General features: G+C 39.9%; 1 non-coding gene across 1 annotated transcript; it reads right to left on the bottom strand.

Moving 5' to 3' along the window:
* Positions 1-22,433: 22,433 nt before the first annotated feature.
* Positions 22,434-22,589, bottom strand: LOC130864970 (U1 spliceosomal RNA). Its single transcript, XR_009056018.1, has one exon. It is a non-coding gene; the product is annotated as a U1 spliceosomal RNA (small nuclear RNA).
* Between the last annotated feature and the right edge of the window lie 49,500 nt (positions 22,590-72,089).

Below are 72,089 nucleotides of genomic sequence, written 5' to 3' on the forward strand. Positions count from 1 at the left end.
ACACAATGTAGCCTTAGACAGTAAATTCAGAGGTGGACTTCTCCTCCTCAGAGTCATGCCGAGGGATGAAGTAGATTTGCACATTGAAGGGGCAGAAGTCAGAGCTCAGTCACCACTCATGAAGAGGAAACTCACATGGCCAGAGAAGTTTGGGTCAGGTTCTCTTCCTGGCTCCCTGTGAAGCTAATTGGAGGGAGGAGAATAATTAAAGTTTTCTCCAAGAACTTCTAGGCATGCAGGCATGATAACTCATGCCTATAAATCCCAGCACTGACACAGGAGGATTGCCACAAATTCGGAACTATCCTGGGCCATGTAGTGAGCTCCAGGCCAACCTGGATTATAGTGAGGACTTATCTTGACTTTTTTTTAATTAATAAAAATTTAATTAATAAAAATTCTCTTACCTAAGAATCACAGTGAACAGAAGTTACCTGTCTGGGTGTACAGAAATCTAAGGGTGGGAGATTGAGAACGCTGTTGGCTTTAAGGATTTGGGGACAGGGAGGCCATCCGTGGGCAGAGACTGTTTGCAGACCGCAGTTAAAAGCTCATATTATGCTTTGACAGAAAAGGAAGGTCCTCAATCAGCTGCTCAAGTGAGCAGAGAGGAAAGGTGAGCCCAAGGGCAGAGTTCAGGAGAGTTCCTTATTTAAAAGGCCAGAGAAAAGAAAGAAAGCAGAGGAAATGTTTTAGCACAGCTAAGAATGTATTTCATGTGAAAAAAAAATAAAACATAGAAACTGTTTTCAAAGAAAAACAGCTGTCAGCAAGGCACTGATGTTCAGAAGGACTCAGGAAAGAGGTCTGCCTTTCGGCTTCCTTCAATCCTTGACAATTGCCTCCAAATGAATCTTAGAAGCTGTTCTTGAGGCAGCTGTTACCCTTGCCTTCAAATTATCCTCAACACCGTGGAAGATATCAGAGGACAAAATGTGTAGGGGAAAAGTCAGTTCTTTCTGAGATTTACTTCACTGAGAAACATTGTATCTCAAACCTAGATAGACTTTCAAGGTCCTTAGCATGACCTTCTCATTAATAGACACAAAAATGAGGCAATCACCAGCTTATCTGTCAATTAATTTTACATTTGAAGAGAATTAGTACTGAGAATTTTGAATGCTCCCTACAGAGCGAATTGGTCATGTGTAAGGTGATGGAAAAGCCAAGTACCTGATCTGCTCATTATACACTGTATACTTGCACTACTCAAAATCCTATAAATATGTACAATTACTGCCCACTGAAAAATTTTTAAATTTGGATAAATAAATTAGCCACACTGATCATTCACATGGTAATGACAAAACTTGCTTCTAGATTGCATCCCATTTAGATAAAAATGTGAAATAATATCCTTCCGTCCCTTATGTGCCATGTCTTGAGTCAGGCTTTGCAACACTGACAGGAGATCTGATCATTTTCTACTTCCCATGTAGATTAGATCCATGTATGTCTCTGTTAGTGCCATCTTTGAAGTCTAGGTTCTCTGGGATTGTAAATTGTAGGCTGGTTTTTCTTTGCTATATGTATAAAAACCACTTATGAGCCGGGCGGTGGTGGCGCACGCCTTTAATCCCAGCACTTGGGAGGCAGAGGCAGGCGGATCTCTGTAAGTTCGAGATCAGCCTGGTCTACAAGAGCTAGTTCCAGGACAGGCTCCAAAACCACAGAGAAACCCTGTCTCGAAAAAGAAAAAAAACAACAACAACAAAATAAAAACCACTTATGAGTCAGTACATGTTATATTTGTCTTTCTGGATCTGAGTTACCTCACTCAATATGATGTTTTCTAGATCCATCCATTTGCTCACAAATTTCAAGAAGTTATTGTTTTTTCCTTCTGTGTAGTATACCATTGTGTAAATGTACCACATTTTCTCTATCCATTATTCAATTGAGGAGTATCTAGGTTGTTTCCAGAATCTGGCTATGACAAACAATGATGCTATGAACATAGTTGAGCATATGTCATTATGGTATGATTGGGTATCCTTTGGATATATACCCAAAAGAAATATTGCTGGGTCTTGAGGTAGGTTGTTTCCTAATTTTCAGAGAAATTGTCATACTGGTTTCCAAAGTAGCTATACCAATTTACATTCCCACCAGCAATGGAGGAGTGCTCCCTTTACCCCACATCCTCTCAGCATAAGTTGTCATCAGTGTTTTTGATCTTGACCATTCTTACAGGTATAAGATGAAATCTCAGAGTTGTTTTGATTAACACCTCTCTGATGACTAAAGATGTTGAGCATTTCCTTAAGTGTCTTTCAGCCATTTTAAATAGTCTGTTGAGAGTTCTCTGTTTAGGTCTGTACCCCAATTTTTATTGGATTATTTGTTCTTCTGATGACAAATTTATTGAGTTCTTTGTATATTTTGGAGATCAAACCTCTCTCTGATGTGGGGTTGGTGAAGATCTTTTCCTATTCTGTAGGCTGCCATTTTATCTTGTAGACTGTGTCCTTTGCTTTACAACAGCTTTTCAGTTTTGGGAGGTCCCATTTATTAATTACTTCTCTCAGTGTCTGTGCTACTGGAATTATATTTAGGAAGTGGTCTCCTGTGTCAATGCGTTCAAGTGTATTTCCCACTTTCTCTTCTGTGAGATTCAGTGTGATTGGCTTTATGTTGAGGTCTTTGATCCATTTGGACCTAAGTTTTGTGCATGGAGATTAGATATAGGTCTATTTTCATTCTTCTACATGATGACATCCAGTTATGCCAGCATCATTTGTTAAATAAGCTTTCTTTTCAATTTTATATTTTTTGTTTCTTTGTCAAAAATCAGATGTTTGTAAGTGTGTGGATTGATAGCTATGTCTTTGATTTGACTCCATTGGTCCTCCTGTCTGTTTTTATGCTAATACCAGACTGTTTTCAGTACTGTAGCTCTGTAGTAGACTTTGAAGTCAGGGATTGTGATGCCTCCAGAAGTTCCTTTATTGTATAGGATTGTTTTGGCTATCCCAGGTTTTTTGCTTTTCCATATGAAGTTGAGTACCGTTTTTTTTGAGGTCTGTGAAGAATTTTGCTGGGATGTTGATGGGCATTGCATTGAATCTGTAGATTGCTTTTGGTAAGATTGTCATTTTTACTGTGTTAATTCTACCTACCCCAAAGCATGGGAGATCTTTCCATTTTCTGGCATCTTCTTCGATTTCTTTCTCCAAGGATTTAAAGTTCTTGTCATGCAGGTCTTCCACTTGTTTGGTTAGAGTTACTCTGAGATATTTTATGTTATTTGTGGCTATTGTCAAGAGTGATGTTTCTCTGATTTATCATCAGAGTTTATCATCTGTGTAAATGAGGGCTATTGATACTTTTTGAGTTAATCTTGTACCCTGCTTGCTACATTACTGAAAGTATTTATGAGTTAAAGAAGCTCCATGGTAGAATTTTGGGGGGTCGCTTATGTAAACTATTCTATCATCAGCAAATAGTGAGAGTTTGACTTCTTCTTTTCCAGTTTTTATTCCCTTGATTTCTTTTTGTTGTCTTATAGCTCTAGCTAGAACCTCAAGTACTGTGTTCAATAGATATGGAGAGAGGTAGATAAACTTGTCTTGTTCCTGATTTCAGTGGGATCGCTGTGATTTTCTCTTCATTCAGTTTTATGTTGGCTGTTGACTTGCTGTATACAACTTTTATTATGTTTAGGTATGTTCCTTTTCTCCCTGCTCTCTCTAAGACCTTTATCATGAAGGGATACTGTATTTTGTCGAAGGCTTTTTCAGCATCTAATGAGACGATCATGCGGAGGTCTTTTTTTCCAGTTTGTTTATATGGTGGATTACATTGACAGATTTTTGTATGTTGAACCATCCCTTCATCTCTTGGATGAGGTCTGCTTGGTCTTGGTAGATGATTTTTCTGATGTGTTCTTGAATTATCTTTGTCAGTATTTTATTGAGTATTTTTGAATCAATGTTCATGAGTGAGACTAGTCTGTAATTCTCTTTCTTGGTAATGTCTTTGCATGGCTTGGGTATCAGGGTAATTGTAGCCTAATAAAAAGAATTGGGCAATGTTGCTTCTGATTCTATTCTGTGGAACAATTTGAGGAATATTGGTATTAGTTCTTTGAAAATCTTGTAGACTTCTGAGCTGAAACCATCTGGTCCTGGGTTTTGTTGTTGTTGTCATTGTTAGGAGATTTTGATGCTATCTCTATTTCCTTAGTAGCTATAGGTTTATTTAATTTGATTATCTGATCTTGATTTAATTTTGGTAAATAATATTTATCCAGAAAATTGTCCATTTCCTTTACATTTTCCAATTTTGTGGAGTACAGGTTTTTGAAATATATTTTGATGATTCTCTGGATTTCATCCATGTCTGTTGCTATGACCCTCTTTGTGTTTCTTATTTTGTTAATTTGGATATTTTTTCTCTGCCTTTTGGCTAGTTTGGATAAAGGTTTGTCTTTTTTCTTGATCTCCTCGAAGAACCAACTCTTTGTCTCATAGATTCTTTGTATTATTCTCTTTCTTCCTATTTTGTTGATTTCAGCTCTCAATTTGATTATTTCCTGACATCTAATCCTCCTGGGTGAGTTTGCTTCTTTTTGTTCTAGAGTTTTTAGGTGTTCTCATTAGTACGGCATTTTTCCATCTCCTTTAATGTAGGCATTTAGTGATGTGAATTTTCCTCTTAACACTGCCTTCAATATGTCCCATAAATTTACATGTGTTGTGTGGTCATTTCCGTTGAATTTTAGGAAGTCTTCAGTTTCCTTCTTTATTTCTTCTTTGACCCATGGTGATTCAGGTGAACATTGTTTAATATCCATGTGTTTGTGGGCTTTCTGAAATTAGTGTTGCTGTTGAATTATAATTTTAAGCCATAGTGATCCGATATGATATATAGTGTTATTCCATCTTTTTTAATTTGTTGAGATTTGCTTTATTACTTAGTATGTGATCAATTTTTGATAAGGTTTCATGAGTGCTAAGAAGAGGGTATATTCTTTTATGTTTGGATGGAATGTTTTATAGATGTCTGTTAAGTCCATTCCCTTATTTCTCTGTTTCTGTCTGACAGACCTGTCCAGTAATGAGAGTGGGGTGTTGAAGTCTTCCACTATTAATGGGTTGGGTTAATGTGTGATTTAAGTATTGGTAGTGTTTCTTTTACATATGACAGGGCCTTTGCATTTGGGGAATAGATGTTCAGTATTGAGACTTCTCCTTCTTCTATCCCTATTATTCTTAGGTTTGATCTTCTCATGGTGTCCCATATTTCCCAGATATTTTCTGTTAAGCTTTTGTTAGATTTAGCATTTTCTTTGACTGATGAGTCTATTTCCTCTATCATATCTTCAATGTTTGAGATTCTCTCTTCCATCTCTTGTATTCTGCTGTTTCTGATTGTTTTCTCATAATCATTCCAGAATTCCCTTGGTTTGTGTTTTCTTTATTGTCTCTATTTCAGCTTCCAAGTCTTGAATTGTTTCTTTCACCTGTTTGATTACTTTTCCTTGGTTTTCTTTAAGGGATTTGTTGATTTCTTCTAATTTTTTGTTTGTCTTTTTCTTCTTTTCTTTGAGATAATTTTTCTTTAAGGACCTCAAATATTCTCCTAAAGTTATTTTTATGTCATTTTCTTCTGTTTCATCTATGTTGGGGTGTTCACGTCTTGCTGTTGTAGATTCACTAGTTTTTGTTGCTGTTGTGATGCTCTTTGTGGTGTTGAGTGTGTTCTTATCTTGTCTACCTATTTTTTCCTCTGATTAGTGTAGTTGGGGCCATGTCTCTGGTGATCATTCTTCTAGGTGCCAGTGGATCCAAGACTCAGATGTTTGATCTTCGTGGTGGAGTTGGGACCACGGTTCCAGTCACCTCGGAGGTAAAAGGCATTTCCTGAGGTCACTCAGCGCTCTCAGAGTTTTCTATGCAATCCTGAAGGTCATTTGGGCCTGCTCCCACAGAGGTTGCTTGCTTGGGCCTGCTCCTGTGCAGGCTGCTGGTTTGGGTCTGCTTTGGAGGAGATTGCCAGCTCTGACCTTCTCCAGCAGAGGTCACTAACTCAGGCCTGGTCCTGCCAAGATGGCTCATTCAAGCTTCCTCCCGCTGAGGTCATTGACTTAGGCCTGGTCCTGCAGAGGTCACTGTCCTGGGTCTCGTCCTGCAGAAGTTCCTGGCTCCAGTGGAAGTCACTGACTCAGGCCTGCTCCAGTGGTTGGCACTGGCTCTGGCTTGCTTTGGCAGAGGTTGCTGGCTCAAGCCTGCACTGGCAGAGTTCACTGGCTCCGGCCTGCTCCTCTGATGTCCCTGGCTCTGGCCTGCTCCCTTGGAGGTTGCTTGCTCAGACTTGGTCCTGCAATGGTCACTGGCTTTGGCCTGCTCCCTAGGAGGTTGCTCCCTTGTACCTGTTCCTGCAGAGGTTGCTGGCTTGGGCCTGCTCCCATGGGTATCCCCGTTTTGGTCTTGCTCCCAAAGAGAGGCTGCTGGCCTGAAGTTGGTTCACAAAGGTTGCTTTGTGAGGCCTGGTCCCGTGGAGGGGCTTGCCCTTCAAATTCTGTATGATCCCTCAAACGAAGATCAAACGTTGCTCCTACTATATCCTCAAAACTTTCAAAATTGTTCATATTAAAAGTAATGTTTTAAATTTAATAGCAACACCAGTTTAAGAGAAATCAAGCAATAGAGAATGGTTCATTGCAGGAATCCCTCCATGTTTACCTCTCAAACTCCAAAGGTAACCAAAGTGATATTTATTTATTTGCAAACAGGTTCCTACTACATGTTCATTTCAGAGAGCTTTTGTCAAATGCATTATTATAATGAATAACTTCTCTAACCAGAAAGAAATAAAAAAAAATAAAAATAGCAAGAGAGGTTATGGTCACTCACTACCCTTCCGACATAAAGGACTTCACCTCTGAGGAACAAGCTTGTCTCTGTCCTCTCAACAAACTTGAAGAACAATATAATAACAACTGCAAACAGTACCACAGTGGAAACAAAGCCTTTCATGACTTATTCTGTGCTTAAGTACTTCATCATAGATAAATCTACAAAGTAAGACAACGTGGTGATATTTTGTTTGTGCTTTAACAAATAAAGCTTACCTAAAGAGAGAGGAGCTAGCCACTTGTTAATCAAAGAGTTCTGGAGATTTGTACAAGCAGGAAGTGATATGGCTAGGCACAGAGAGGAATATAAAGCGGAAGGAGACAAGACTTCAGGCCTTTTTTTTTTTGCTGAGGAGTTAGGGAGATAAGAGTTGGTTGTGGCTTTCTCCTTTGTCTTTCTGATCTCTCAGCATTTACCCAGAGTAAGAGCACTTAGAATTCATGCTCCAAGACAACACAGTATTCATAGACATAAGATGAACTGCCACTTTGATGACAAGGTAGAGTTATTTCTGCTGAGAACCATAGAAGACCTAGGCAAGGTAAGTTGTGAGGCTTTCTCTGGCCAGCTCATCCTTCAGGTCCATTAGAAGAGACAGCAATAGCTGATTCAGAGACGCTTGCATCTAGGGCTCAGAAGTTAACTTATTGTTCTCAGGTGTTAAAATTTGTAGAAACACAGAATTTAGATGGTAAGTTCCTTTTTCTTAAAGTACAAAATCCTTGCATGTGCGCGCGCACACACACACATACACACTCTTTAAAACGGGTTAATTCTAAAGGATACAGAAAACAGAGAAAACACCCTCCATGTATCACCAAATCTTCACCTAACTAACTTTTGAATTTTGTTCCCTTGAGTTTTAAATGTTTGGAATCACTTCCTGATAGACTGAAACTTCAAAGCAACTGCTTGGTTCCATCTTTTCTATATATTGAACCAGTTAACTATCTTTTAGGAAATGCTCAGCTTTAGTCATATGACCTTCTTTTTCAACATGATTACAAAATGCAGTTTCCTGTCACGTCATTTGCTTAGTTCTTTGACTGTTCTTTGGTAATCATAAACTTCGATTGTTTCTTTACCCATTCATTGAACTTAACCTTAATGCCTTGCTTCTAGACACTGCAAAAAACTAAGATTACAGAGACAAGGAGTACCTGAATTTGCTTTCAAAAGAAATAGGTGCAAAAGCCAATGACCATGCTGACGGACTTGGAACTGGTATCCTTCAGTGTAACTAAGCATTTAGAATGCATGTTTTTTGTTGTTGTTGTTGTTGTTATTGTTGTTTTTTGTTTTTGTTTTTCCATTGTGTTACCATCCCAGCAAGGGCTTCAATGTCTGATTTTGGTGCATTGTTATGTCAAGGTAAAGCAAGAAAAAGATTCAGCTTTTACTGCTTAGTCATTTATTTTCCTTTATATGTGTGTCATTAAACTAATAGCTCAGTGATAAGTTCTCTTTCTCCTGCAGAGTCAGTTCCAGTCATTAACACACATGCTTCTTATCGAGGTTTATTTAGAAACTGCTCATCCAGGTCTGTGCACTTTAAAGCCCTAACTAGAAAATCAAATTTCTGTAGCCAAGTAAGAGAGGTTGATTTCCTTGCCAATTAGTTTTCGTCGCCAAGAAATGGTGGTTTTAGTACAATGCCTCCTAAACAAGAATTGGGACCCACTGACTTAGGAATATTTCTTATAGTGTCCTGTTGGGGCCACAGGTCTGGAGTTCCAGTTCCCATTGCTTTCCTTTCTTCCTCATCAGCCCTCTCGTCAAAAATTACACCTCGGAGCTTAGACCTGATCATCACAGCCTCTAAGTCCCTAACGCCTAATCCTTGTCTTTCCTTTATTTAAAGCATTATTGAGTTTGAATGAAATTTCTAGCACACAAAAGAATGAGTTATCTTTGCCTAGCTTCGAAGCTACCATTGAAGAGGAAAGAAACAGAACAGAAAGGCCTCATCCGTCTCTTCTGAAAATGCCTGGTCTGGAGGAACACTTGCTTCCTGTTTGTTTGACTCCATGGCCCTACTCCTGGTTTCATCAAGCTCGACTTCATAGACTTTGTGATCCACCCGAGTGCAGCCTGTCATGGTTTCCAATGACGGATATTATTAAATATACAAAATCATTTTACCAGATGATAAAAGAAGCTGCGGTGTCTAAAAATTTCATATATCCAACGTGTTGTATAAACAGCCTAAATCCCTATACATTTTATAACTTCAGCAGTCTAAAGGTTAAAGCCTGTCAGTTGAATTTCACGAATTCCGGGAAGAAATGAGGAAGTAGCCCCAACTCTTCATTGTGTACCAGTGATCAAACATCTCCTCATTACACTTCAATATTGTTGCCTGTAAAGGTCACCATTGCTGAACATAATCACACAAAATCAAAACTGCAAACTTTATATATCATGGAGGTAGTAAATAGCTTGGAGGTTTATTTCCTGGTGCCTGAACAACATTCTGAACCCATTTATAAATTTCTGGGAACCATGGCATGAACCAAATATATTTGCAGTGTGTAACAATAGCTTCAATTAAATCAATTTCTTGTAAAGCTTTTTCAGTATTTTTTTAAAAAACGATGGAAAATATAACTTCCCTATAGACAAAACAAAAATCACACTGTCTTTTTAAAAATGGATTTCCCTTCTCTTATCTTCCTCTAAAAACGAATGTGATAACTGTTTTTAAATTACCTTCAGGATAGAATATCCAAAAGCCTAACACAGGGAGTCATGAAGTCATTTAGTAAAGGCTTGGTATGCCCAATAAATCACATATGTTCCTGCCTTCTCCCTCCATTGATTTTTCCATGCAGTGTTTGGACAGCCTGCCACCTTTTAAGATCTATAGGCCCAAAGTTGAAGGCTGGCCTCGTTCACGCCAGCATCCACTGTTGCCTGCTGCAGTTCCAGCCAAGACACCTGCACTTACTTTTTTAAACCTGTACTTTTCAACCCTTTGTTCATTCTCTGCTCAAAGTCAAAAATTATCTCTTGAGCGTGTATTATGTCTCATTTCCACAGAAAGGCTTCAAATTCTCCACCACCAGCTTCTTTGGGCAAAATTCTAGCTGTTCACATGGTTGACAAAGCCCAGAAGAAAATGACCTTTTATCCTGAACTTATTTGCGTTGATCATGACAATGGCCATTGATGCCTAAAGATCTGTGCTCACATCCATTACCCAGTAAGGTGAATCCTGTTCCAGGCATAACACAGAAGTTTCTTTTACTTTCTCTTCTTTTCTTTTCTTTTCTTTTATTTTATTTTCCAGAATGTTCTTCCTTAGGAAGCATATATCCACCGAAAAAAGTTATTTCTTGTTCAGGCAGTGTCCTTCCACTCCCTTGCATTATTTGTATCATAGAACTCACGGGCTGAAAACATGCATGAATACTGAAAGTATATGCTAAGTGAGATAAGTCCATCACAGAAGAACAGATACTACTCAAATCTCCAGTAGTCAAATCAATTAAATAGAAAGTAAAAAGTTCTTTGCCAAGAACTAGGGGGAAATGTAGCAGGATCATGTTCAATGGACCTAGAGCTTCTGTTTTGCAGGATGGAAATGTCCTAGAGACCTACTATACAGCAATGTGAATTTACTTAGCATAATGAACTGTTCGACCGAAAGCATTCAATGACAAGTTTTATGTTGCACATCTTTGATCACAATAAAACAATAGCGATAAGCCAGAAGAGAGCTTTCTGGTCTTGTCCCCTGTACTTTATAGAGTAAATAAGAATACTTCATGATGTGACTGACCCCGATTATTTTTCTACACTGTTCCTGTTGACAAAACCTTAGTAACACCACAACGCCATGGTCACTCACAAATTTCTAAAGAAAAACCATAAAATAAAAATTCCAAGAAAGTGCTGCACAAACATGAGGACCTGAGCTTGGATTTTCTCGCCCTCCCATGTAAAAGGTGGTGCATAGCCTGTGGTGCTAGTCCTGGGGAGGCAGAGCCCAGAGGGTCCTTGGAGCTTGCTGACCAGCCAGTCTAGTCTGATAACAGGCTCTCTGTCAGTGACTGTCAACCTTCCTAAGGCTGTAATCCTTTAACTCAGTTCCTCATGTTGTGGTGACCCCCAACCATAAAATTATTTTCATTGCTACTTCTTAACTGTAAGTTTGCTACTGTTAATGAATTGTAATGTAAATATCCGTGCTTCCTGACAGTCTTAGGTAAGCCCTGTGAAAGGGTTGTTTGACCCACAAAGGGTTCACGACCCGGTGGTTGAGAACCTCTGCTCTAGATTCAATGAGAGGCCCTGTCTCAAACAACTTAAGTGGTGAGTGCTTGAGGCAGAGACCTGAGGCTGACCTCTGACTTCCCCATGCATTGGCACACGCACAGGAATATACCTGTTATACATATCTTAAAATGCTCCTCAACCCTGGTCATATCCCCTGGCTCTACTGTGGAATTGGTGTATGTTCTCATGTGTGCATGCTGGACTGTCAATGCAAGAAATGGGAAGTATTATCTAGGGATTTCCAACAAACACCCTGCAATCTGTCATCAGAGAATTCCACCTTATGTGTAGCACAGCATCTTCTCACTGATTTCATTTGTTCCTTAATATCGTGAAAATGGACATTAGAGAATAAAATTGTATCTATTCCTTTACTTAATAATTTCATACATGTATACAATGAAATATCTCCCTTCCCCCCCCCTCCAAGTCGCCCCAGATCTCTTCAACATACCCCCAATCCAAAGCGATGATTTTTCTACATTGTTTCCTATTGATTTTTGCTTGTTTATCTGTTTACCCACTAAGTCCCAACAGTGCTATCCATATGTATGCGGGTGTAGGGTCATGTACTGGATCATGGGCAAACATCAAGCATCATAGCCCTAAAGAAAAATGATTCTTCTTTCCCCAACAGCGGTCTGTTTCAAAAGCTTTTCAATGAGAGGTGGAATTTTGACTTGCTTGATCTCATTTGGCTCGTTGGCAAGTATCCACAGCTGTTGTCAGGGTTTCTGGCCTGCCCGGTTCCCACAGTCGTTAAGTCCCAAAGAAATCACACAGAGGTCTACATTAACTATAAACTGATTGGCCCATTAGCTCAGGCTTCTTATTACTCTTATAACTTATATTAGCCCATTATTCTTGCCTATGCTAGCCACATGGCTTGGTACCTTTTTTCAGCGAGGCAGGCACATCTTGCTTCTTCTGTGGTAGGCTCACAACTGCAGAAAGAGCTTCCTTTTTCCCAGAATACTCCTGTTCTCATTGACCCACCCCCACCATTCTCCCACACCACACAGTTGCTATGAGTTTGTGAGTATGATAGCCATATTGTGTCTAGAAGACAGCGCTTCAACACTCGCCCCGATCTCCTCTTCCACAGTGCTCCCTGAGACTTGGGAGGATGGTTACTCCTTTCGTTATCACATTAGATGATCACCTGAGAGAAATCTAATGCCCTATATACATGTAGGAAATTGCCATGCAACTAATTGATAGTCCTTTCATTATAACATTAGATGATCCCTTGAGAGAAATCGAATGCACTGTACACATGTATAATATTGCCATGGAACAAATTTCATCAATTTTTAAAAAGAAAAAAAAAGAGAATTCTAAAAATACATTTCTGAGCACAGTCTGTCTTTCATTTCCTGGTTCTTAGAGCATATGTGTGCTCACATGCAAGAACGTATCTTATTATTCTTCACGGATATAGACCTGTGCCTGTAACTACATTACTCTATTCTGAAGAACTTGGGCCCTCACCCTCTGTTGACCACACGTTATCAACAGCGAGCTAAGCTGTTGAGAGCAGAATTTCCCTGGGACTCTCAGACTGGCATACTTCTCACGTATGGCTTTTGCTGTCTGTCGTATATCCTGGACCTATGCACGTGGCGGCTACCTGATCAGGTTGGCTGTAATTGTGGGAATGAGAGACTTTCACATGAGGGCAGACGCGAGTTTCCTGTAACCTTTGACTTCTTTTCATGCACCAGATACGTTCAACATAACGACGTAAAACTGGACCGTTATGCTTCCCGCAGCTTCTGAGCAGTATTTCAAGGCATTATGTAGTTTTATGTGTCTTCTCTTATTTATGTTTGTTTGGGGAATTTGCAAAATGCTTTTTGATCTGCAATAAGATGGGTTTCTTTTATATTGCAAAATAATAAGACTACATGCTGCCTGAACTTCCTTAGCTTTGGTTCATTTTGTCCATTTTATTATCCCCAATGGTAGCCAATAAATATGCCAACATGCTCTCTTGTGAGACTTGTCGGGCTTCTGAGGCATGACTCCCCATCATTGGATAGAAATCTGAAAACAAATTTCTCCCTGAAAAGAAATGAATGATAGGTTTGAGTATTTAAACCAGAAAGAAAATGGTAGCAACAATTTTCTTAAATGGCCGTATTCAAACACAGAACACTTTTTTTCTACCTCAGAATTATTAAGAAAATGCAATCATTCTGGAAATATGAAAAGGAAGTACTGTGGGCTGAAGGAAAACATGGCTCCTGTGTAATCTCCCAGAGGTTAGAGCCCTGTACATCAGACTTCCATGGGTTTAAGTTACCAAAAGACATGGCAGCATGGCATTAGTAATCACTCTAATGTTGTACTATCCAAAATAGATCAGTTACACGCTCAGTAATCACACTGTGTATATTTCAAGCCAGTCTATGACTAGCAGATACTATATTGGGCAGCAAAAAGGAAATTTTCCTCAATGCAGAAAGCTCAGCTGGACAGCACTACTCCGAAGCATCGTGTATACACCTTCCCATCACTTTTAGCCTTGAAAATGTGCTCCAGCGACCAATTGCTAAATGCCATTTGTCTCAACCTGCACCTGTCCAGTCTTACAAAGAATTTTAAGAAATCTCTAATTTGAGATAAAGAACTCATATGAAGCTACCTTGTGAAATCCAGTTTGGAAATTCCAAAACACTTTTTTTTTTTTTTGAAAATGCCTAATAGTCCACTTTAGACAATTGTTAGCCAATCTCATCTTATTTTTTTTCTAAATTCTAATTATGCGAGGGAAGAAACAATAAATGTGTTTCCTTTTAAATATCCAGAAGTTTGAGCCCTAAAATATCTGGTACTAAGGAACTAAAATGTCTGCCATTCAATCCTTACCATATCTTAATTATCTGAGAGTTAACTCCCTTTCCTGGCCAGAAAATAATTCACCATTTTAAGACGAAGTGCAGAATGTCTTTCTTTCATAGATGAAGCAAGTGGACATTTATTAGTCCTAAATAAAAATGTGGGGTGCGGGAAATTGTAGTTAATTGTAATGCAGGGACAATATAAAAGTCAAACGAGAACTAAGATCTTCTCAAACCATTTCGGGAAAGCTGCAAAGTTGTCACCGAAAAGGACATGCTTCTTCCTGCACACCTTCACAGCCAACCGTGACTCCCAACTGACTTCTCTCCTTGCTTCCACTCTAAGACTTGCAACAACATCTGACCAATCAGCTCTCACTGCCAATTTGTCAGGGGGAATCCATGTGGACCCTGATGAGTGTCTGTTTCAAACCTGTGTCAGTACGGAGTATTTGGGGCACGTTATTGGTCCTCTTAAAGTGTTTCTTTTCTTTCTTTTATTTGCTTTTATTTTCAAATTTGCATACAAATATTTGGTTTCATCGTGGTAGATTTAAAAAAAGGGGGGGTGTGCTTTGTTTTGTTTTTCTCTTCTGGAACTGCCTCCCCAAAGAGGAACAGATTCTGGCAAAAGACTCTGGGCTTATCAGATGACTCTTGTTTTTATTATTTCTATTGAGCTATAAGTCTTTTTCCATTCCTCTTCCTTCCTCCCCTCTCCCCTTCTACCCTTTCCCGTGACCACCACACTCCCAGTTTACTCAGGAGCTCTTGTCTTTTTCTCTTTTCTATGTAGATTCATGTGTGTCTCTCTTAGGGTGCTCTTTGCTGTCTAGGTTCTTTGAGGTTGTGGACCGTAAGCTGGTTTTTCTTTGCTTTATGTCTAAAAGTCACTTATGAGTGAGTGCATATTATATTTGTCTTTCTGGGTCTGGGTTACCTCACTTAGTATGTTTTCTAGCTCCATCCATTAGTTTTGCTTCTCTTTCCCTCCCTTCTCCTGGTCTGTCTCCCTTGCACATCCCAGCTTTCACATCAGTGATGTCCCTTTGTTATACCCACCCCACCCTGCTTCCTCAATACCTTTTGCTCCTCTCCTGGCCTCCTACCTAGTCTCATAGCCTATAGCCACTTTTATACCCCTTTATCTACTTACACACAAGTGCTATGACCTAGGATTTATATAAAAACTCTTCCTCTGCTGTCTGATGGATAAATATTGAAATACACAGAGATATATAATATTCTCCCAAGCTATGAAATTGTCTTTCAGAGTTGTTTAAAAACATAAGATATTAAGCAATAAATAATATATATATACATACATACATACCCCTTACATGATTTCTATTATAATATCATGCATTTTAATTGTTTAATAACCACTCTTTAAGAAAACTCAATTTCCATTTTGGCAACTGGCACACTAATATTTTGAAATTGCTGCTTCTGGTCTGCCTCCATGTCAGCAGTTCCCCCCTTTTATTTTCTGGAAGTGAGTTGTAAATCAGTAACAAATAAAAATTTGGCCACCACCTGCCAGAATTTTCCTTGCGCAACACAAAGATTCAAAAGAGATGAGAAAAATCAAGGCTAATAAGATTATCACCATAGTTATTTATTTATTTATTTTTGTATATATGTATCTAAATCTGTGCCTTTCTTCACTGAGCAGAAGATTGTAATCATTGCCGAAGTCTCGGGTTTTTGCTTCTCTGCACAAAAGCGAAGTCAGTGGTGTGTGCAGTTGAATGCGTTCCAGGCAGCAATGGCATAGCATTACCATAACAGCGACAGCAAGGAGAAACACAGGCAAACAAAACCTCGCATACAAATGAAGGAAGAAAAGGGTTCTCCATGGAAGGGAAAACTGTTTAAAACAGGTATGTTTCCATTATCGTATGAGAACCTGAGTTTTCAAAACCTCGAAGTTTTAGGAAATTGATAACTGAGAAATATGGCTCCAGCCATCCCTAAGTCACACTGTGTAACTTCCTCGGACTCTTCAGCATTCAACTGACCAAGGCTAAAATTCCTTTTTTTTTTTTAAGCAGTAAGAAAGGAACCCAATGAAACACAGAATCAGTATTAAAAGCAAGTGTATAAAACATAAACTTGTGTGTGTGTGTGTATATGTGTGTGTGTATCTATGCCTGTCTCTATGTACTCACACACACACACACACACACACACACAAAAGCAGTTTCTCGGAGGCCAAGGCTAAGCTAGTTTTGCTAGACTTGCTTTTCCTGTGGCAGCTGACTGAGTGTCCATCATTTCAAGATGGAATAATCTTCTGTCTTGCGGCTCTCCAATGTCCAGCAGTGTACCTGTCATCTGTATCCTCTAAGCAAAGAGTTTGAAGAGCAAGGGGGAGCTTTTGTAGGGGTCTGTGGACACTGGCACTTCTAAAAAGTAGGCATCACTCATGTTCCATTGGCTAGGATGAACTCACATGTCCACACCCAGCTACAAGTCAGGCTGGAAAATGTAGACAAGCATTTGTCTCCCAGAGGAGGAGGTGACAGATTTATGGTGAACAGCTAACACTATATACTATATCTGAGCTTTCAGTACCTTATCCCTATGGCAATTTCCTTCAGCATGGGAAGCTATATTTTTCCCAATGGAAGATACACTGCTAGGAAATCAAATATGAGTCATGCTACTTACAGATGCTTTAGAGCCGTCACAAGTCTTGACAATCTTCGTGATATGAAGCTCCATGGCACTATCCTTACACTTGTAAATATTGCAAGTTTGACTGTATATATGTGACTATGATTTAACAGATTATACAGAAAAAGATCTATTGCATTCATAAACACTGGCGATTCTTAAATATCACTATACAGGATTCCTTTCTTGAATAATATTAAAGAAGGGACTGGAATTTGTTTTTGAAATTCGTCTCTGAGTTATTTGTCTGTATTTCCAACAAATAAGCAAAGACTCGGAAAATGTCCCTCATGTCACACGAAAACCATAAAAGAAAGCTTTTCTGCAAATGTCATTTCGAGTTTATGATGGAGCTTTAACCTGAAATTAGAAATTAGTAATATTTTCTCAGTGTGAGCATGACCCACTTTAATCAACCATAAAAGAAATGTTTATGAAGTCAGAATGCTTTAATTCTAGTGCATTTCCCTTCAGCTAATTAGACTTTATTTCTGAATCCATGACGTGAGCTCTGAACATTCTAAACTATTCATAAAATATCTTTAAAGAACAGATTGAGGTTTCATTATTTATAACTCCGTCAAGATACCCAACTGGCTAAATTGTAAACCTGCTGATCCAGTAGCTTTTCTTACCACTCTTCAAGTTGCTGCTACTAGTTTCTAATTTATGTACAAATTGAATTTGCCTAATGCTTATCATAAGCTTTTTTTCTCTGCCCCCTTTAGCGATTTCTATATAGTATGGCTTAAAGCACCTTTCTCCCTCATCTTACAAAGAGATGGTTCACCAAATAGATTTGTTCATTTTCTTTGTGTTTTATGTTACTCTTCGGATACCCCATCTAGAGACTGGAACCACCTCCTCTTACCATGAACTAAATAGTCATGAGGGAGGAAAGATTCCAGTGTGCTAATCAGGTTTAACTCATAGAGGACAATGCATTTGACAAATCAGGACTTGAGGGTTTCACTTGCACTATTCCGACTTTCTAGGTGTAGCAATCTGTCTCACGGCATCCACTTACATTCTCTAGCAGGAATGTAAATAATTTTCTAGGATGGAGTTGCCTGATTTCTTTGTGTCTTCATGTCTTCTCCTTTTTTTCTTGTGTGCATTTGAATGTGTGTGTGTGTGTGTATGTGTGCTCACGCGCGCACGCAGCAATACACACATGTACAGAGAGACTAGGGGTGGTTGCCTGAGTTCCTGCTTATCACTACTTCAGCCCTGTCTCCACCCTCCTATGGACTAGGCTGTTTGAAGGTACCTTTGCTTTTATATGAAGGCGGGGACTGAACAACAGAAGTTCTTACCACTGAGGAATCTCTGCAGCTAGTAGTTTGGTAATAGAGACACAGTGTCACTATGTAGCCAAGGCTGACCTCAAAGCTAACAGCACAGTTGTTCCAGCTTCCCCAGTGTGGTCATTACAGATGGCACCATTGTACCTACCTCTGTGTTTTTTATTCTTGCTAGTATTTAGTTCCTTAGGTTTTGGGAATCAAAGAAAAATAAGGCATTCTAGAAGAGTGGCCAGTTCAGCAGACAAAACAGAAGTATAAAGACTCTTCTAGCAGTCTCTCCGTGTCTTCAGAATCTTGTGAAACACTACAGTCATAGATGAGATACTTAAAATGATGGAAAGCCTCAAAACATGTCACAAATCTTTTCCAAGGTGTTACTTATACTGAATAACAATTTTGCAGGACTGTAGGCGAGTTTTTAATTGTATTTGCTTGGCAACCATTGAATTCTGTTGGTGTTTAAATAGACTACCCTGACCATATTCTCTTACATATTCACTAAGAAATTCTAACAGGAATTCCAGTAAACATAGAAGTCATTTGTGGGCCTGGGCCACCCACCTAACAGAGAAATGAACCTTAGATAGTGCTGAGCACCATGAGTGTATGTTTTTTCTAGTCCAGTCATTGTGAATTTCAGGCCTGCTTGTGATTATTGTTTAACCTGCTCTAATACAACTTCCCAACTTCTCCCCCTTACACCTTTGCTTTCATATCATCCTTGTTCAAGCCACCCCAAGAAGCTAGTGGGAAAGAGGCTGAACAGCAGGCTTAAAAGGAAAGGCCGTCCTCACCTGGTCACTGAGACCCTTCTTGAAAGAGCTGTACACACACACTTCTTTCACCGCCTCAGTTCCCAGATCCTCTAGTCGGTGGAAGGGGCACGCCTTTCTTCCATTCTCTATCTTATACCAGGATAGGAAAACGCCTAGAAGCACAGCTTCTGTCCCTGGTTGTGGTACCATTACTATCCTTCAACTCTGCTGTCCTACATCAGTCCTGTGTGGGGTTGCAAGGCTACCATGGTGAACTCCAGACAGTATCAGCTTTAAGTGAGGTTGATATTTTTGTTCTTCTTTGGTCTACTCGTGACAAGAGGTCACCTATAAGGACAAGGAGTTGTCTGAGGGACAGAAGTCAGTGCAGATTGAATAAACTCACCGAGTCAGAGCACCACGCTTTGCCTTTTCTCATTTATTCAGCCAGGTAAGGTTATTTTATCATATAAATTATGCAAATTCACTCTCAAAACTCACATCCAACTTAACTGAAAACCACATGCTTCCCTCTATGACCAAGAACAAGAGTCCCGGCCACCATTTCCATTCAACATCACATTAGATATCTTAGCTCAAGAAATAAGAAAGGGAAAAAAAACTATAAACATTGGAATGAAAAATAAAACTGTCTTTGCAAGTGATATGACAGAATAAATGACAAAGAAATAAAAACTCTTTTGGAACCAATACTCAATTGGTACAAGGTTGCAGAATACAAGGCTAATAATATGCAAAAGTCAGTTACTTCCTTATGTATCAGTGATAAACATTTGGACAAAAACTGAAAGTAAAACACCCCAACATTTACATTAATACTCTCCAAGTGAAATATGTAGTTATAAATTATAACCATAACAAAACATGGTCCACACCCTTATTAGATAAACCTCATACTCTGATGGGGAAAAATTCAAATAGCTAAATAAATAGAAGGATGTTCATAGATAAGAAGTTTCAAAGTCATTAAGGTCAAAGATTTCTAACTCAACATGTAGATTCAGTGTAATTACAAAGTTCTACGTTTTTATTAAATGAATATTGACAAACGTTTTTACATTTTATATCGAAAGGCAAAGGATACAGAATTACTGGAATAAGAAAATGCTGTCCAGGCCGGGCGGTGGTGGCGCACGCCTTTAATCCCAGCACTCGGGAGGCAGAGGCAGGCGGATCTCTGTGAGTTCGAGACCAGCCTGGTCTACAAGAGCTAGTTCCAGGACAGGCTCCAAAACCACAGAGAAACCCTGTCTCGAAAAACCAAAAAAAAAAAAAAAAAAAATGCAGTCCAAGTAGTTGACACTACCCAATTCCAAAACTTCCTAGAGAACTACTGTACCCAAGAAGATGAAAAATAGGCAAATAACAGGTTAGTGGAACAGAATGGAGAACCCAGGGGAAAAATACATCTATATGCACACAAATGTCAGTGACTCTTTGGTGAAGGAACAGTCAGTAGAAAAAGACTTGTTTCTTCAACAAGGTGTACTGGACTTCCGCATTCAAGAACCTGCATCTGAACAGGACTTTTAGTGCTCTCACAAAGCGTGACTCCACCCCAACGGCAAAACCAAAGGAAAATGAAATCCAAAGCAGGAAAACTTCTAGATGACAGAAATAGGAGGAAATCTAAGCGACCTTGAGTTTGAAAATGACATTTCAGAAATAACACCAAAAGCACAGTGCCTAGGAGAGAGAAAATTGATTAGTTGGACTTCACTAAAATTAAAAACTTCAGCTTTGCCAAAGACTTGTTTAAAGAATGAAAAGACAAGGCACAGATCGGGAGAAAATTTTTGCAAAACACATATCTGATAAAGGACTTAGAATCAAAATATCCAGAGAACGCTTAAAACTCAACAATAAGCAAACAATCCAATTAAAAAATGGGCAAAGGATCTGAACAGACACCTCATCAAAGATCTACAGATGGTAAATAAGCATATGAAAATATGTTCAACAGCACATATCAGTACAAAACTGCAAATTAAAACAACAATAAGATGCTACTACGTGTATTTTTAAATGTACAAGGACTTGTTTTAATCAGATATGTTAAGACACGCGAGCATGGAAATGACTACCACAAAAAAAAAAAAAAAAAAAGCTGTTTTTATACTCTCAGATCCTAGAAGCAGGAGGCACATGGTACATTACGCCTGACCACATGGGGGACACCAGGTCAGCAAGGAGCAGAGGGAACAAGGAATACACACGCAAAAACACTGGCTGTGACCTTAGCACAAAGAGACACTTTAAAGCAGACAGGTTTAGAATTGACATATAGATAACAACTCTAGTAGGCTCCGGGGAACAGGAGCTGGCCTGAGTTAGCTCATACCTGGCATTGGGTGGCTTGGGGCACAGGAATATTGACATTCAATGCGAGCACTCTATAAAGAAAGTGTTCAAAAGCCAGGCAGAGGTGGGTTGCTTTCTGTTGAGTTCAAGGCCAGTCTGGTGTACAGAGCAAGTTACAGGACAGACAGGGTTACACAGAGAAACCCTGTCTCAAAAGCGGGGGGCGGGGGAAGGAGGGAGGGAAGGAAGGAGGGAGGGAAGGAAGGAGGGAGGGAGGGTGGGAGGGAAGGAGGGAGGAAAGAAGGGAAGGAGAAAAGGAAAAAGGAAGTCTCATTGGGAAAGAAAGTTGCTTGTTGTCTAGGATTCAGGCAGCCTTTGAATGAGCACTCTTCCTAATCAGCAAGGGCCTGAATATAAAAACAAATGTAAATTACAGAAAAGGAAAAAGAGAATTGGTCCAAGACACATATAGAATAACCAGGGTCAATGCTGGCAAGAATGTGGTACAAAATTAGCTCATTTGTTGGAGGACCACAAAGGTTTACAGGCACTTTGGATGAGAGTGTGGCACTTTGAAAAGCCGAACATAGGTTCTTCCTATTGATGTTAATGAATTGGATTTTATGTCCATACAACGTCTTGCACATGAATATCTATAGGACAATGTTTGTCAAAAGTTTAAAACAAACAAGATGCCTTTCAAAGACTAACTTGAAAAAATAAATTGTGATGCAGCCATAAAGTGGTATATCATCATTCATTGATAAGAGACGTGCTATGGGGCCACAAAAATATAGAGAAATCTTTTAAATGTATTTTCCTCAGTGACAGAAGCTATTCTGGAAAGGCTACTTCATATATGATTGCACTCTATGACATTTGGAAAATGGCAAAACTATAGAGACAGCTAATAATCAGTGATTGCCAGAGATTTGGAGGTGGAGAGGAAAGGAATAAATAAGTAGGAATTGCAGTGTCTCTAATGCAGTGAAGTTAGTAAATTCTCAATAGTGTGATAATTATACATATTCTTTGCATTTGTCAAAATGAATGGAATTGTACAAAGTGAAGAGTAAGTCCTGATATAAATAATGGTCTTCAGTTAGCAATAGTTTATCAATGTAGATTCAATAAATATAATAAATACACCACATTAATACTAGATATCAATAATGAGGAAAATTATATAAGTCTACTATACTTTCTTTTTTCCTTCATAATTTTTATAGGGGGAGGTTCAAGACAGGGCTTCTCTCTGTATCCCTTTCTGACATGGAACTTGCTCTATAGACCATGCTGGCCTCAAACTCAGAGACCTGCCTGCCTCTGCCTCTGGAATACTAGGATTAAAAGTGTGTGCCACCGTGCCCCGCCACTTCATGTTTTTAATCAAAGGTAGCATGAGCTCAACCCCAGTCCACCATAAATTATGTAGTCAAGTTCTCCAGTTCACTGCAAGAGTCATCATATCCAAGTGCGATAGATGAGCCTAGCCCTGGGAAAACCACCTTCTTGATCATAGTATCTCTGCCACCAGGTAAGTATCCCCTTATAGTCTCTGGATGATTTTTTTTTATACTTAGCATTGCTCAGAGCGGATACCATGGCATGTACCTGTAGTTCTAGGTATTCATTCAGAAGTCATCCAGCACCGCAAGACCAGCCTGGGCAGCATGCAAAGACACCATCAAAAGAAGAGAAAAGGGGTGTTTTAACAACACCAAAAAAAGCATCACCTAGAAGACATTTATGTTTCAAAGAGCTGACAGAAAGTCAGGAAACAATATCAAATTAATAAGGATAAAAAAATTAAAGAGAAAGATAAACAAGAAACACAGAGAAAAGAATCCCAAAAGGTCATAGATTGAGTTCAACTGCAGTATTCAAAACAAAACAGACTTTGTTTTCATTGCTCAGACTGTGCAGATTAGATGATCTCAAGGGCAGGTCATTGTGGAGCATTGAGTAGTCTTTTGAATTTGAGCATTGTGAGATGTGGTTTATTGGAGCTTCTGTGCATCATTCAACACATCAACTACATCCCTTGAAAACACCCAAGAGAAATGCTTGAACAGGTCCAAAATGAAATGCACACAAAAGGTTTTGTGACAACATAGAGTTGGCGATATTGAAAATAAGGAATTAGCTAAGAATACCGAATAAAATATGGACAGTGCAATGTAACAAGGGGTTGTCACTAAGTAAAGAGCTCATTCATTCGTATTATAAATATGAAGAAACCCCAGAATAATGCTGAATGGAAAAAAAAACTATAAATGCATTTTTGAAAAGGCAAGTGTTTAAGATGCAATTACCTGGTAAAACATGGATACAAATGATAAATAACAGGTTTGGTGAAGCAGATTCCTCTAAGATGAAAAAGAAAGGGGGTTGACAGGGATTCTAAAAAGACATATTTACTTGTTAAGAGGAAACTGGAGAGCGTACTGGGAAACTCGAAGCTGACTAGAAGAGGACTGTTTTGCTCCCTTGTTGTCTGCTTTCCTGTGCATTTGATGTCCTTCACTTTAATTAGTCATCAGATAACAACTCAGTTCCTCGTTGTTTATCTTAGAGATGATGAAGAGACAGCAAGTGAAAGACGTTCGTTGGGACAGTAAGCCCATAATAATATAATGAGCCCAGTGGGCTGCGCTCAGGAGACAGTGATGAGCGCTCTGCTGTCACAAACACATGGCAGAAGCAATGTTCCCTAAAATTAGCAGCAGTGACAGGGTCAGAAACCCTTACACCCTAACTGTCCCCAGCAAGGAGAGCTGTCCCAAATCACGACTTGTGATGTTCTGATGGGAAATGGAGGCCTTCTCCCTATAAGGACTCCCCCTGTTCTCAGAAAACACTGTCAACTGAGCCTTCACTACTAACAAAGCCCAAGAGGAGCCAAAAGGCTTTGTCTTCGCCCACGCTTCCAACACGGATGAAGCTCCTCTGTTGTTAAATAGGCTCCGGGGCTGCACATTTGCACTGTGCTGGCAGGGAAGTAAGCGGAGGGTACTGTCTATAATTATGAAGGGAGTAAGGGTGTTGTGATGGGGACAGCTTGGGACAAAATAAATTGATTGAGGAAGCAAACAGATACTTGACACAGCTTACGGTAGAGAGATTAAGATTTAGAAGGTATTTGGCTTCTCTCCAAAGAAATAACCCATTTATGTCTAAAGGGGAGGGAAGGATGTCTTACTTGGAGATCAAGCTGAACTAGAAAATGGGGCAAGAGCGAGAACTTGCAGAAAGAACAGGCTTCTGAATCGGCCTACATGAGGATCACATGTGGCTAAATGTGGGGAAAGAGGAGGCTGCAAAACTGAGCCTGAAGTGAAATCCTGACTTCAGTTACTACATGTGCATAATTCAGTCATTGCATCCCTAAAGTGAGGACTGGAGCTAGATCAGTGCCTCTTGTGTGTGGTCCTTAACACTTGCACTTGAATGATGTAGGAAGAGTCAGAACACATAGCAGACTAGGGTATACAAGCCAGAGCGAAAAGATGCATTCAGCATCTTCTCTGTAAACCTGTAAACCTGAGTGTTCAGTTTAAAACCCAATACTGAGAATATCAAATCTTTTTCTGTTTTACATTATTTTAGTGTGTGTGTGTGTGTGTGTGTGTGTGTGGTATGTATGTGTGTCTGTCTGTCTGTCTGTTCCTCTGTGTGTATACCCCATGCAAAAGATGACATCAGATACCCTGAAGCTAGAGTTTCTACAGTTATGAGCTGCCATGTAGCTGCTCGTGGGTCCTGTGTGATAGCAGTAAACATTCTCTTCAGACACATATACAAAGTTTAAAATGCCTTGGCTCGGGCAGTCTTTGGTGATTGAACTTGACTCCTTCTGACAATCATTATAGACTTAATGGCATTTTGCAAAATGTGTAAGAGAATGAGAGGAATAATTTATTTCCTTTCAGATTTTGATGTAATTTTCTAAAGAATGTAATATGGTCTCTTCTTTGAATAAAAAGATGTCCATTTTTCCTGCTATAGAAATCTCTCTATATGTTGATGAAGATGGGGACAAATGAATATTTTGGAAACATGACCATTTAGTTTCCTGGAGAGGAACAAGATGGGGTCCTGATAATAGCTCTTGGAAAAGGGAAGGTAGGATTTTCGTAGAAATACCTAGCATTTACATCTTCCATGTGCTCCGTCCTTGTTCATCTGCAATATTACTGTTGATTCTGGTTCGGTTTCTATAAATTTGCTTTCTATTCCTTTTCTCTCTTCAAATATTTGCTGAATCCTCTAAATACCAGGACTTTTGCTTCTTGCATGGGATGCTAAGACTATAAAACACACCACTCCTGTCTCCAAGAACTCATGAGTTGGGGGCACATATAGTATACTCTATGGTAGCACTCTGGGGTTTGTAGACAGATATGAACAAAGTAACAATATCACAGAAAAGAAGTCACTTGCTTCATATGGAGGAGTCAAGAGTCTTTCGACCAACTAGGCTCTGCTGGACCTGAGAGAAGCTAAAGGAAAAAGATGAACAGAGAAGTCATGGCTCATGAACAACATCCAGGAAGCACAGAGGCCTAAGCAAACACAAAGATTCTTAGCGGCACTTTCTGATTGGGAACTGACGGTTTGTTCCTTGGTTTAGGGAAAAAGTGGAATGTGAGTTTAGATAGTAAGTCTATACTCAAATTAGGATAATTGTACAGGCTGGGGATGTGGCTGGGTTGTGTACACAAGGTCCCTAGGTTTAATGACCAGTGCCAGGATCTTCAAAGGGAAAAACAAACGGCTAGAAAGGCTTGAAGGTGCTGAAGGTTACCATGATTTTTAATTCAGTGCGATGGCACTGGTGTGAAGTGCTGGTAATATGTCCCTCCTTTTAAAAAAGAACACTCTCTGGAACAAATAGGAAAAGCAGAGAGAAGGATGGAAACGCCAAGTCAATGGTAAGTCAGTCATGAGGCCAGTAGAGGAATCCAGGTGTCACGAGCTTCAGGAAATGAGCGGCTGCAGTGATGGGAAGAGAGGTTAGAGGCTTTTCCAGAAGCAGAACTCAGGGGGCTTAGAATCAGTCACTGGTGAGGGAAGAAGAGGAAGAGCTAGAGATTGTTAAAGATGTATCTGCGGCTTCCAGGTTTGTTGGTAAATGGGGCGAAAACACAGATCAGGTAAGATGGGGCAGCAGCATGCGGTGGTTGAACGAGTGTGAGTGCTGGGATGACCCAGGGATCTGTAGAGCATGAAGCTGTGAACATGGCCATCGAGACTTGGAGATAGATGCATAGAATTAATACTGACATCTTCGTAATACATAGCACCACCATTGGGAAGTCAGAATGTGATGGATACTAGAGAGAAGAAGCTAGAGACTCAAGGGTATCTTATACACCCCATGTTTCCTTCTGCTAGCCATGCTGATAGACACGTTACGATGGGACAAGAGAGGAAAAAGTACATCTAGTGACCATGGATAAAAGCTCTGAAAAGACATCTACTGAATCACCAGTTCTTTCTTCCTTTTTTCTTTCTTTTTTTTTTTTCTTGGTTATTTGGGATCTCACATCATGTGCCCTGATCATGCTCACCTCCTAGTCTTCCCATGTCCACCCCATTTCTCTCGTGACTTCCCCACCCTCACCCGGAATAATTCCATTTTGTGTGGTACATATGTTCACTGGAGCATGGTCACATACCTAGTGATCAGTGCCCCCAAAGGAGAATGAGTCTTTCTCTTCCTAAAACCACTCCCAGAAGTCATCAGCTGAGGAGAGCCGGTGGCCACAGGCTAATTTTCCCTCATTCACATCACCAGTTCTTAAAGATTACAATTGATGGCAACATTTTTTTCTTCAAAATGGGCCACACCAGAAAATAATATGCTGACAAGATACATTTTATTAAAGTATGTAGTGCCCATTTAATGACAGTGTTGATCCTATCCAATTCACAGTAAAAGAACAAGAAGAAATGGGTGGCATTTGGATTAATGTAAAAATAGATACACTATAACATTTTAGGAGCACCGATTAAATCTTACATAAGTTTTCACAAGGTGAAGTTAAGAAATATTCATAAAAAATGAGAGGAAACATATAAAAAGGGAAATGCTCAGAAATAAAAGCAAGTGAACAAGTTGTATTTTACTATTCTTTCAATATCTTTCATGATTTTCCTGCTAAAATGGATAGAGTGGAGAGAAGGGTAAAATGAAAAGAGTAGGAAGCTGTAGTAGGAGGCCACTTGCTTCTTTCCTGGCTGCCCAGACTCCCAAAATAACCACACAGAAACTGTATTAATTAAATCACTGATTGGTTTATTAGCTCTAACTTCTTATTGGCTAGCTTTTACATCTTAATTTAACCCATTTCCATTATTTTATATTTTACCACAAGGTTTGTGGTCTACTGGCAATGTTTCAACATGTCTGTCTCCAGTGGCAGCTCCATGGCTTCTCCGTGACTCTGCCCCCTTTCTTCCAGCATTCAGTCTAGTTTTCCCTGCCTAGCTCTACTCTACCCTATCACAGGCCTAAGACAGTTTCTTTATTAACCAATGGTATTCACAGCATACAGAGGGCAATCCCAATCACCTCCCCTTTTCTCTTTAAATAAAAAGGAAGGTTTTAACTTTAATATAGTAAAATTACATATATAAATTACATATATAAACGGGTATCAAGCAAGAATTACAGTTAAAATTGGGTCTTGGTCAATAAAACCACATTATTCTGAAAGGATTTCACAGGTTCTCATCCTCTGTAGAAACAAAAGAAGAACCTCTTTTCCAAAGCAACAAAAAGGCTGAACTGGATCAGACTGTGTGAATCCCTGGAGACAGTGTGAGGACTCAACTTCTTCCTGCAATGAGGTACTGGTGAGGATTATAAGCAAGGCTGGAAGAATCCTGCAGTTACATGTCACAGTAGGATAAGAGGCTAACATAGCTTCTATGAAAACTTTCATATAATACAGCTTTCTTATTTTGGCGTATACATGAATGTTAGGCAAAATTCTAGGTATGTCTTCAGGACTCAAATTTTCTTATTATTAAGTAATGATCTATATTCTAGTATGCAGACAGAGCTTAGGATATCAATCAGCTGATTTTTAAGGGAGTATGTAGAATTATTGGGTATATATAGCATATCATGAGCCCTCTACAAAGAGAACAAGGTTGGTTGCAGTGGCATATGCCTGTAATCCCAGCACCAGGGATTCTAGGGCAGAAGCACAGCTGGTGTGGGAGAATTGTCTGTATTCTGTCAATCATGTTTTAAATAAATGCTGATTGGCCAGGCAGGAAGTATAGGTGGGCCAACCAGACAGGAAGTAGATGCAGGGCGATGAGAACAGGAGAATTGTAGGAAGGAGGAAGCCCATTCCTCCGAGTCCTGAGCAGATCACAGAAGAAGCAAGATATGACCTGCCCCTCTGAAAGGTACGGAACCATGTGACTAACAGATTAAAAATAATGGGTTAATATAAGTTACAGGAGTTAATAAGAAGTCTGAGCTAATGGGTCAATCATTTTATCATTAATATAGACTCTCTGTGTGATTTTCTCTAGGACTAAATGGCTGAGGGACCGGGCAGGACAGAAACCCCAACAAGCAGTCAGGCCCTCATGTTACACACAGCAAATTTGAAGCTGGCCTGGGCTACATCAACAGATACCTTGTTTAGAAAGTTTTAAACGAAAACCAGAGTGAGAACAAGTAGAAAGTAAGGAAGTCTTGGGCTGGCATTACAAGCTATGAAAATGGCAGGAGCCACACAATGAAAAGGGAAACAACCTCCAAGATGAGATCAGTCCAGTTCTTCCACAAATGAGGAAACTGGAACCTTAGGCTACCATCTCCATACCACATGCTACTGGGTTAGTCCAACCATGAAAATCAGTTGGACAACAGACTCTTCCCAGAAGACCCAGAGGCTTCTACAAAGTAATGGCCATCTCATCATCTTGATTTTGTATTGTAAATTATGGAAATGAAACCCAACTAGACAATACTTTGTATAGATTTCTGAACTATAAAACTGGAAGATAACACATACGATTTATGTTAGACGACTATCTTGTGACATTTTGCTGTGGCAGCAATAGAAAACTAAGGGAAATATGAAAGACCATTTTACTGAGAACAAAACTGGCACCTTATTCTCCTGTGAAAATGTTTCTTATTCACCCTGCCTTTGAATCACTTAGTTCAGAAAACCCAAGGAGCAACCAACAGACTGGAGAAATGGCCATGTGTTATTAAAGTAAGTGAGAAAACAATAAATGAAAAAAAAATAGCTTCCTATGGAAAAATTAAGTATGATGTCACATTCCAAATAATTTTCATTTTAATAGATTCAGAAAACCTAAAGGTCCTTAGGGAAAAGGAAAGCAATGCATTTTCTTATGAGGAGTGTATGAAATAAAATGCTACCATAAAATTCAAACTACAGTCAAGAACCCCTAAGACTACAGAGTTGTTGGAAAGAGAGGACGAGCTCTCTAGCTCTCCCAAATGTCTCCAGCTGTGGTCTCTTATATATTTGTGGTTATTATACAGCATGGAATTGAAAGTTGCCCCATGTCTTGATAAGATTTTTATGAATACTTTGTAAACATGGGTGATCACTGATGATAGCCTATTTAAAACATGAAATACTCTTATCTACCACAAGTCTTGCTTAAACCACAGTGATAGCTCCCTTCTGAACATGACGAACACAGGGTCTCTCTTGCCAGAGCCTTTCTTTCTGGTGCATTGTGTGCTCGTGTTGTAAGCCCAAGTCACTGATGACAAAACACAGACTGAATGTTTCCTGAAAGACGCCCAGGCAATTTTAATACCTATCTGGAAAGAGAGGGAGGGCTGCCTTCACAAGTTCTAGTCTTTAGTGATGATGAGGATATTCGCTCAGAAATAAATAGCTTCATTCAAAATAGACTTAAGAACAGCAGATTGATCCATGAGTTTTAAATGGGTTTTCAACAGCAGCTGACAGTGGCATCCTGTGAAGCTCAAAGGATGCTCTTGTCTTATTTGAAACCGACCTTTCAAACACAGCCATCATTTAGAGGACTCCAGAGAGCCCATCTCTTTCTCCCCACTTCTTTGATTCTATCCTTTCCTTCAAATTCCCCTATGTACTTAATCAACTCAGCAAAATGCAGTCTAATCATCCAGATAAATTTCTTATATTTAGACAACCATTTATTGTATGACTGAACACACTGCAAGCATTTACTAACTTCCAAGCTTCCTGAAAGTACCAAATATCATAATAATAAATTATAAATACATCTTTTCCTTTTGGATCATTTTAATTTAAGCTATTGCATCTTCCCACCGCAGGCAAGAAGTTCCTCAAAGAATGAATATCACACTTCACTGCAATTGCCTATTCTTTCACTTCAGTGTAAATAATTTAATAAGCTTCTATTGACTACTCACTAACATGTACCAGGTTCTGAACTTGGCACTGGGAATAAACAGATTAATAAAATGTATTCCTTGCTCAAGAAAAGTTTATAATCTACTCAATCAATAATTTAATGTACACAGTAATAAACTGATGTCTACTCAAAACTATTTCTTCAAGAAAGACTAAATTCACTGTGGTCTAAAAATAGGAAATTTCTCAATAAATTATGACCTAGCCCTTTCTCCTACTCTCAAATTGTTTTTTTAAATCATCTATTATTTATCAATGGATCTCTGAAGATGAACTAAATCAATGTATTTTGTTGCTGTCTTCTTAAAGGCAATCATATTTCTTGGAACTGAAATATACCAAGGCCCTGACCATTATAATAATTAAACATTTCTTGTAGAGCACATAAAACTTCAACACCATTTCCACAAGGCCAAAATAAGTACCAGTAGATATGACTAGGCTAAGTGGAGCTAAATTTAAAAGTAGAGTAGTGTCTACTAAACTAAATATGTTTGAAAAATATTCCTGATAACTGCCATAAGTGCATTCTCATATGAGTATTTTTAGTGTGTCGGTTATTCAAAGGGAAGAAAGTGTCTCCTCTCTCTCTCTCTCTCTCTCTCTCTCTCTCTCTCTCTCTCTTGAAATTCCTTGTTTCTGAAAAGACGCAAAGAAAATGCCCTTCATAATTATGATCATTGTTTCTCCAGAAAATACTGCAAATCATCAAAATTCCTTTCTTTTATGTTGCCAAAGTTTTATAAGACTAGAGTTATGTGATTCATGCTTTTACATAATTATTGCTGCATTTGCCATAACCTAATAAAGGACTTCATTTCAATAAAACACTAAGCAGACCATATATGATTGTTAGGTTCCATATCAATTGTCCCTCATTAATGTTGCAGAAAAGCGATTAGCATTTTGAGGCAAACAAGGTGTACTTAGTTAGTGGGACATGACCCTGCTGTCACTAAATTATATCTATGATTAATGATCTTCTCCAGTTTAAAGTTTGAATCACAATAAATAGATTACAAATGAACACGGAGGGGGAGGGAATAGAGGAATAAGGGAAAGATGCACCTTAAGACTTAAATCATACATGCTATTGTTCAATATTGAATTCAGCTCATGGTACAATTGACCTCAAGGTTGCTGCTCAAATTCCAAGACACATCAAAATAACCCAGGGAACATTTTGCAAACCCTAGTGTTTGGGTCCAGCTTAGACTAATTAAATTCTCTAAAGGTGAGACCTGGGTGCTATGAGGTTTTCAAAGAATAAATGCCATAATACCCACATTTAAGAAATGAAATTAAATTCATTAAAAAAAAATCAGAAAACCAGGAGAATAGTACACATTAAATAGAGAATGTTTGTGCATTAGGTGTTGGATATTTAGTCCATCAATGGAAATTTTGTTCTGTGTAAGACAAACTTATTTCACTTTACAATTCCATTATAATCACAGAAAAATCACAGGAAGTTGAAGCCTCCAGAGTGAGAACAATATAAGAACTGCAGAATCAGTGTGAGAATTTTACCCTGTGGGTGTGTCTCTGATACACTATGGCTTTCTTTTACTTCTGATTAGGGAGGCATGCAACCTGATAACCGGTTCATTTGAAAGAACCTTTGAAAAGAAGACAAAGAAGAGAAGACAGAACAAAGGAAAGGAGGGAAAAAAGAAGAGAGGAGGGAATAGAACAAAAGAGAGAGACTAGTAAAGTTTAGATCAGATAAGAGAGAGGGGGCAAAGAGAAGGCCAAAATGGTGCCAACTCTAATTTACTCTTCTCTTTTACCCCGTCTCTCCCAACCATGCAGGTTGAATATTTCTGTCACTTACTGTCCATCCCCCTTTTAACAAGCATCCCTAGCAAAGTCTAAAGTTGGTGGATTGCTCATGCACTCAATGAAAGTTTCACATACACATAAACACGCATACACACACATACATGCACACAGGCACATGTGCAAAATAATGACAAACTGGATTCATGAGCAACTTTTTAACATTTTATGTGTGGGGGTGTTTTGCCTGCGTGTGTCTGTGCACCATGGTGTGCAGTATCCTCGTATGCCAGGGAAAGGCAATGAATCCCCTGGAACTGGAGGTACAGTTGCAATCTACCCTGTAGATGCTGGGAACTGAACCCCTGGCTTCTGGAAAGGCAGCCAGTGCTGTTAATCACGGAACCATCTCTAGCTCCAACATATATAACCTTTAGTAAAAGATCAGAATAAGATTTTCTATCTTCCATGTTTCCTAAACCTTGTTAAAGAACTGAGAAGCTAAACTTCCAACATGTCCAAAAAGTCATTTTGGAGAGGACAGGAGAGACAGCTCACTGGCTAAAAGCATGTACAACTCTTGCAGAGGACAAGGACTCAGTTTCTAGCACCCACACTGGCATCTCACAACTGCCCATAACTCCAGCTCCAAAGGATCCGAAGCCATCTTTTGGCCTCATCAAACACCTGAGCTCACATGTACAAAGCCACACTCAAATGTACACATACACGCATCATTAAAAGTTTTTTTTTTTAATTTTTTTATATGCCTTGCCTCCCACTCCAGTTCCTGTAGCAGTGATATTCAGTACACCACACCAAGGCTTGTGGATCTAATCCTTACAATCATCTCAACTACAAACTACAGACTAGGAGGGAACCGAGACATTAACTACAAAGTCACAGAGCCTTCTAGTATGAGGATGCCAAACTCCCAAGCCAGATAGTCCACTCATGGCCTGCAGGAGATCCAGCAGAAAGGCCTGGGATCAAATCAAGCATTTTAAACTCATGGGAAAGTTGTAGAGGACTGGCAAGGTTTTCGTCAGTGGCATGTGACATGGTCTTCCTTGAAGAGAAATCAGACTATGTTGATGATGATAAAATAAGAAAGATGGAGTGGACCGGCTCTCTGAGGCCTAACATAGTCCTGCACATCTTGCTTACATCACTGGTAAGTTCTGAGGAAGCTCCATTAGAGGAAGAAAGGCCATTGAACCTGCCTGAGTCCTCACCTGAGCTGCTTTAGCCGCCACAGATTGGGACCATCCTGACCAAGGTTTTTCAGAGGAGCCTTCAATTACCAGCTGTATCCAGAGAAAGTGGAGAGAGTTTAACCCTTGGAGAGAGATTAAGGCCAAACGGAGTGTGATCAAAATAGCAAACCCAGGAGGAAGGCAGGGCAGCGTTCCCACCCAGACAGAGGATCCTCCAGGAAAGCACCAAGAAGCAGCAGAACCATGAAGATGATTGGTCCCTTCTGAGAAGGGATGCCCGATAGAGGTAGATGACCACACAGGACAGCACAGTGGTATAGGCCAGCAGAATTTATGCCAGAAGAAAAGGGATTGAGGGTGGACCTGCCTTCTTTTAATTAAAAAAGCAAGTAAATAATTTTAAAACTTTTAAATTCTGAACAATGAATGCAGATTATAAGCTAGAATTTGTATTCATGTATAAAAAGGCACAGGTTTCTTAGTATTTTGTAAAAAAAAAAAAACCTTTTAATTAAGAAAACAATTTTATTTACAAGACTAACAAAAAAATAAAGTGTTTAGGGCTGGGCAACAAGTGCCTTTACCTGCTGGCAATCTTGCCCACTCCTCACCTTACAGTTTATTCAAAACTCAAAGTAGATTGCATATCTAAATTTGAGACGTAAATGTTTAAAACTCTTAAAAGAAAATATAGTGATCCCTCTTCCGACTCCTAAACCACAGGAACCAAAGAAATAAAGAAACTGGGCTTCTTTGATATTCAGAAAGGATGTACATCAAAAACACTCCAAGAGAGTGAAAACAAACGACAGAACCAGGGGTGAGGGGCTAATAAAGGTAAAACACCATACTCCATTCCTGAACTGTGAGTCAGTGCCTTGGCGAGGGATAAAACAGTTTTGACCACAGACCCTGCAGATCACCAGCTTAAGTAGCCCTCTTTCCGCTCATGCTTCCAAAATGGACCCTGATTTGCTCTGCTCACCTTGCTAAAGCTCCCTCCTGAGTGTGCTAACCTCAATTCAACATGAGTCTGCTCTTCTAGGTGAATTCTTGTGACTCTGAAGCTATGACACCCCTTCCTGAGTCTGTGTTTGACCAGCTTATTCCATTTTTTCCTGTCTACTGTTACACAGAAAGTGTGGTTTAGAACTGCCTTGTGCATGAATTGCCAACTTGATTGCAGGTAAAGAAGTCCTGGTTCAGGGAAATCAATCTTTGTGCATATAAAACACTCAGGGCTATGGTCTAGAAATTATAAATTACTGATAATCAGATTGGTTTGATAGAAGAAAACTCTTTTGAGATTGGGTCTTGCTATGCAGACAAGACCAACCACAAACTAGCAGGAACCACCACCAAGCCTCTGCCTCCCAAATGTAGCTTGGATTGTGAAAATGTGACCCCAAGTCTGGACAATACCTTTATCTTCCAATAATGCTTTACAGTTACTACTGAGAAAAAGAGTGAGGCCATTGTTTCATTATGTTTAACAACAACAGCAACAACAAAATACTTGGGTGTGTAACCAGTTAGCGTATTACAGAGTACCTTTATAAGAGACAAGGCCATTTAATTCGGAGTCTTCTGCACCTCGGGAATATATTAACTTTGGAAATCGTGGGATGAAAGTGTGGGCATATTGGGAAGGTAACTATAATAGTGGTATGTGTTATATAAATATGGGAGTAAATATGTAGGTAGAAATCAGATTTGGAAATGGTTGCATGGGTGCATTTTCTTATCGGTTATGACTTTTTTTTTTTTAGATTCTTAACTTACTGCCAAGTTTTGTGCTTCGTTGGAGAGAGTTTCATATGATTTTTTGTATGTTTATTTATGGTATTTTTTTCACTAAAAATGCATCATTACCTTAGCAGCTGCTACACCACATGGAGCAGCATGTGTGCTTTTTAGAAGCCATCCAGTACACCTTCCCCCAGAATCCCTGAGCCAATCTGCTATGGGAAATCACATTTCACCAGCAAGAGAGCGCACGATTCAGATATTTTTGCAGGTTTTTTTTCCAATAATAATTTTCTATACCATTTCTTCTCTCCTAAATTTTCTATTTAAAAATACTCTTTCAAAAAAGGAACAATACATACAGACATATATGGCAGTTCAGAGTGAGAGAAATCTTAAAATACATTCTCTCCTGTGCTGGGAGCCATTTTGAACGAAGATTGGGACTGAATCTACTTACAACAAGATATGAGGATGAAAAAAACATAGAAATGGGTAATGGCATATTTTTCATGAATGAGCCTGCCCTTTCACATGTAGTTAAGGGATTTTTTGCCCTTTCTTTCTTTCTTTCTTTCTTTCTTTCTTTCTTTCTTTCTTTTCTTTTCTTTTCTTTTTCTCTTTCCCTCTCTCTGTCTCACTCCCCTTCCCTCCCTCCATCTCTCTCTCTCTCATTCTCTCTTTCTGCTCTTCTTTTGTATGGTATGTGTACATGAGTGTGTGTTCATGTGTTTGTATAAAAGTGTGTAGGTATGTGTACATGGGTTCGAGTGTGTGTGCATTTGTGTGTGTAGGTGTGTGCACCTGTCTGTTTTGAGTGTATGTGTGCATTTGCGTGTGGTTTGAGTATTGTGAAAGTGTGTCTGTGTGTGTGTGTGTGTCTGTCTGTCTGTCTGTCTGTGCGTGTGTGTGTTAAAAGTGACAGGGAAGCAAAAAGGAGTTATTTCAAGTATACTTAGTCTTCTTCCAAGGGACTTGTGTTTCTATCCCCTTTTGCATTAATTTCCTGACATCCTAGCTCAGCCCCCAGTCTCAAGGCCTTAATGAGTTTTAAGACTTTTTTGTTGCATTTTCTAGATTGCTTTTGGACATCTTCAAAGCTTCTGCTCAGGTCAGGAGTAGAGAACAGAAAACATCAATCTACAAAATCATCCATAAACTAATGCGTTGTGTATTTTTGAAATTTTGTTAAACTTTTATGAAATTATATGCTTTTTACATGCATTTTTGAGATAGTGTTTCTTTCATGTAGCCTTGCATTAACCTCGAACTAGCTGCACAGCTGAGGATGACTTTAAACCTCTGGTCGTCTAGGCTGTAAATCTCAAGTGCTTGGACTCACAGGTATGAGCCACCTCACCTAGTTTGCAGTACAAGGGATTGAAATTTGGGCTTTATGCATGCTAGACAAGCACTTTACTAACTGAACTGTATCTTCAGTTCTTACATAAATTTTACTGGCATATATTCATTGTGTATAATTATAACTTTCATAAAGAGATTTTCATATTTGTATATCATATATTTTGATCATATTCTCCCCAAACCCCCTTTTCTCACTCTTCTCCCACCTATTATGTCCCTTTGGTTTACCCAAACAGTCTTATGGTACTTTTATGTCACGTATATAAATGATTTGATGTATCTATATAAAATCTATGATCTACAAATGAGAAACCACATATTTGTTTTTGTTTTTTTTTTGTTTGTTTTTTTTTTTTAGTTTTTTTTTTTAGTTTTTTCGAGACAGGGTTTCTCTGTGGTTTTGGAGCCTGTCCTGGAACTAGCTCTTGTAGACCAGGCTGGTCTCGAACTCACAGAGATCCTCCTGCCTCTGCCTCTGCCTCCCGAGTGCTGGAATTAAAGGCGTGCGCCACCACCGCCCGGCCCACATATTTGTTTTTGAGTCTGACACATTTCTCTTAATTGAGTGCTCTCCAGTTACATCTATTTTTCTACAAATGACGTTGCTTCGTTCTTCTTTAGAGCTGAGTAAAGCTTCACCATATATATGGGCCATATTTTATTTTCCTATTCATCTGCTGACAAATAACTAATCCGATCCTAGTCATTGGATATTGTGAATAGTTCTGAAATAAATATAGGTGTGCAAACGCCTTTGTCGGATATTTTGAAATTTTTAGATTTATTTCTGCTTCTATCTTTGTGTATGTGTCTATGTCTGCGTGTCGCATATGTGCCAGAGGCCAGAAATGGACATCAAGTTCCTGGAAGTTATAGGCAGCTGTGAGCTACCTGCTGGGAACGAAACTCAGGTCGTCTAGAAGAGCAACAAATGTTCTTAAGCACCAAGCCATTTCCAGTCCCTCTGGTGCATTTTAAAGGAAATATTTGGTTTGTTTTCAAGTCATGTAGGCTTTAAAAATAGGTACAAATTTATTTTCTCAAAATGCATTAATTGAAAAAAGAAAAGTTTTTGCAAATTCCTCAGCCACTATAATCCCCATGGTTTATAACAGTTATATCTATAATGTTCATGGAAAGGGGGGGGGAGATACAATTTTGAAGGATTATACCATAAGTATAAAATAAACATCAAGATTTCCAAACCTGCTTATGTGTGATCAATTTTCATGAAGAAAATCAGTATATGAAAGTATTTTATTTGAGGTAACCATAAACAGTTAATGCACAGTTTTCATTACTATACTCACTATTGGGTCAGAATCTGCCCTGTAAATTTGATCCCACTGACGCCACTTGTGTGGGCTTCAGACCCCTCAGTAGTAAAATGTGCACATGGACTCTACCTCCTGATCAACAATTTCAAGGACTAAGCAAGGGACAATAAATGGATGAAGGCTGGGTTGATGGTTAGTAAGAAAAATGTCAACTCATGCTTGGTTCTTTGCAGAATTTTAGCTCTTCCAGGATTAATATCTTTATGCCCAAATCCCCAGTGTGATGGCACTAGGAATCCAAGAGTGATGGCAACGTTGGGGACGCAGTGAGTTTTAGACAAGATCATGAGTTTGGAGGCTCCAGAATAAGAGTGATGTGCCTATGAGTAGAAACTCAGAGTTAGCAACACCAGAGGAAAGGGGAGGGGAGGGGAGGGGAGAAGAGGGGAGGGGAGGGGAGGGGAAGAGGGAAAGAGAGAGGGAAGGGGAAAGGGAGAGGGGAGGAGAAAAAGAGGGGAATGGGAGAGATTAATAGAATAACACAACAAATGTGCCCTCTGTAGGATCGAATGGAATTTAGAAGCCAGCAACTCTGGCATTGACCTCAGGATTCCTACACACAGAACTTTCTAAGGTACCTGATCACCTGTTCTCTGGCATGTTACCATGGTGGTCCAAGCAAACCACGACAGATCCTCTATCAGATAGTCAGTAGGATGTTTCAGTTTGAGGAACTAGGGAGAGAATGGTTTGGCTAAATTAGACTAAATCCCCTCTGCTTCCATTACTGTGTCACAAAAGAAAATGGATTCTGATGTTGCACATCGACATTTTAAAGGAAGCATGGAAATCCAAATTAAACATGAAATCTAAACTCTGCAAAGTGATCATCAATTTAGTTCACTCTGTTTTGTGAAAAAAAAAATTATACACGTGGTACGGTAGTACAGGCCTATATTCCCGGTACTCCAGAGGCTGAGGCAGAAGGGTCGAGAGGGGCAGGCCAGCCTGAACACATAGCATGGGTCTATCTGAAAAACCAAAGACAACAGGAACAGAAAGAAAAGCATCATCTAAGTCTGTGGTGCCTACCCGACTCACAGATTGTGTGTACATACTAACTTTCACACTGGATTGTGGCAAGAATGCCGGCCAATGTGAATGTCAAAGGGCAAGAATAGAGGGACTGGTTTGGGTTTAGTGTTTTTTAAACAAACAGTATTAAAAAAAACAATAATAATAAAATAAAATAAAATAAACCACAGCCTTGAGCAGTACTGAAGTTAAGAACTTAGTGTAGATCTGGCTCAGTTAAGTGTAAACAGAGTGAGCTGACCTGGCCACCATCTGGGCCCCAACAAGGGCCAGCCTTTTTCCCCAGGGATGACCCTCTCCACCCTTCCCAAGAGCTCATCAGTGCTAAGCAGCTGGTTTTGTTGCTGGGGCTTATAACTGCAGTGTACTCTACCAGATCACCACCAGTCTGACTTTGGTCCTGCCTGGCCCTTCACAAAGCTTGCCAAGGTAGAGATGGAGTTCAAGTGAGAGCTGGTACTGAGAAATTGGACGTGGTTCCTGGCTTAGTCTGTACTCCAAGAGGTAACCAGAGCCAAAAGGCTAGTGGCTGTGGGCAGGGGTGCCAGAGACACAGCCTAGCCAAAGCCAAGACGCAGACAGCAGGAGTAACCCCAGCTATGGCTGTGTGCCACAGGGCAAGCTGTTTGATTCAGATGGATCAACTCTGTGCCCGCGGCTGCTGTGACCAGGTCTTGTGTTTATCTTCACGTTCTTTGTTCAAGTGTTCCAGTGTGGCCTTTCCCTTGTTAGTAGAAAGTGTCACCTGCTTTTTTAAAAGTTATTTTATTATTTCATGTATATGGGAGCTTTGGCTACATATATATCTGGGCACCATGTGTATGCCTCTGAGATATCAGAGGCCAGAAGAGAACACTGAACCTCCTGAAAATGGAGTTCCAGACGGTGTGAGGCTCCGTGTGGGTGCTGGGAATCAGAGCCAGGTACTACACTGTGTACCCTTAACTGCTCAGCCATCTCTCCAGCTACTCCTCTCCCTAGCCTTTTGTGGTTTTTTTTTTCCTGTTTTATTTTCTTTTTTAATCTGTACAATGAGAATAGCTTTACTCTTAAAAGATAGTTGTGAATACTAAAGGAAATACTGTATGTGATGTTAATTATAACATCATTAGGCAAGAATGAGTGTTCACTTGTGCCTTTCAGGAGGGCAAGCTGAGACCAGGAGAAACTGTTGTACTCTGGAACCTGTCTCACACTTATGCACTGTGCAATCTTGGTCATTTACCACCCCGCAGCCCTGCCCAAACCCCAGACTTCCCACTGGGAAACTGAATATCTTATAAAACTAAGGGGGTTACTAGATATTAACATGAGCTGGAAGAACTCTTCAAATAGAAATGGTTATCAAGTCTCTGGAAGATTCTTTCTCATAGATCCACTGTTCCTTTCATTCAAATGGTGTTTCTGTCCATTCTATTGTATATTGTTGAATTTCCAAGATTCTATATTTAAATTAGACATAAAAATACATTTAGTAAAGATTCCTGTTGGCAGAAGGGAGTTCCAATGAAATCCTATAAACCTATTGTATAGTTATTATATATTTTATATAGATAGATAGATAGATAGATAGATAGATAGATGATAGATAGATAGATGATAGATAGATAGATGATAGATAGATAGATAGATAGATAGATAGATAGATAGATAGATAGATAGATAGATATTATGCAAATATGCTCTTTTGGAATCATTTGGGAGCCTCAGTATTGCAATAATTGCCCACAAATACAGTCACTAAAATAATTAACACTAGCCCTATCTGCATAGTTGTCACTAAAGCAACAGTGGGCTAGATGTATGAAATCTTTGTTTTTGTCAATCATGTGACAAACATGTGGATTATGTGATAAGATGTTGTATATGAGACCATTTTTTTTGCTATACATTCAACCACCATCTCATCATTGAGCCATGAATGCACTGTTGGGATTTTGCTATGGGATAATGCTTGTATACACTCTAAAGATTTGCCACTCATGTTGGTTTTATAAAATGCTGATTGGTCAGTAGCCAGGCAGAGAGTATAGGCAGGGCAACCAGATGAGGAGAATCCTAGGAAGAAGAAAGGTAGAGATGCAGTCACCAGCCAGATGCAGAGAAAGCAAAATAAGGATGCCTTACTGAGAAAAGGTACCAAGCCATGTGACTAAACATAGACAAAAATTATGGGTTAACTTAAGTTATAAGAGCTAGCTAATAATAAGCCTGAGCTAATAGGCCAAACCATTTGTAATTAGTATAAGCCTCTGTGTGTTTATTTGGGACTGAACAGCTGTGGAACTAGGTGGGACAGAAACTTCCATCTACTGGGTTTGAATAAGAATGGTTCCCAAAGGCTCATGTGTTTGCATACTTAGTACCCAATTGGTGAACTACTTAGAAGGATTAGGAGGATATCGCCTTGTTGGAGGGGTGTGTTGCTGGAGGTGGACTTTGAAATTTTAAATGCCTTTGCCAGTTCAAATGCCTATCTCTTTCTGTGTTCGTAACTAATAATCTGGAAGTAAAGCTCTCAGCTACCATGCCTGCCTGTGTGCTTCCATGCTTCCTGCCATGGTGATAGTGGCCTTACATTTTGAAATGATAAGCAAGCCCCCAGTTAGTTTATGAGTTGCTTTGGTCATGGTATCTCTTCACAGCAATAGAACCATGACTAAGACACATCCTCAGCCTAAAGTCACCGAACACAAAAACATATCTTTCCTGGCTCTCTCTAGCCAGCATTATCAGTCATATCACTTTCTAAACAATACTGGAACACACAAATATATATTGAGAACTTCTTAGTTTTCACTGAAATTTTTTGCAGTCAATGGCTGATAAGTTGTTGTGTGTTTCACAGTTTCAAAGCCCTGAAAGTAGGTTTGCATTCAATTCCTTGGCAAATACATCAATAATTCAAGTTTGAACATATACATGTGTATGAACATGATTACATATGAACATATGTGTATGTACAACACGTATGCATGCATATATATTACTTACAGTCTATTACAATTCAAGTTGATTTTTGTTTTCTGTGTGAAATAACTGCTAAAAAGCAAAAGAACTGGTCAAAACAGCAGGAGGGCAAGAGACAGCACACGTAGAGTAATAATTTATCAGGTTGAGCTGTGGCCAGAACGTTGGTGTCTGGTGTCTTTATCTTATTATTTGATCACACAGCATGACCAGAAAACCAAGGGGGTGCAAGATAGGGAGGGAATGAATGGCTTCCTGGGGAGACAGACAAAGCCAGTCCTTGACTGAACTGTACCTGATTGTCCAGAGTTCTGTGCACCTGTGCCCTCTCCCATCCCTTTCCAAGCCTCCTTGGTCTTGAGGGTTGAACAGTGCTCATCTTGGAAACAATATCCAAATTGAGATCAGAAGAAAGATAAGAGGTAAATTTAGCCCAACACGTTCTTCATTCCAAGCTCCTACTTTCCTATGGCGCACAAATGTCATTTTCAATAAAGGAAGAAAAGCTATTTTCAATAATGAAAACTGGATTCCCCTGCCTACTAGTATCAGGACAACAGCATCCCACAGAAGGATCGCGTATGGAGCCACAGGCAGGAAGGCAGATGTCATTGTGTCCTCTCATATGCTTATTTTTCACAGAGATTTCTCGGCAGAGGAAGAAGAAAAACAGGAGCAGGGGAAGACTGTTGCAGCCTGACTGGGAGAATTTTCCTAGTCACCCAAAAAGAATCAGCTTTTCCTTGGGAGAAAAAAAGGCAAGAGGCTGCCCGTGGAATCATTTCTATGGCTCTATATTTCAATCCAATTTCTATCAGGCAAGATTTTTTTTTTTTTTTTTTTTTTTTTTTTTTTTTTGGTTTTTCGAGACAGGGTTTCTCTGTGGCTTTGGAGCCTGTCCTGGAACTAGCTCTTGTAGACCAGGCTGGTCTCGAACTCACAGAGATCCGCCTGCCTCTGCCTCCCAAGTGCTGGGATTAAAGGCGTGCGCCACCATCGCCCGGCGTCAGGCAAGATTTTAAAAGAAGAAAAAAAAAAAACAGAATCAATTCTAGCTCAGTAAAAACAAGTCCAAATAATCACAGCAAGTTACTGCCTGCCTTTGATTTGGAGTGACTGCTGTTTGGCTCTATAGTTTGTCATCAAATCACATTCTTCTTTTATTTTTCAAATCGGGGTCTCTCTGTGTACCCAGACTGACCTTGAGCCGGATTCTCCTGGCCCAGTCTTCCAAGCAGTACCACACCCCATCAAATGCTGGTAAGTGCACATGCACTGTACGCCCACATCTAGCCCAAACAAGCTAACACAGTCATCAGTCAGCTCTAAGTGAAAGCATTGTATTCAGACCTGAACCCTCTTAAGTCCAAATCTGGAAGTCCTAAAGCCAGGGAAACAAGGAACAATATGTTTCTGAAGATATTTACTACGAGCGTTAACATTGGCCTTGTGGGAAGAAGAAAGAAAGTTAACATTTACGTCCCAGCTGGCTTTACTTGTGTGTGTCCAGGAAGAATGTGACTTTTCAAGCCAGAGGCACCCATACAAGTAGAGATATTGACACAAGGTCATCCCATTCACTTTATTCACCAAAACATAGTAATGTTGCTGAGGGTTGTTGAGACTAGCAAATGAGTTGATAAATATGATTAATTATCAGGCATTTTAAAAGCATTATGGTCTTATTATTAGTTTTATGAGGAACAATGTTAATTATATCACTAACAATATTTGAATTCCATTATTGATTCCATGTGATTAGAATTGTGACAACTATTATTATAACTAATATTTTTCTTATGTTTTAAATATTTAGTTTGACTCTGCAACATTTTTCAAACAGAATTTCTACTATAATATTCTATAATATAATAGAAATTGAAATCTGATGAATAAGAAAGAACTTTTTCCAGTGCTACATATCAAAGAAATCCAGATTAGTCTAATAGACATAATAATTATGCTCCAAAGCCTGTAGTTTTTCTCTAAGAAGGCAGAGTAGAAGGAGAAAGAAATAGTCAATGATGTATAAAAAGAAAATCTCTACTCTTGGTTACTCCTTATTCAACCCTATTTCTTACAGCCACGCCTGAGTACACACAAAGAGACCTACTGGTTGGCAGTAAAATCCCTTCCTGTTCCTCCGACAAGGAATGAATGCAGCAGACTGTGACCAGGCTCCCAAGTTCTGAGAGGGCAACGACACACTTCAGATTTTCATGAATTCTTGACCTCAGTCATTCCTCTCATTTGGGAAGAGACATTTTCAAACAGCTGCTGCTGGCTATGAGAAGCTAAGTTGGAAACAAAGCTGAGCTTACCGAAGTGCCCCTTCAACTTGCTGCCCAGGAACTGAAAGTGTACCAGGAACAGAGGAAGAGCCAGAGGGAGCAGAGGATGCATTGGAAACCCCAAAATCAGGTCAGAGCACCAGACCGGAAACTCAGAATGGAACAAATCCTACTATCAAAGGAAGAGCGTCTAACTTTCCAGACAAGGATTTGTGAAATTAAGAGCACCCGCAACCCACAAAGCTCAGATTAAACCAAAGATTACGTTAGAAGACCCTTGAGACCAAAACTCCTAGTAAAATATGCCTGATTTCCCATGAGAGAGCTTAAATCTATTTTTAAATGAATTGGAAAGCTGGAGATGTCTTCAAAGAAGAAAAAAAAGGATTAATTGACAATGATTTACATAACTTTGTGTATTTCCACAATTCTATAGAAAACTTCTCAAAATTGTCCTAGTTTTCATTGTTTTGAGTTCTCATTAAGGCAGGGGGAAAAAATGGAAGAAATCTCTGGAGTAAAGCTTCTTTGCAATTTAGATTAGACAAAACTAGAGAAGAAAGTCTGTTTTGTCATTTGTCAAGAAATACCCAATTGTAGTATTTAATCAATGATCCATTTTGTTGAACAAGCTAGAAGGTGTCAAATTGGCCACACTGACAACAGGGATAAGGGGCTTAGAAGGCGGTGCCAAATGAGTAGACCATTTCGAAGGCCTCAGTATTAAGACAATAACAGTAGTGAAGAGGAAGAGAATGCAGGTCTGGAGCTTTCAGTGCCTTGTCCCAAATACATTCTCTGACAAGAAATATGCAGGATACAGGCCCTGTAAAAGTCAAAGTCAAAACAAGCCACTGTGAACTGTTTTTCACGGGGAGGTTCCCTGGGCGCTGTGACCCTGTACAAAATCCAGTCCCAAATTGAAAAGGTTAACTCTGTTTTATATAGTCTAGTTAACAATCCACTAAGCTGATGTGGGAGGAGCCACAATAACCTCCAAAGAAACGATCTGAACTTCAGAAACAACTTAATACTGCATATTAGGAGCAAACAATTTCGTTATTTTTAAATATTTAGCCGACAGATTGTTTATCTTCAATCACAGATCTGTATCTGCTGTTTAGTTCATAGAACTAAAAATATTCACTTTTTTGGCACATTCTGGTGAAATGGTTGGCAGAAATTTCAAATCAGGTAGAAATCTTATGTTTTGAATGTAGAGGTAGGCTGGGTGTTGGGGGTTGGTTTTGTTGGGATGGAGAGGTTGTTGTTACTGTTTCTTCATTCTGAGGAGTTTCTAAAGACACTAGCAGGAAGAAACATGGAGACAGAGAGAGTGGAAGAAGTAATGATTGACAGATTACTGAAAAGCATGAACCTGAAAGTCATGCTTTTAAAGGAACAGATAAGCCAGGAGTTCTCTTAACCCCTCCTTACCCTGTGTTTTTAAGCAGCCCTTTAACTACCTGCCATTCATACGAATCCATGGAGCTTTTGAAAAAGCTTGATATTTTTCAGTGGCTTCCATATATTCATAACAAATTCATATCAAATTGAAGCCCCCAACTAAGGGATCATAAAATATGCCCCTTAAGTCTGTCTTCTTCAAGAGAAAGACAACTTCCAGCTATGTCTTAAGCAGGTAATTCACTCATAGCAACCAACAAAAAAGTATGGTGCCCTCCTGGCCAGGGGGCAGAGAGAGCCATTACCTGAAATGTTTCTTCTGTTGAATTCCAGAATACTGGGGCAATAGAGCCAGAGAGAAGGTCTAGGGCCTCAGCTGTCTGTATGTTTCTGATATATGTATGTGTGACATACATGTGTGTATGTGTGTGTATGTGCCTTCTATTTTGTGTTGTTATATTATTGAGATGCCCAGTCCTCCCTCCATATGAGTGTTGACCCTGAGTGGGCTTGTCTGATAGGATATATAATCTTAGACACATGTTGGATTTCTTATCCTCATGGCAAGCCATTTACAAAGCACTTGCCCAACCTAGTACCAGCTGTCACTCTGGATTCTTGCTGCTTTCTGAGAATCCCTATCTCTGTGATGGGAAATAGTGTGGGAAATCTTGGTATCTTTACAAAATATCTATATTTAGTATCAGAAAGATGGGAGGTATTGTGGAAAATAAAAGTGGCATTAAGTCCTTGGACTAATCATAGTTAATTTTTTTTTTTTTTTTGACTATCAAGCACCTGAGGGCCTTTAACAATTTATGTTCAAAGCTAACCACATGAGAGGACCTCGGGGGAAGGCTGTTCATGGTGAGTCGAAACAGCTACTTCAGAGCTTGCAGGCTAAGTACCTCTGCACTCATTTTCACTACTAAAGACCCTCATCCCTCTCCTCCACTGACTGGACTTTCATTTACCGTCTTGTTGACTGGAGAGAAACCATTCTCTCCCCCAAATCTAACCAACACATAGAGGCAGCAGTGAGCTCCTCTTTCATTTGCAGTAGCCAATCCCGAGCCTCCGAGCCTCCAGCACCATCTCTTCTAACAGACTCTCATACTCAGATCAAAATTTCCTGTCCCCAACACTACAGTATAACATACCAGACAACATGAGATGGGCCTATACCATAGAGCCCACTAAAATGAGTCAAACTAAATGATTCAAATGGGAATCCCATTATCTGTTTTTTCCATCTTATCCCCAGAGAAAGCACAAAGCAGGCTCATGCTGCTGCAGGTCCCCCCACTCCTAGATGACTGCCCTTAGTGCCTGCCTGATGGCCCTGATTGGTCCCTTTGTGTCTCCTTTTGAAACATAAGAATAGCAACTGTTTTCAATGGCAATTGTTTCTGTTGGCTTTATCATCATATCTGAAGATTTTTGTTTGTTTGTTTGTTTTTTGTTTTGTTTGTTTTTCAAGATAGGGTTTCTCTGCAGCTTTGTAGCCTGTCCTGGAACTAGCTCTTGTAGACCAGGCTGGCCTCGAACTCACAGAGATCCACCTGCCTCTGCCTCCCGCATGCTGGGATTAAATGTGTGCACCACCACCACCCAGCACTGAAGAACAGATTTTTAAATCATGACAAAGCCATAGTGTCTGGGGCTTTCTGCAAAGGCTTGGAAATACTAGAGACATATCTGGTTCTGCAGAGTGGTGGCAGATGCACCTCTTGCTGTCACATGTCAGGAGCTATGAAAATGTATAACCCCACCCCACCCCCGCCGCGCACATTAGCAAAAGTGTATGAGGCGGGACTCAGTGTCCTTATTTAGAAAATAAGGGCTTTGATGTTGACGCCAGGGGTCTGGGTCACCCACCTGGAGCCATGTTAGTGCCTGAGGGCCACACTGCCACCGGGTCCATGCCAATATAAGTGGCCTGTGCTGCCTCTTGGGGCCATGGTGACATCCAAGCCTGGACTGTTGCCAAGGACCACATCTGGGTCCATGGTCCTACCACAGTCAGGGGTTGTGCTGATGTCTGTGATCCAAGTTGCCACCAAAGGCCACACGGATCCCTGGGATCTATCTAGGTCGCAACCTGTGGCCATGTTGGCGTCCGGGAAACATGTTGCCACTGGGGCCATACTGGTCTGGGTGACCTGCACTGCCACTGGGGCCATGTTGACATCCGGGCCAGAACCGTTGCTGACAGCCCTGTCTGAATCCATGGTCCCACTGCAGCTGGGGTCTATACTGATGTCCATGGCCTGTGTTACCATAAGTGGTGGTAGAAACCATGTTTATTGAAATCTGAAGGCCATGCTGAGTAAGCCAGACCTTCATTGACCGTGGGAGAGCTGGATCGACTCCTCACTGGACGATGCAGCAGAAGAGCTCAATCACCAACCCCCCACTTCAACCCCAGGACTTTGGAAGAGATGGCTCCACCATCAGGATCAGCTCTCCCATGCCCTGTTGGCATGAGCCTAAAAGAGCTATTTCTGCCCCTTGCCTGACTGGGGGTAGTCCCAGTGGCCGGAATCATCTGCTCAGCTACCACCCAGACCCACATCCAGGGTCTTGGGTTAGCCCACCTTAATATCTAGCCCGTCTATGATCTGCTGGAGTGTGAAGAGACGTCCTGTGGAATGATAGTCACAGCATCACCTTGACTCAAGCAGAATATATGAGAGGAGTTTTGGTGAGGGTTCGGTGTACCGGAGACCAGAGGTCTTGAACCAGACCTATGACTCACTGCAATAAATATTTTTGTGTGGGGCTGATTGAACAAAAGGTTATACTGCATAACACACCTCAGCTCCCAGCACACTAGGGTGAATAGGTATTGGACAGATGGGAAAGACTGAGGAGCAGAGTGGATCTTTTGTTGGTTTTGTTTTGTTTTTAATTCATTTGGGAGTTTCCTTTAGGGAAAATGCTTCAGGGTGAGGGGCAGATATGGAGAGACTGGGAGGTGAATGGGATTGAGTGCATAATGTGAAATTCCCAAAGAATCAATAATGAATTTTTATGAATATATATTATATATACACATACACATGCATATGTGCATATATAGATGTAAAAAATGAGGGCTTTCAGCTAGATAATCACTTTAAATTTTTCTGAATATATAAATTTCTTATGTTTATATTTACATAATGTTAATTAAATCATTTTAGTTAATGCAACGCCACCAATCTAAAGAACAATGAAAATATTTTCTTGGTTACTTCCAATTTTGCCAATAAATTCAGTTTTCCCCATGACAAGCACTGGGTCTACTAGTTTTTCTTTTCCTGATCCCAACTGTAGCCAGTACTAGGAGTCCAACCAAACACAGTGATTGGCTGGATCAAGTTATAATGTACTCTGTACTGGAGAAGCAGGATGTAAAATTGTGAGAACCAGTATTTGAACTGTAGGCTTCAATAATCTAAGCCATTCCTGCTTAGTAAGCGGTTGGCTATTTGGGAAGTGAAAGACTTGGTCATGTCCCAAAAGGAATGCTCTCAACACCTAAGAGAAGCCAAATGAGGAGGCTTTTGGAAATTTGACTTCTGGTTTCTTGGTATTTGCTCTTAGCATAACTGGTTATCGGTTTACAGTATTATTTCATAGACTGGTTTAAATTTTTTCATCTACTAAAAAGCAACAATGGGCATTTTTAATTTTATAGAAAAATGAAAAAAAAATATTAATCTTCAGCCATGCCAAAAAGGCAAACAAAAAGAGCCGGTTTTAATTAAATCCAAGGGATAGACGTCTTAGCACACCTTTTTCATTTCTCTCTTCGTTCCTCTCGCAATCACTAGCGAATGCTGCATTGTAGCTGCCCCTGTCCTGATTTACATTTATCTCTCTTCTGAAAGAAGAATATTAAAAGTCACAATAGTATATATTTTAGAAGAAATTTTTAATTACCAATTCATAAAAAGTAATATTCACACACCAGGCATGTTACATGATTTAAATTAAAACACTAAGTTGAATTGCTCTGGGTAATTTTAATACCAGGTAATAGAGGGGAGAGGCTATGTGGATGTATTCAGTGTCCTGTAAAAAAAAATGTAAGTTTCCCTCTGAATGGATTTCAGAATCTGGCTTACGGATTCAATACCATCTATATTCAAGAAATGACTGCTCTCAAGGAAGGTCTGTCTAAGGGATCTGACCAAAGACCTGGGGGCATTTGGAACCTCTGTTTTGGGTTTTTTTTTGGGGGGGGGTTGGTTTTTGGGTTTTTTTGGTGGGGGAGGTTGTTTTCTTTTCTGAGAGATTCTTCTCTTGGCTTGTCATTTATGATTTAAGCATACAAGCTTAAGAGAAAATAGAATAATAAAGTAAGTAAAGCCAAGCCAATGGCTCCTTTTGTGTAATTGTTTTAGTGTCTGAGTCTTTCAGTCAATAGCCTATGCTCAACACTTTAAATAAGGATGGAAGCTATTAAAATAAGAATAACTAGCTTGGCTTTTTAAAAAAAATTAAAGCTACAGAGAAACCCTCATTTGAAAAACCAAAATAAATATATAAATAATAAAAAAAAACTTAGTAAGAAACAAACCACTAAAGGCAGGAATTCTCTGCATCTTCCTCAGCTATGGAGCTCAGTCAACTAAGCAGTTCCTTTATTTATCACTGGTAATCCCAGCATACAGATGGAAATCCCACATCACCTCCCCTTTTTTGTTTAAATAAAAAGGAAGGTTTTAACTTTAACATAATAAAATTACATATAACAAAACAGGTATCAAGCAAGAATTATAGTTATAATATTTATATCTACTTTATCTTTTATCATAACTAAGGAAAACTATAAGTATAAATTCTTTGACTCCATCAAAGACTCGAGAAGTATATAATATTACCTAAATAAACAGAAAACAGATTGTAAGCAACTTCCAAAACTCTAGAAATGACAGAGACTTCACATTTCCTGGACAGTCACCCAAAGTTGTTCTGTGCCATTGGGACATCCACCTTCAGCTTACTGACCCATAATAACCAGCAGACTTTTCCATGAAGCACGAAATTTCAAAGACAGGTCCACCTATATTGGCAGTTTGTCAGTCACTTTCTCTGTATTTTGCAGAATGTCTAGCAGACACTTTTTATTCTTTCATGAAGCAGGAACCCTGAAGGACCATCTCATTTTTAGGCAAGTTCAGCAGTCATTTCTTTGTGGGTGCTGCATATCCAGTTCCTGAAGCAGTCCAGGCAAGAGCAGTTTCTTGTCCAAATGGCTAGCAAACTTCATAAGGAGCCTCTTTGATGCCCATCTTCCTCTTGAAGTAATTGGTGCTGCCACGAACAGATGTGTCTCATTGTTATGAACAGTCCTAAGTTCTTAACCCATTTTAAATGCTATATTCTGAAGGTCTTTGAAAGATCTGAAGAATCCCTATCCATCTGAAATACATTTCTGTACATCTAGAATCTAACTAACATGACTACAAACTTGACTATTATAGATGATTATCTATTAACCTAAATTTCTTAATTATATATTATATTTTTAAATGAGTTGCACAAATACAATGCCTTAATCCTGAGCAAAAATATACATATAACAAAATTGACCTTAAGTTTGTATCAATAAACCAAGATCCATACCAATGAAATCTCAATACCAAATAATCAGACAAAATTATATTAATTACAACACTGCTTGGCCAATAGCTTAGGCATATTCCTGAATAACTCTTATATCATAAATTAACCCATTTCTATTAATCTGTATATTGCCATGATCTGTAAATTGATACATTTCTTCCGGAGCTCAAATATGTTTCAAGAATCACAACACTTTTTAACCTGGTACTTCTGACTCAGGGGATTACTCCTGAAGAAATGATGCAATATGTAGAAAAATTTAAATAATGAAGTTGTTCCTCATAGCATCATTTTTTTCCTGTGAGAGAAACAAGCTGACTGTAAACAGGGGAAGGATAGCATTGATTCTGAATGCTTCACTTCGTTCGCCTTGTGTAAGAACTCCAATAGAAAGCTACAGAAAACGCACATGGCACGTGACTGAAGAGAATATTAGCGTGTTTCCAGTCTTGCCCACATGGATATAAAAAGGCTCAAAATGAAACATATAAAAAAATTTATGTGCTAATAGTTTTTGCCTCTAGTTTTGCCTTTATAGAATTACTTCTTCGCTTGGTAAATTATAACTTCAAAATACAGAATAAATGGCTATTATAAATTTCATTAAAGAAAGTATATCCTTCTTAAGTTAAGAAGGCTCTAGTAGCTTAAATAAAACATATTGCCAACAACTAGCCAGTTGCCAGCTTTCGCAAAACAGTTATAATTGCCCCTCATCTAGTGTCACTGAAGTTTGGCGGAACATCTTTTAAAGGCCCTGCTGGCTTGTCTTTTTTACCAATCACAACTCATTTAACAGGAGTGGTGGAGTGGAGGAAACACAAAGACCCTCCTCCGTGGCCTTCATTTGCTCTCTGAATCCCAGCCAGAAGAGCACAGCTTCTATCATTGTGAATCACCTTCCAGGCCACTGATGAAAAGTCAGTGTGAAATACTACTGCTGTAAACCATATCCCAGAGCTGGTTGGGATATTTAAATCACACTACACCACAGGAAGGGTGACTTGAAGAAGAAGAGAGTTATAATGTCATGTTTCAGCTGACACCCGGATCATGTGAGGAAGAGATTTGTGGCCTTTGCTTCTGAGTGGCTCTCGAAGATCCTCAGGGATGAGAAACTTAGAGACAAACGGCAAGTTTGTACGTAAGAAGGCTCCAGCAGTGTGATGGCTTCCTTTCCCATCCCAGGGAAACCGCTGCCTACAAACATGCAGAGTCCAGAGTGTCCCCACAGGCAGACAACTTGTGTGAGGGGCGGGTCAGAGCACTGTTGAGCAGGGACAGCCAGGACTGACAACCGTTCTGAAGACCAAGGTGACCAGGGAGACCTGGGTGATTTCTCTGTTGTCTAAATCTAGCCCAGTTACTCCAGGCCTTTCCGTTATCTGAGCTATTTAACTTTAGGGGAAATCACCTGGCATTCCTGAGTCTCAATTTCTTCCCCTGCTATGTGAGGTCAAAGACTCATAATGTGTAAGATCCTATAATCCCAAAAAGTCTGGATCTCTTATCTGACGTTATAACTTCATAAATATTCTAGGCCACTCTCTTGTTTCCGAGTACGGACTGCAACCATCTTGTAACTTGCCTTGAGGCTGCTCTCCACTGTCATCTCAATGTATTTTCTGGGTCCTTCCTTCCAATTTGATCAGAAACTTGTAATCAATACAATGTCCACAGAATATGGTACGTGGTAAAAGAATACTCCATGAAGAAAATAAAAAATGAGTTATTTCATTGTCTTGTGCATCAGTTATTGAAAGATTAAAAAAAAAAAACCAGAGGAATCACCACTTAAAAGATCATCCTTCTATGTTTGTCTGGGAAATGACACTGGGCTCCCCAAGAAATAAATTCGAGGGCACATTATTGTAGATAAAACATAGTAAGCCTTGGTCTCTGAATAAGCACCCGTGGGCAGAATGTAGGAAGTGCAATGCAGTAGAAGGACAAGGAAATGGGGCAGTTTGTAGCCCCAGCAGGGGACAGATACTCCCCTGGGGAAGACTCAGAGTGGAGAAGGTGCTTTCCACTCATTCTGAGGGGAAAAGGGAGCATTTATGCCCACCTTCTCATCGCTGCCCATAGTAGTCTATGTGCATTAGGTACAGGTTGCCTCACAGAGCTCAACCTCAGATGAGGCCCCCCAAGTACAGTTCCTAAAGAGGGCTGAGAGCTATACAACTTTGCTAAGAAAAATTTATGTGAGTGGTTTACTGCTGAGAGCTGGATAACCAGGCCAGGGAAGCCCAGTGGCATCTGCTCAGCAAGGGAATTCCATCCCACGCCACACTGATTGTTCTACAGAACTTAGCTACTTCCTAATGTGTTCAAGAAACCTAGCCCTTCCATTCAGATAAGAATCAGGTGGGATATGAATGCAGTTTTCTCCAAATGAAGGTGATTGCTGGGAACATCAAGACCCAGGGGGAGAAATGTGGAAATCCTGGGCTGTTGAGGAAGACTCGTTCGTACTGACAAATGCAGATCAGATGAGTCCTCAAGCTGGCCTGCTCGTTCTTCTTGTCGTCTTCGGTTTACTCGTTTTCGGTTCTGCTCGTGTGTATCTCAGTACTTTTACACATGAATAAACACTAAATCCTGTGTTTGTATGAAACGCATTTTTAGAAGCTCGCAGCAGCTTTAATATTTACTCACTGTTATGGACAGAATATTTGTGACCCTGTCTGCAAAATTCAAATATTGAACTCCTAACCTGTTGCCAAGACTGGAGTTTGGCTTGATTCTTTTCTTGTTAAAGGAAAAAGTTCAGCCAAGAGAGCTTGTTTAAGCATAAATTTATTTAGCAAAGCAAAGCAAAGCTAGAGAACCCTCCAGATAGCTTGGAGCACGCTGGCTCAAGGATGGGCAATTTCGAGTCTGCTATTTGTAAGGGTGTTTCATGAATATTTAAGAAGTGGTAGCATATTGATGAGGTCACCCTTTTTCCCTCCCAAATCATGATGAACCCGGTCTCCCTCTTAAGGTATTTTCACTATATTCCTCATAAAAAGCCCAAGTGGAAAACAAAACTCGAATGAAATGATATAATAATTAAGTCCAGGTCTTTGAGGACCTAAATGTTTTTTGTTAGTACGCATATGTAGCAGTCGTAAACATGCCCTGGTACCTTAGTCTCTTTTTAATGAATTATTTAATCAATTTTGTGTATGTGTGTGTATGTGTGTGCTCGCACACATGATATGGCTATGTATATGTGTGTGTATGTGTGTGTACATTCATATATATATATATATGAATGCCAACAAGTATGAGCCAAAGAGTATGTATGGAGCTCAGAGGAGAATGTAGGTGCCAGCCCTTGCCTTCCGTCTTATTTGAAACATGGCCTCTTTGTCACTTTTCTACTGGACGTGCCAGGCTAGCTAGCCCAGAACTGTAACCTCCAAGATCCTTAACTCTAAAGGGCCATTTGACTGTCAAATCACCTACCAGAATACAGCTGCAGTTTCCTTGGTTACCTCACATCTAACTCCCTACCTACCTTGCTCAAGTGCAATTATATTTGGAGACAGGGTTTAGTGAGGTTGGGGCCCCATGGTGGAACTGATGTGACTATAAGACAAATAAATGCCACCGGCGTGTACCTTCTGCGTTGTGTGCATGGGGGGGGGGGGTAGGGAACAGGCATATTGAGAAATGAGCATTTGCTCTTGATACTACCCCAACTGTGATCTTTCGTCATAGTGGCCTGTGATGAATGTGTTAACTGTCAACCTCACAGAAACTAGACTCCCTGGAGAGATGGGGCTCTAAGCATGCTGTGGGTGGGGGGAGGGGGTAACCTTGATGACATTAATTGACACGGAAAGGCCCATGTTGACAGTGAGTTGAATCATTTCCTGCATAAGGAATCCTGGACTACATCAAACGAGGAGGTGCATTGAGCATTAGCATTTATCTTTCTCTGCTTCTTGACAATGGATGCAAAGCTCCCTCGGTCTCAGGCCACTGTGACTTCCCCACCATCACGGACTGCAACCTGGAGCTCTGAGCTGGAACAGACCCTTCCTTTCTCCCTTAAAATGCCTTGGTCAGAGTGTCTTATCACAACAGCAGGAAAAGAAGATTTGGCACAACCAGACTAAATGTCCCTTAACATGAAAAACAAAATTATAAATGCAAAAATCCCTTCAATTTAGACATAACATTTTCATCTGAGAACGTTATTTTAGTCTCAATTCTGCTATCTAGATAAAGCATTCTTAAGCATTTCCACCCACAGACTCTTCTCACCTGAGAAATTTTTACCTACACTTGAATATATAGGTGTATAAAATGAGTATGCAAATCACGTATTTCTGAAAATAAATCATGAGGAAATTACTCACTCTACGTACAATTTCACCCCATTCAAAGGAGAAAGTAAACGTGTGAGAAAGTAAAGACTAATGTGAAGGGCTCGTTTGTTTATTTTGACATAAAGAACTAAATCCTGGCTGAATGCTCGATACTGCAGGGTGCAGAGCATCTTCAACAGTCTACAGAGTCGGTCAATGTCTCAACTTTATAATCATCAGTCCTGAGAACACCATTTGCATAAATGTGTACTATAAGATGACAGAAGCATGCTCAGGCCCACTTCAGGAATTGTTATAAATGCAGCACTAATCTCAAGCCAAAACTCATTTAATGATTTTGTGTGTTTGACACAAGGCAGCAGCTCACGTTTAACATCGAGGATTCTAGCAGAATACAATCCTAACTTGGTACGTCTGAGAAAGAATGGAAGGGAAACATGATGTCTTTGCTCTTACAAAATCATTAGGATTAAGAGAATAAAACTTCCTATGTACTGTAATGTAAAAAAAAAAAAATTGCAGTTCAACACAATGGAGTCTCCAAGCTACCACGGGACAATAGAGGCTTCCATTGATGTTGTGTGGGATGACAACGCAGGAAGTGCGAAGTTTGAATATCATATGTTCAGGACCAAGGCTGCAGTGATGTTTCATGACAAGTGCTTCTGGAAACAGTCCAGATACAATTTGGATCAACCCCATACACATTTTGACTTTGATTGTTGTATGTTCAGAAGTTTTTCACATGTTAGAGACTTCTTGCTCTTGTTGACTCATTCAGAACCCTAACAGTTATGACCAAGAGCTTAAGAAAGCTGGAACTAGATGTAGCACTCTGTTCCTTCCTTGCTACATCCATATACATGGCAGTAGGTTCACCTTCAACGATTCATTAGGTTTTAATGGTGAGGAGAGTGGATTGTGGAGATTCCCTTTGACAGGGATCCACAGTAAAATCTTTTTAGCAAATGAATCTTACCTTCCGACATGTAACTTTGGTGTTTGTCATCTGAGATTGATTTTAGTAATAACTTGATTGACATAACATTTGTTTCAAATGAGGAAATACAAATAGTTGAAGGCAGAGCGATTCTGGTGCATGGTGGTCTGGACAAAAGGGAATAGGTCTTGCCTGCTTTGCTTCCCTATAGCAACTGATTTTCGAAAGAGCACTGAGCTGTTACCATGGATACCCAAAGGTCCACAATTTGTACCAACAAAACTATTACACAAAACCCAAACTCACTTGAAAACAACAGCAAAAAGATTTTAGTTTAGTTTAATTTACATTGTGTATGTGCTATGTGGGCTAAGGGGTAAGTGGTTGTGAGTGCAGGTGTCTACAGAGGCCAGAAAAGGATGTTGGATCTTCTAGAGCTAGAGTTACAAGTGGTTAAGAACTTCGTGGTACAGGTACTAGAAACCAATCTCAGGTCCTCTATGACCAGCAAGCACTCTTAACCACTGAGCCATCTCCCCAGTCTTAGGAACTTTGTAGCATGTATCACTGAAATACACTGACTTTCTTTTGACTTGTTCAGATAACATACATACACACATACATATACACGCTCACTCACACACACATACACACTCACACACACACACACACATACATATAAACACACTCATACACCCACAGTGACTTCCATCATTTGTTTTAAAAAGTCTGCCCCAATTAAGAGACTAATAACTGCTATTTTTTTCCAAATCACACATCACTTCCTTGCAGATCGTACTTAGGAAGAAAGCCAGTCTTGTTTTCTAGTTTCCAAAGCTCACATTTTCTACATTAAAATAAATAAATAATTTCTAATTTCTCTCACCTCTTCAGTTCCTCAACTGTAACACCTGTGAGTTCTTCGCAAATCCTGGTATATAGTTAATTTATCCAGGGCAGTGCTTTTCAAAGATGACCACACATTAGAGTCCTCTGGGGAGGTGTTTTTAATACGCCTGGGCCCTCGCCTTAGACCAATTCAATTAGAAGCCCGGGAAGTATTTTTCAAAACTTCTCCTGCAGTCGTAATGTGCAAGCAGGTTTGTGAGCCAGTGGTCTAGGTTTGGCTTCTCTGTTACATGTTCTTGGCTCACCGTTTCCTTCCTGAACGTGTCTGCATCTCATGGCTCCAGTTTGTCCTTGCAAATCCTTTTCTGTCGCTCCTGGGCCAAAGTAAAATCTGAGTTCGGCGGGTTTATTTCCTGCCCCTAAGTAACAGCTATGCTTAATCGCAAATGTCACTTAAAACTCTGCTGTAACTATTAGAATTCCTCGCAAGCCTCAGATCAATCCTCTCAATATACATTTATGGGGGACGGGCCCTTGGGGGAAGTCTTGCGGCTTGAACCCAGAGCCTTGCACATGCTAAGCGCCATCACTGTCAGGAAGCTACCCTTCCCTAAAATGGCTTAATTCCTCGTTTGCTCTTTCTTACCTCACCTGTTCCTCTCAATTATGTTTGTGCCCCACAGCTCATGAGAACCCCTTTTTGTTCCAAAGTTACTGGTGTGAAAATTTTCAGTGGTGGCAGCTTTGCCCTTTTCCTGGCGTGTTATAAACCTTTCACTTTTGCGGCCACTTTCTAGCACCGCATCAATATTCCACCCGATGGATATCAATCTGGATTCCATTCATCACGTATTCTCTTTAAGAATATCTCAGCCTGTCTTACACTGTCGGGAGATTCTCTGTGGTGCTTTGGGATTCTGAATTCCATTCACGTGTGTGTGGGACGCCCTTTGTCCCTTGTTTGCTGTTCCAGCTGGGCAATGGTCTGCTTTCTCCTGGAAGCCCACATGCAGCCATTTTTTACTCAACTAAATATATCACGCTGAAAAATACTCTGTCCTTTCCCTAGAACCTTTCAGTCTGGATATTTAAGCAATAGTCCGGAAATACTACTATCTTCTCGGCGTCCTGTGGCTCGCCAGCAACTCCCACAGCACTCCTGCTTTTAGTGTGTTCCTTGTATTACTACTATGTGTATGTGCTATGTGTGTGGGTATGCATGTATGTCATAGACTACAGAGGACAGCTTTTGAGAGTCCCTTCTCTCACCACAGGATTCAGGGCATCAGGTCTATGGAGTTATCCCCTCAGTCTTCCTTTTCATGTGAGAGATAACCAAAAGTCCTTCCAATTTCCAACTTAAAAGCCTGTAAAGTCTTTAGCAAACCACCTAATGTTCTCTGTGGCTTTCCTACTGCCTCCCCCGAGAAAGGGCAGAAGTAAGGTATGGTTGGTAGATGTTCTTTGGAAAATACATATTCAAGAAAGATAGGGCAGCTTTTGCAATGTTGTGTTGAGAGCGAGGGCCCTTTGTTTTTCCCAGCCACCCAGCTAGCTTACACCCAAAATAACCACACAGAAATTGTATTAATTAAATCACTGCCTGGCCCATTATCTCTAGCCTCTTATTGGCTAACTCTCACATCTTGATTTAACTCATTTCTATGAATCTGTATATCACCACGAGATTGTGGCTTACTGGGAAAGATTTAGCATGTCTGACCTGGCGTCTCCATGGCGGCTCTCTCTCTCTGCTTTCTTTCTCCCAGAATTCAGTTTTGTCTTCTCCCCCTAATTAAGTCCTGCCCTATCAGACCAAGCAGTTTCTTTATTGATTAATCAATGAAAGCAACACATAAACAGAAGGACCTCCTACACCATTGCAAAGCTGGTAAGACCTCCACACTAGAAATTTATCACCAGCCCAGCACGAAAGAGATAATTTCCCAAGGAGTAACTTCTAGCATCCTGATGACAACTCAAGTTCTCTGCTTCCTTGTTCTGAGGGGTTGACTCTCTTCTAAGAAAATCTCTACTTGATGTTTAAAGCATTTTCCTTTCCTTTGCCTAGTTCCATTTGAAATCTGTGAGACATATTTTGTGGTGTGCTTTCATGTTCAAAATCCTTTTCATACCGATTTTGTTCCTTGGATGCTCCAAGGCAAGGATTATATCTGTTAACACTGTTAACAGACTGTTATATTTGTATAACAATCATGCCCTAGAACTTGTTTTGTAGACCAGGCTGGCCTTGAACTCATTGAAATCTGCTTGCCTCTGCCTCCCAAGTGCTGGGATTAGAGGCATGTGCTACTACCGCCCGACATCAATTTTTTTTTTCTGCAACCCAATAGCTATTGGATGCCTCCACACTATTCTGAGAGTTAGCAGGTGTCACTGATGAACATCTGTTACCTGGGAGCAGGGAAACAGCCCCAAGTTCACTGCACCAAGGACTCAAGTAGTCACCAGTCTGTCAACCTGGAGAGAACCACTCCAATATCTCTGAGCCTCTCTCAAAATTTAGAAACTGGATAGAGAGCAGGGCGTTGGTGGCGCACGCCTTTGATCCCAGCACTCGGGAGGCAGAGGCAGGCGGATCTCTGTGAGTTCGAGACCAGCCCGGTCTACAAGAGTTAGTTCCAGGACAGGCTCCAAAACCACAGAGAAACCCTGTCTCGAAAAAACCAAAAAAAAAGAAAGAAACTGGATAGAGGTAATGCTGAACTAGTTGGGGCTTTCAGGAGTTAATTTTTTAGTCTTCAGGATGTCTCAAATTATCTTTCAAAGCTTGACATAAACAGGAAATTACCAGGGTAGGGAAGGTAAGTATGGAAAGGTGCCAATCTTTTTGCTGGACTCATCCCTGAGGCTGCTTACCAGCTGTCGAAGACTCTCGAGTTGCATACATGAGAAAGTTCTCACAATTCAAACTATGCAGAGATAACTTGGGACCTCACTAAAACAGCAAAGTTATTTACTACCTGATTGCCCATTTAAAAATTAAAATCCAAGTAATTTACTATTCAACACTTGGATCGACGAATAACGAGTAGAGCATTGTAATGATCCCACAATGATCCGTGTCTGCCAATTATCTCTTTTGTCAATGTGAATCACTTGGGAGATGGGCTTTCCGGACATTCCCATGCAAGGTTATCTTGGTTAGGTTAGCTGCTATGGGAAGGCTGGTCCACTGTGGGTAGAGTCATTCCCTGGGATAGGACCCTGGGTTGTATAGAAAGGAAAATATGAGCTAAGCACAGCATCCGTCCCTCTGCTTCTGTGCTGTGAAGATTCCTCCTGTGGCTTCCCCCACAACAATAGACTCTTACCTCAAACTGTGAGTCAAATTACATTCTTGTTTCTTAGGTGTTTTTACCAGAGTACTCTATCACAGTGACAGCAATGTGCCTATGGCAATGCCTTACTAACCCTATGAGTTCTGAAGTCTCTTCTACAGTTTTGAGTAAAACATGAGGAAAATACAGTCTACATAGCTCCACACCCACAGTCCAGGTCTCAGTGATCCAGGGAGAAGTAGAAAACTTCACTGTCTTCATCTGTTAAGTGAACGTGGTCATGACAAAAACCACCCAAAGGACTGTCACCAAAAGTCAATATCTGATTTGCTTTAGCCATACCTGAACGTTTCTGCTCTCATTGTGGTCTACGGTATCTACTTGTATGTCTGCCTGTACACAAGTGTGTTTGTACAGGGTTACATGGGCTCCTGTGTGCAGGGGTAAGCACAGATATGAGTGTGTAGGACAACCTCAGCTGCCCTTGGCTGCTGTCCATCTTGTTTACTTGAGACAAGGTCTCCTATTGGCCTAGACTGGCTCTGTAGGCTATGCTAGCTCTCCAGCAAGCCCCTGGGCTCCACCTATCAGCAGCCCCAGCAGTAGCATTAAAAGCAGGATCCAGCACTTCTTTGTTTGCTTTTCAGTGTGAGTGCTGGGAGACAGAACTCAGTTCTTCACACTTACAAAGCAAGCATTTTACCAATGGAGATACCTCCCCAGCCCAAAGCTGTGTATTTCTTTATGTGCCTTTGCTTGCTCATCTGTAAAATGGGAGTACTATGATTCAATCTATCCAAGGGGATTATCAAACCCGGACGAAAGAAAGAGTTCATTGCTGCTCATGGTGCTCACAGACCTTTAGAAGAAAGATGCACCAAGCAGAGTGATTTTGATATTTAGTGTGTTAATAGAATTTTCATCACCATCTTAGAAGGCTGGTTTTATTTATGTACACAATTAGTGAGATAGCATGTGGGAAATGGTGGACAGTGCTAAAACACAGGCCATTTCTCTGAGTGAGCAAAGGGGGTCATAACTCATGGGAGATGGACTGAGATGTGAAGGTCACTCACTTATTCACAGGAATAAATTATATTATACCATCGAGTAAGTTTCTTCGGCTCACCATAAAGAAGAATACGACTACGTAATTTACTCGCAAATGATGGTTATAAACCACTCACGCGCTAACAAATCACATTATACCAGATAAACCACATAGTCATACTTACATGGCTACTGGCCTCCATGGGTGTGGGGAGCAGAGGTCCTGGCCACCCTGGCCACATCTCAGTTCTCGAGAAAGATCACACCCAGTAACGGCTTAGGGAAACTGATACTTCGGGCTGAGCCCACCCTTCTCTGCCTCCCGTATTGGAGACTCCCACCTCTGAAGCTGAGGGCATATATGAGGATGAGTGTATTATTGGCCTGGGCACTGGGAGGTGATGCTTCAAGCAATCTGATAAACAATCCAGGTGTGAAGTGATTCAATGAGAGGATCATTGATTTCGGAAACTGAACATACAGCAACAACAACAACAACAAAACAGGTTGTAGCCTTAGTCCATTGTGTTGCTATAACAAAACACCAGAGACCAGGTAAATTCTAGGGTACAAGTTTTCATTTCTCATAGTTCTGCTGGCTTGGAATTCCAAAAATCAAGGAGCCAATGTGTCCTTGGGTTAATACTTTCAGCTGTGCTTACCGTGAAAGAGCAAATGAGAAACCAGCAACTCGCTCAGACTCACCTGAAGCTTCTCTTGTAAATGCCCCAAGTCCATTAATGCTGAAGGAGGTTTGATGGCCTCATCAGATCATAAACACTACCATCTCATGCTGTCACCTCAGCAGCGCCTGAATGTTCGAGGCAACACGGTGAGTCATTAATGTGTGTTCCTCATTTGCCCTCAGATTAAAATGGCACAATTCCATCCGTTTAAAACAGTAGCTCAAATTGACCCCATGCTGCCTATAGGCTAACTCCCCGCCCCTCATTTTGCCACAGCAAGTTCAGGAGATAAAGAAATATTGTCCCCCATTGAAGACCAAGGAACTAAATCTCAGAGAGGTTAATTCACTTGCCTCAGATTGCCTGTCTCTGAGGTCCACGAGCTTTGTAAAACCATTATGGCTCTCTAAGTAACCTGTGATGACAAATACACTTTTTCAAAGACGCTAATTTTGATTGACAAAATATGAATTTTCAGCACAAAGAGAGTGATGGTGCGCCACCATTGGCTGAGGGCTTAGAGAACAGAACCGTGTGCCAATTGCCTCTCACCCCTCACTTAGCCTGGTCCCCTAATGGGACAGGTAAGAGACACAAGAACTGGAGGACTAAAGTCACTTTCCAGGCTCCCAAGGCATGAAGCAGCCCAGTTGAGGTTGGCATTTACACGCGACATATGAGCAGAAACCTTCTCCTGGCACCCAGTGCTGCTGGTGATAAGGAACGAGATGATCTGCATACTGCAACCTTATTGTGCCTGGTGCTTTCTTCCACCCGCTCACTAAATTAGCGTATTGTCCGTGACCCAGACATGAAGGCAGTCTTACGTCATTCTTAGTATTCTAGTAGAGTTTTCTTAACTGTAAGCATATTATGTTGCCATTATCAAGAGCTCAAATACAGAAGTGCAGAGAGAAAAGGGGAGTCCCCTCACTCACATCCATTCCTCTTTCCCTCCCTCCCGCGCCATCAACAGTCTGGAGTCTTCATGAGGAGCTTTGTTAGGCATTCAGGCACAGAGACACAGCATAGTCAATCCTGTTGTGCAGTTCTGAGACTGACTTCAAGTGCGGCTCTGATCCAGAGAGTTAACTAAAGTGCGTGTGTGTTAATCACTATTTCACTGCATCATGCCTTTCAGAGGCCTAATTAGTAAACCCAGATTGGGGTGGGGGGAGGGGAGGTTGGGAGTGGTGTCTAACAATTTCCAGTTTTAACCTGGTCTGTCTCACATTGCTATAACAAGGAGTACATTCTGATCTTCTTCCCAAGACTATGTCTGCGTCCCCAGTGGGACACATGAGTGCAGAGAAGTGACTCTTACCTCTCGTGATGAGGCACAGGACTGTCTCTGAGCTGTGACAATTGTTCGTCCTCAGGGGGTATCTACTTATTTTATAACATTTCTTTCTAACAACGTGGATACCAGTTCCTCTTGTGTAGTGCTAATTATAATCAAACCCATTGTCTGAAATGGCTGAGGTAATTATATGTGTATGTATAAATGCACACAAACACACACCAATTATTGTTTACATATGTCATTGATTGATTTTCTTCTCTGCACACATCTATAGCTGTTCACTTATTTCTACAAACTGACAGGCTCAGACAAGGACCAGAGGGGTGGTCGTGACTTCTTTTTCCCAGTGGTGAGATTTGGGAAGTTCCATTTTCTAATTTATGGCATACTCTAGTAGACTTTGCTTCATGGCCACAGTGCTGCCTCTCTGGCTCCAAAAGGTAGTATTGTCATGATTAATGAATTAAGATAAGCTGTCGCTTGAAAAGTGAAGGTGGCAACAGGAAAGTACCAACTAGCTGCCTGGAGCCAGCAAGCTAGCAGGGCAAACCTGTATTTAGAAAGAACATAATTTATTACATGCTGCCTAAACTACTAAAAGTAGGAAAACAAAGCCATTGCCTCCAAGTGATGGATGAAGTATTCTCCAAGATCCTTTAAGACAGACTCAGTGTGGACAACCTGGAAGGTTCCATGAGAGGAGCTTGTCCTAACTTACCACAAGGCTCCTCAATACTCAGTCAGGTCAGATAGTTCACTTTTGCTCTTGGTTTTTATTTTTTATTTTGAGATGAGGCCTCATGTATAAGGCTGGCCTCAAACTATAAGGCTGGATGGACTTCAATCGCTGTTCCCCACAGCTCCTGAGATTATGGGCATGTACTATCGTGCCTAGCTAGAGCAAATGCACTACAATATTTGAAGAAATGTTTAACTGATTTAAAAAAAAAACTATCCTTTAGAGCAGAAGCTTTCAAATATTTTCCTTCAGTGTTGCCAAATTAATGTTATTTAATTATACACATCATAGAACATTTATGATATATAATATAGTTCCATATGATTAATTGCAAAAGATGCTATTTCTGGCATGTTATAAATATTGATAGTATAGAAATAAAATGTTGCACAATTCTTTGAGTGTGTTTAATGAAATAAAAAAACACTGTAACAATTTGAGATCCATGTTATCCATTTAAAAAAAGAAATTTAATATTCCTTTTAACTATTGAAATGGTCTTTTTATTCTGCTTCCATTGAACATTATCCTATAGAATCTCACATCATGAATACAATTAAAATATTTCTTCTGGTTTTAGTTGTTACTTGGTCATCTAATAAACAATTTAGTGAAACTTCAAAACATAATTACTAGAAGTGTTAATCCTAAGAAATAAAATTTTAGTGCAAACATCACTTAGTCAGTTGTTCTTAGGATGCCTCTGCAGAGGAATATGCTAGTTTTCTTTGCTTTGATATGAAAGGATCTATACTTAGAACATTTGCACTTGGAAGCTCTGGATGGTGTCAAGCTTTCCTTTAATCAACGTAAGAAAAGAAAAAGCATCATGGGTAAGAGCAAATCAGACCAGCAGATATGAAATAAGAGCAAACTGAACACCAGGAACCAAAAACTGATCCTTTTGAAATATTAACGTTCATGTTCCCCCGGAACGTCTTGTATACCTTGAGTTGATGACCACCACTTTACGTTGGTCCTTCTCCAGAAAACTTTCTCCCTAGCACTAACCAGGATACTGTATGACCAGATGTCATATTCTCTTTTTAAATACTTATTTAACTTTTAAAAATTATTATGTCATTTCTCCCTACCCTTTCATTCTATGTAATACCTTCCATGGTTATCCTTCAGATTCATGGTCCCTTTTGCTTCCATTGCTGTGACATATATGTGTACACATATTTGTGTGTTTCGAAATAGATATTTGTAATGTACATATGTATGTGTGTGTGTGTGTGCTTCTAGATACACAAATAAGCCTGCTCAGTTTGTATAATGCTCTGTGTGTATTTGTGTTTTCAGTGCTGATCATTTGATATTGGATAACCAACAGGTATACTCTTCTCTGAGGAAAACAATTTGTCCTGTCTCAGTGTTCAGATGACATCTCACAAGATGGTCTAAGAAGGACCTGACAGAAACAACATCCATAGACTCACTAATATGGATGGGAAAAGCTTACAAACCCTTACAAGGTCTCCCAATGCCTCAACCCAAGAAGAACAACTATAGGCAACTATCTTATTTATTAATGTGCATCTCCCTGAATGAGACTGGCCACACTCTCCAAGAAACGTTGTTTCTCCATTGTAACTATTCCACACTATTCATAGAAGGCCACGTACCTTGTGAAAATGAAATGGTTGATCTATGGCTATTTTCAAGATAATTCCATCATTGAAAACTTACCACCATAGCAAGGAACACAGTAAAAAAGAAAGCCACACCAGCAAGAACTCAGGTTGCGAAGGGATCCTTTGAATTTGTGAAAATATGAAAGTAGAAACAGGTGGGTATGTAATATATTTAGAATTTCTTGTCTGCTGACTGTTGATTGCGCATCATATATTCACACACACACACAGGCACACACACATACACACACACACACACACACCTTAAGTTGGGTAGCTCAGTGCCAAGCAAAGTGAAGAAGTCGGAAAATAACAGGGCAGAGATTACAGCCAGGCTTCAGGCGGGGGAGGGGAGAGTAGCCACCACAGAATAATAGGTTTTAAATTGGAGGTCTTTACTTAAAACCCCCAGGAAATAAAACAGGCCAAAAAGAGGAAGTGATTGAGAGAAAGAAAATTGCACAAGGGTTATATTACTTTAAAAGACAATCTCATTTCTCTTTCAGAAATTGCTGTATTTTTTTGGAAGATGCCTCTGACAATGGATGTCATCACTTAAGGGCCATTGCTCAATAAAAGAGTACTCAGGTTTTCTCAGTTTTATGGCACTTAAAATGTTTCGGACAGTTTGCAAGAAAATGGCTCGGTTTTGATCAATTTCCTTGAAGGAACTAAAAACTCAGAAATGTAAATGAAAAAATTAAACACTAATTCTTCATGCTTTTTTTCTACCTAATAGGAATGCATTTTTAAAACATTGTTTTGAAAAAAAGAATAGATTAAAAGTTTATTGACTCCAAATCTTTGAACACAGTCACTTGGTGTGTTCCAAAAAGGTATAGGAAAAAGAAACAAATGTGTTATCAAAGCCAGTGTCCTACTGTTTCATATTTATACATTCATTAATATGTATAAAATAGTATTATGTATATATAAATATTATGTATATAAATATTAATATGTATATACACATTACATATATTAATATGTATAAAATACAGTGGACTCAGGTTTCTCGGTGTCAAACAGAAAAGAATAACATGTGTCCTGGTTAGTTGTTTGTTGTTGTTTGGTTGTTTGGTAGGTTTTGTCTGCTTATCACAAGCTACAGTCATCTGGGAAGAGGAAAGATCATTGAGAAAAAGCCTCCATCAAACTGGCCTGTAAGCAAGTCTCTAGGGCATTTTCTTCATTTATTATTAATGTAGGAGGGTACAGCCCATTGTGGGCAGTGCCACCCCTGGGTAGGTGATCCTGAGGTGTATAAAACAAGGAAAGTGAACAAGTCAGGAGAAGCAAGTCAGTACACAGAGTTCCCTCATGGCCTCTGCCTTGGCTTCTCTCCATGATGGACAGAAACAAGTAATCCATACAAACCCTTTCCTCACAGGTTGCTTTTGGTCATGGCCTTGATCAGAGCAATAGAAAGCAAACTATGACACTGTATTTAAATTACTCTGCATGGATTAAACATGCATTACATTAATAAGAATTCAAACTTATCCATAAAGTTCCATTCATAATAGTGACAGTAAAGACATTGTCCACACCTTCCACGTTGTTTTCTAACTAGATATGTAAAGGCTTCCTTTTTAAAAATTATTTCATGAATCGTATGCCTTGTTCATTAATAAATTATCTTTTCCTATAATCACTAGCTAGTCTACTATAACTGTAACAATTCAAAGAAGTCATATTAAAGTAAGTGATATACTAAAATCAATTAACTATATTTCAATTATGACATTTTTTTCTTATAGTCATCATATTATTTATTCTGTGGCTATTAAGTTTGCATTAAGTTTGAAAAACTGCAGCAGACAGTCAAAGTGAGTTTTCTGTGAATTCACTTACACGTCTTAGAGAATAAAAACAAGAAACAGAGCTAAGTCAGAGGAATCAGAATGGCCGCAGTAAAGAGTGACTGGTGAAACCCAAGCTTCGGGGGGCTTCAGGATAACTTAACACATGCTACGTACTCTCCTAGGGAGGCAAAATTGGACTATGTGACTATAAGACAAACTGAAAGACACTGAGTTGATGTGAAAAGGAGAGGGAACCAGAGGAACTGCAAAAAGGTCACTCATCAATAGAACGACAATGAAAGAATTTGCCAGTAGATATACAAAGAGCAAAAGAAATTAAACTCAAACCACTTAATTTTGTCTGTGCTTCATAAAAGTTTTTTTTTTTTTTTTTTTTTTCGGAGATGGGCCATGAATTGCATTATAAACTTTGGTGGCTGCTTTTTCTAAACTAAAATGATTGACATTTGAGGACAACTTGCAATAAATGTATACTAGGATCATTGTATAGCTCTCATTTCTCATCTGATCCTCAGACAATTTCAACTGGGAGACAGTATCACTATCCTTATTGTTCTTGCCATTATTCCTTTGACTTCTTGAAACTGGGCCTCAAATGTAATGCAGTTCGGCCTTGAACAGGCAATCTTCCGCCTCCGACTCTGAGTGTGAAGATCAGATCTCCACCCCACTCTCTTCTGCCCGTTTCACAGTGAGGCACCTGAACTAAAACGTGTCAATGAAGCAGTGGCACAGTTCTGTGGGTGTTTGCCACACAAGCCTGACAACCCGAGCTCGATACCCTGAGCACACAAACAGCTGGGTTTAGCGACACAAATCTGTAATCCCAGCACTTCGATGACCAGATGGGAAGGAGACACGGGAAAGTCACCTGGAAAATCTTGGGCCAGCTAAACTGGAGCAAACTTAGCAGCAGAAACAAGAGCCTTTCCCTCAACAAGATGTAGAGGATTCCTCTGAAAGTTGTGCCACCACACCCACCTGACATTTACACATGTATGTCTACACATACAAAAACACACTGGGAGCTTAGTCAGGGTTTCCAGTGCTGCAATAAAATACCATGACCAAAATACAGGTTGAAAGGAAAGAGTTTATTTGGTTTACACTTTCAGATCATAGTCAGGACAGGAACTTAAGCAGGCCTGGAAACTGGAGGCAGGAGCTGATGCAGAGACCATGGAGAGAAACTGTTTACTGGCTTGCTTCACTTGGCTTGCTTAGCCTGTTTTCTTATAGAACCTAGAACTACTAGCCCAAGAATAGCACCGCCCACCATGGACTGGCCCCTCCCCCATTGTTCATAATGTAATCTGTGGAGCAGTAGCTGAGAGCTCACATCTTGAGACACAAGCACAAGGCAGTGCTCTAACTAGAAATAATGCGGGCTTGTAAAACCTCAAAGCCTGTCCTCAAGACATAACTTCTCCTATTCCTTTTTCATACAGTTCCACAAAATTGAAGGTCAAGCATTCATATTTATGGGTTTATGGGAGCCATTTTCATTCAAACCACCACAGTGCCAAGATAGTATATATTGTATAGAAATTTTAGTTCAAGTTTCCAAATTTACATACACGGAATGGTCCTCCTTGGGTGTGCAGGCTCCTCCAGCTCCCAGTCAGGTTAGTGGTTCACTGTGTTCCTGTTGTGTAGCAATTATCTCTAGATTGAAACGGTATCTTAGAGGGAAGCCCCTTAAGTGAACGTCACTGCCAAGGCTCAGGAAGTAATCAGCTCACAAGTGTTGGAAAGTTCCTGAAACTGAAGAAATCCAGAAGGCTTCTACACAAGATTTCATAAGCAGTAACTTCTAGGGACTGTAAACTTTCCAACTGATCCACCTGTCTTCAAATTGCACAGAAAGTTCAAGGATGAAGATGTTGGAGATCTAGAAACCTAGTATGAAAGACTATCTTCAGTCATGTAGCTGATTTTGAGTCATTTGTGCTACTGTGAGCAACTCCCAGCTCATGCTCTTATAAGCAATTCCAATAAGCCCACAGGTTCGCCAAGACTGACATAGGTGGAATTGTTTCTTTAGTCTCTCATAGGTGCTTTATATGGATGAATGAAAACCGGTTCATCTCTCCCCAGGTCAAGACACAATAGTTGCTCAGTAAAGTTAGGCCAACTAGATGTAGGCTCAGTTTCTGATGGGCTTGTGAGCATGTAACCCCAACATAAGTCGAAATGAATTAATGTTCCCCCTTCCCTGCTGAGGAAGTTTTTTTTGTGTGTGCCATTTTTCTAAATTTCTTTTATTTATTTTATGTATGAGTGCTCTATCAACTTTAGGCCAGAAGTGGGCTTCAGATCCCACTATAGATGGTTGTGAGCCATCATGTAACTAGAATCGAACTCAGGACCTGTAGAAGAGTTGCCAATGCTCTTAATTGCTGAGCCATCTCTCCAGCTCCTGAGGAAATTTTTCAAAGTAATTGTCATTGGGAAGGAATGTTACTTGAATTTGCTGTATTAGAGAAAGATTTATTTTAGCTAAATTTATATGCCTCTCACATCCCCCACAGAAACTTCCTTAAATTAAGCTGGTAATTTTAATCTTGGTTCCTGAACATAGAGAGCATATGTTATAAATATATTTCTTCAACTCAACTTACCATCTTTATATGTTGTATTTTCTCTTACTGGCATGATGGTAATTTTTTATTATGAAAAATTCAAACATAAGGAAAAGATGTGAGAATTGTATAATGAACAGGCATACATCCATAATGTAATTCATGGTAGATTTTTAAATTATTAATAGTTTGATTTTATGTATTTATCTTATCTTATAGGCATGAATACTCTGCCTACATAAATGTATGTATAATATGTGTCCATGGAAGACAAAAAAATGTGTTGACTCCTCTGGAATTAAAGTTATAGGTGGTGTGAGCCATACTGTGTGTATACTGGGAATTGAACTCAGGTCCTCTGCAAGAGCAACCAGTGCTATTAACGACTGAGCCATCCCTCCAGCCCCTAGTCTGCATTTCTTGTTGCCATATTTTGTATTGTCCCTTATGAACTAGTTAGTGTACCTTACAACTGGACTATATGAGATAGTGTTTTTACTGAAAAAGACATATTTGAGACTGTCTGTTAAATTGCTACTATGTTTTAGCTAGACATGGTGGCACATGCCTATAATTCTAGTATTCAGGAGGCTGCATCAAGAAGATCATTAGTTGAAGGTGAGTCTGGGATATACAGCAAGACCCTGTCTCAAGACAGAGCAAACAAACACACCCTAACTTTTTTACGTCACTAAGTTCTAAAGTCAGGAATGGATAAACTAGGCATGGTGTTCAAGATCATCCTCAGCTATCTAGTTAATTAGAGGCTTTAACTACATGAGATCTGTTTCAAAGCAAAACAAAAGGAATAAGAAGAAAGAGCAGGAACAGAAAGGAGGGAGGACTTGGTGATAGTTCTTATTGCCAGTAGCAGAAAGGAGGATATTGACTGTTTGCTTTTTTTGTTAAGCATCATTATAAGCTTCCAGATTTTAAAACATTAAATTGTGCAAATCAGTTATAGCTATTATAACTTTAATACTCTGGTTTTTCAATGAAGCAATTCAAGATGGCCTTGCTTGTCTGCTTTTCATAGGTGAAGACGTGATTTGCCAGGAAGGGCTGTAGTCACAGGGAAGAGGAAATTGGGCATGCGGTAAAGGCTTGCAGGTGGAGCAATATCAAACACAGCCACATTTACCAAACAGATGGCAAGGAGAGCAAGCTGCGACGAAACCAGAAGGGAAATATGAAGCTTTATTTTGACATGCCGCTGTCATTTTTAGATACAAAGAATGATTTTTTAATGGCTACCTATAATTATTTTGTTCTGCTACCCATTCATTGGCAAAAAGTTGCCTGGAGCTCCATGTTTCTAACTGGATAAAGAAAGAACTATAAACATTCTCAGGAGCTTTATGATTTCATAAAGCAAGGTGATCTGCAATAAAAATACAACTCAAAAATAATGGTAAATATCCCCCAATAAATACTAGTTCATTCTCAATCCATTCCTAAGTGAAACAAATATATACTACATTTCTCTCCTCCCTAAGGACTTTATGTATGATTACTTTCAAATCCTTCACCACAGTGACTGGTTTCCAGTAAGTGGGCCAAAAGGAATCAAACTAGTAGGTCATTTGATCTGTCAGTAGCAAGGAAATCAATA

This window comes from Chionomys nivalis, chromosome 22, assembly GCF_950005125.1.
Source record: "Chionomys nivalis chromosome 22, mChiNiv1.1, whole genome shotgun sequence".
Classification (NCBI taxonomy): Eukaryota; Metazoa; Chordata; class Mammalia; order Rodentia; family Cricetidae; genus Chionomys; species Chionomys nivalis.